The sequence below is a fragment of the Peromyscus maniculatus genome, chromosome 19 (genome assembly GCF_049852395.1).
Source record: "Peromyscus maniculatus bairdii isolate BWxNUB_F1_BW_parent chromosome 19, HU_Pman_BW_mat_3.1, whole genome shotgun sequence".
NCBI lineage: Eukaryota > Metazoa > Chordata > Mammalia > Rodentia > Cricetidae > Peromyscus > Peromyscus maniculatus.
In genome coordinates this window covers 1,903,742-1,975,386 of record NC_134870.1, presented here as the reverse complement: position 1 = coordinate 1,975,386, position 71,645 = coordinate 1,903,742, and the positions used below count along the sequence as shown (strand labels likewise).

The 71,645-nt window shown below is 45.6% G+C and overlaps 1 protein-coding gene and 1 long non-coding RNA gene across 7 annotated transcripts; one reads left to right on the top strand and one right to left on the bottom strand.

Moving 5' to 3' along the window:
• Window positions 1-13,303: 13,303 nt before the first annotated feature.
• On the bottom strand, window positions 13,304-47,551 carry Gata6 (GATA binding protein 6). 4 transcript variants are annotated; one of them, XM_006989471.4, is made up of 7 exons: window positions 47,396-47,551; window positions 44,938-46,085; window positions 40,782-40,948; window positions 37,078-37,203; window positions 35,765-35,852; window positions 35,580-35,683; window positions 13,304-14,618 (listed from the first exon to the last, which is right to left on the bottom strand). In XM_006989471.4, exons 2-7 carry the CDS (start codon window positions 46,046-46,048, stop codon window positions 14,451-14,453), a joined length of 1,764 nt encoding a protein of 587 aa, XP_006989533.4. In that variant the 5' UTR covers window positions 46,049-46,085; window positions 47,396-47,551; the 3' UTR covers window positions 13,304-14,450. The 4 variants fall into 4 exon arrangements, with proteins under 4 accessions (XP_006989533.4, XP_076410837.1, XP_076410839.1 ...); XM_076554722.1 differs by lacking the exon at window positions 47,396-47,551 and adding an exon at window positions 46,705-46,848; XM_076554724.1 differs by lacking the exon at window positions 47,396-47,551 and adding an exon at window positions 46,602-46,755.
• Window positions 47,552-47,792: 241 nt separating this feature from the next.
• LOC107402752 (uncharacterized) lies at window positions 47,793-52,267 on the top strand. Of its 3 annotated transcripts, none has more exons than XR_001579963.3 (3): window positions 47,793-48,853; window positions 49,273-49,455; window positions 51,663-52,267. It is a non-coding gene; the product is annotated as an uncharacterized LOC107402752 (long non-coding RNA). The 3 variants fall into 3 exon arrangements; XR_013045967.1 differs by having other exon boundaries at window positions 48,954-49,455; XR_013045966.1 differs by having other exon boundaries at window positions 47,793-49,455.
• Window positions 52,268-71,645: the final 19,378 nt, after the last annotated feature.

The window sequence follows — 71,645 nt, the reverse complement described above, 5'->3', positions numbered from 1 at the left end:
CACAGAATCAACTAAGCAGGGCTAATAAGGGCTCCCAGAGACTGAAGTGGCGATCACAGAGCCTGTGTGGGTCTATGGTAGGTCCTCTGCATACATACGGCGGTTGTTTAGCTTGGAGTGTTTGTGGACCAGTGGGAGTGGGGATGTCTTGGACTCTTTTGCCTGCTCTTGGGACTCTTCCTCCTTTTGAGTTGACTTGTCCAGGCTTGATATGAAGATTTGTGCCTAGTCTTGTTGTAATTTGTTATGCCATGCTTGGTTGATATCCCTGGGAGGCCTGCTCTCTTCTGAAGGGAAATGGAGGAGCCGTGGATCTGGGGAAGACTCTGGAGGGGGAAGCAGGCCTGCGAGAAGTGAAGGGAGGGAGGCTGCAGTCGGGATGTATTGTGTGAGAGAAGAATACATTTCAACAATGAAAAGAAAAGAAAATACAAGAAAGACAGGCTAGGAAAAAGACACAAGACTTCAGAATGTTTCTGGGAGAAAGTCCAACACAATCAAGTGTATCGATGAATTAGAAGGTATGGCAGGTAGCTGGGAACATGGATACAGCCTATAATCCTAGGCTGAACCAGAAGTGAGTTCAAGGGCTGGGCAACATAGCAAGACTCTGCTTCAAAAAAGGTAAGGGGGTGGGGGGCTGGAGAGATGGCTTAGCAGTTAGGAGCACTGGCTTCCACAGGACCAAGGTTCAGTCCCCAGCACCTACAAGGTGGCTCACAACCATGTCTAATTCCAGTTCCAGGGGATCAAACACCCTCTCTGGCCTCTGCAGATACAATCATGATGCACAGATATGCAGACCAAATATGCATACACATAAAATAAATGAATTTTTTAAAAGGCAAAGACAAGGAAGAAATTAACATGAAATTGAGAAATATTATACAAGAAAGAACTTAGCCAGAAACATACACAGGATTTGTATCAGAAAAAAAATGATATATACCCTTAATTTCAGTATTAGTAGGAAGGAAATACTGCTGGGACAATTAGGTTGCCATTTGGGAAAGCATGTGGTTGAACTAATACATCTAAATGGTATGACAAAAATTCCACATAGGAAAAAAAAACGCAAATCACAAACATACAGTCATCAGGAGCCTAGGAAATGGGTCCCCTGGTAAGAGTTCCTGTCCCACAAGCTTCATTACTCAATCCCTATCAACATACCAAAGTTTGGTGTGCATCTGTAATCTCAGCACTGCTACTGAGAAATGGAAACAGAGACAGGAGAACTGCCTGGAAACTCTCTGGCCAGCTAGTCTGGAGCACAGAACACAGCAGAAAAAGGAAGTCCTCAGAACAAGGCAGGAGAGAAACAGCCTCTCTCTCTCTCTCTCTCTCTCTCTCTCTCTCTCTCTCTCTCTCTCTCTCTCTCTCTCACACACACACACACACACACACACACACACACACACACACAAATTAATTAACTTTTAAAAATAAATAAAAATAATACCAAAAAACAACACATTTTTTAAAACAAATCTCTAACAATCTTTATTACATGTATTTATTTTTGTGTGTACCATCATGTGCACGTATGGATAACTTCGGTTGTTAGACTTGGCAACAGGGGCCTTTACCCAATAAGCTATCTCACTACCCTTAAAAAGACTCTTAGTAGTAAGGGAGCTCTTTATAATCACTGTACAAAACTCTGACACAGCAGTTCTCAACCTTCCTCAGCTGCAACCCTTTAAAACAGTTCCTGGATCCCGTGCCCCTCCCCCACCAACCACAGTCCCAATGATGGAGCAGCAGCAGCAGGCAACCATCCCGAGGCCTCAGTGACCCAAGGAGCCACAGGCCCCGCCTTCAACAACTAGAGGAAAAGACAGGTAGAGGACAGTGTAAGGATGCATTCAACAACATAAAGAGCAATATGGCATCACCAGAAACTAGTGGTTCTACAACAGCAAGACCTGAACATCCCAACACAAATGAAGGAGAAGAAAACAACCTTAAAAACAGCATTATGGAGACAATAGAGGCCCTTAAAGAGGAAATGAGAAATTCCCTCAAAGAAATGGAGGAAAAGACCAAAAAAAAAAAAATTGGAAGAAATCAATAAATCCCTTAAGAAGCCAAAAAACAAAAAACAAAAAAACAAAAAAGGTGAAGGAAACAGTTCAAGACTTGAAAATTGAAATAGAGGCAATAAAGAAAACACAAACCAAGAGAATTCTGGAAATGAAAAATCTGGGGAAATGAACAGGAACTACAGATGCAAGCATAACCAACAGAATACAAGAGATAGAAGAAAGAATCTCAGGCATTGAAGATACAACAGAAGAAATAGATTAATCGGTCAAAGAAAATGTTAAATCCAACAAATTCTTAACACAAAACATCCAGGAAATCTGGGATACCATGAATAGAACAAACCTAAGAATAATAGGGATAGAAGAAGGAGAAGAATATCAGCTCAAAGGCACAGAAAATATATTCAACAAAATCATAGAAGAAAATGTAAATATAAATATAAAGGCAGACCTATCAGAATTACACCCGACTTCTCAATGGAGACCAGAAGGTCCTGGACAGGTATTCTGCAGATACTAAGAGGCCACAAATGCCAGCCCAGATTACTATATCCAGCAAAGCTCTCAATCACCATAGACAGAAAAAGCAAGATACTCCATGACAAAACCAGATTTAAACAAGACATATCCACAAATCCAGCCCTACAGAAAGTACTGGAAGGAAAACTCCAACCCAAGGAAGTTAGCTGCACCCATGAAAACACAGGTAATAGATAACCTCACACCAGTGAACCCCAAAGAAGGGAAACACACACACACATACACACTACCAACAACAACAAAACCAAAAGTAGCAGGAACTAACAATCACTGGTCATTAATATCTTTTAATATCAGTGGACTCAATTCACCTATAAAAAGACACAGGCTAACATAATAGGTACAAAAACAGGATCCATCCTTCTACTGCATACAAGAAACACACCTCAACCTCAAAGACAGACATTACCTCAAAGTAAAGGGTTGGAAAAAGATTTTCCAATCAAATGGACATAAGAAACAAGTTGGTGTAGCTATCCTAATATCTAACAAAATAGACACCAAACTAAAATTAACCAAAAGAGATGGAGAAGAACATTTCATATTCACCACAGGAAAAATCCATCAAGATGAAGTCTCAGTTCTGAACATTTATGTCCCAAATACAAGGGCACCCACATTTGTAAAAGAAACATTACTAAAGCTTAAATCACACATCAAAACCCACACACTAATAGTAGGAGACTTCAGGGCTGGAGAGATGACTCAGAGGTTAAGAGCACTGGCTGTTCTTCCAGAGGTCCTGAGTTCAATTCCCAGCAACTACATGGTGGCTCACAAATATCTATAAGATCTGGTGCACCCTTCTGGCATACAGGCATACATGCAGGCAGACTACTGGATCCATAATAAATAAATAAATCTTTAAAAATAGTGGGAGACTTCAACACCCCACTCTCACCACTGGACAGAAGCTTAACAGAGAAATAAGGGTACTAACAGATGTTATGACTCAAATGAACTTAACAGACTTCTATAGAACATTTCATCCAAACACAAAAGAATATACCTTCTCAGCACCTCAAGGAACCGTCTCTAAAATTGACCACATACTCGGTAACAAAGCAAACCTCAACAGATACCAAAAAAATTGGAATAACCCTCTGTGTCTTATCGGATCACCAAGGATTAAAGTTAGAATTCAACAACAACACAAGTTACAGAAAGCCTACAAATTCATGAAAACTGAACAACACTCAATTGAATCACCACCACTGGGGTCAAGGGAGAAATAAAGAAAGAAATGAAAGACTCCCTCAAATGCAATGAAAATGGGTGCACAACACACCCACACTTGTGGGACACTGGGAAGCAGTGCTGAGAAGAGAGCTCACAGCACTAACTGCCTGCATGAAGAATGTGGAGAAATCTCACAGGAGCGACTTCACAGCACACCTGACAGCTCTAGAACAAGAAGAAGCAAACTCACCCAGGAGGAGTAGATGCCAGGAAATAATCAAATGGAGGGCTGAAATCAATAAAACAGAAACAAAGAGAACAATATAAAGAATCAATGAAACAAAGAATTGGTTCTACGAAAAAAATCAACAAGACAGACAAATCTTTATCCAGAATAACCAAAAGGCAGAGAGAGAGAGAGCATCCAAATTAACAAAATCAGAAATGAAAAGGGAGACATAACAACAGACAACAAGGAAATCCAGAGAATCATTAGGTCATACTTTGAAAACCAGCACTCCACAAAATCGGAAAATGTAAAAGAAATGGACAATTTTCTGGATAGGTACCACATACCAAAATTAAATCAAAACCAGATAAACTATTTAAATAGATCAATAACCCCTAAGGAAGTAGAAACAGTCATCAAAAGTCTCCCAACCAAAAAAAGGCCAGGGTTTCAGTGCAGAACTCTACCAGAATTCCAAAGAAGAACTAATACCAATACTCCTCAAATTGTTCTACACAATAGAAACAGAAGGAACACTACCAAACTCTTTTTATGAGGCTACAATTACCCTGATATCCAAACCACACAAAGATGCAACTAAGAAAGAGAATTACAGACAAATCTCCCTCATGAACATACTCAATACTCAATAAAATACTGGCAAACTGAACCCAAGAACACATCAAAAAAAATCATCCATCATGATCAAGTAGGCTTCATCCCAGAGATGCAGGGATGGTTCAACATATGAAAATCTGTCAATGTAATACACCATATAAACAAACTTAAAAAAAAAAACACGTGATCATCTCATTAGATGCTGAAAAAGCCTTTGACAAAATTCAACATCCCTTCATAATAAAGATCTTGGAGAGATTAGGAGTATAAGGAATATACCTAAACATAATAAAGGTAATATACAGCAAGCCGACAGACAACATCTAACTAAATGAAGAGAAACTCAAAGTGATATCATTAAAATCAGGAACAAGACAAGGCTGTACACTCTCTCCATATCTATTTGACATAGTACTTGAAGTTCTAGCTAGAGCAATAAGACAACAAAAGCAGATCAAGGGGATACAAATTGGAAAGGGAGAAATCAAACTTTCACTATTTGCAGATAATATGATAGTCTACAAAAGTGACCCCAAAAATTCTACCAGGGAACTCCTACAGCTGATAAACACCTTCAGTAATGTGGCAAGATACAAGATTAACTCAAAAAAAAATCAGTAGCTCTCCCATATACAAATCATAAATGGGCTAAGAAAGGAATCAAAGAAACAACACCCATGGCTGGGTGGTGGTGGCACATGCCTTCAATCCCAGCACTTGGGAGGCAGAGCCAGGCAGATCTCTGTGAGTTCGAGGCCAGCCTGGGCTACCAAGTGAGTCCCAGGAAAGGCGCAAAACTACACAGAGAAACCCTGTCTCGGGAAAAAAAAAAGAGAAAGAAAGAAAGAAAGAAAGGAAGAAAGAAAGAAAGAAAGGAAGAAAGGAAGAAAGGAAGAAAGGAAGGAAGGAAGGAAGGAAGGAAGGAAGGAAGGAAGGAAGGAAGGAAGGAAGGAAGAAAGAAAGAAAGAAAGAAAGAAAGAAAGAAAGAAAGAAAGAAAGAAAGAAAGAAAGAAAGAAAGAAAGAACACCCTTTACAATAGCCACAAATAACATAAAATACCTTGGGAAAACTCTAACCAAACATGTGAAAGGTCTGTATGACAAGAACTTTAAGTCCTTGAAGAAAGAAATCAAAGAAGATATCAGAAAATAGAAAAATCTCCCATGCTTTTGGATAGGTAGGATCAACATAGTAAAAATGGCAATCTTACCAAAAAGCAATCTACGGATTCAATGTAATCCCCATCGAAATCCCAACACAATTCTTCACAGACCTCCAAAGAACAATATTCAACTTTATATGGAAAAACAAAAAAAAACCTATGATAGCCAAGACAATCCTGTACAATAAAGCAACTTCTGGAGACATCACCACCCCTGACCTCAAGCTCTACAATAGAGCTATAGTAATAAAAAAAAAAAAAGCTTGGTTTTTGGCATAAAAACAGATATGTGAATTAATGGAATCAAAATGAAGACTCTGACATTAATCCATGTCAACCTATGAATACAAAGAAGCCAAATCTGTACAATGGAAAAAAGAAAGCATCTTCAACAAATAGTGCTGGTATAACTGGATGTTCACATGTAGAAGAATGCAAATAGATCCATATCTATTGCCATGCACAAATGGTTTGAAGACCTCAACATAAATCCAGTTACACTGAATCTGATAGAAGAGTAAGTGGGAAGCAGCCTTGAAAGCGTTGGCAAAGGAGGCCACTTCCTGAATATAGCACTAATAGCAAAGACACAGAGCAACAATTAATAAGTGGTCCTCCTGAAACTGAGAAGCTTCTGCAAGGCAAAGGACACAGTCAATAAGAGAAAATGGCAGCCTACAGAATGGGAAAAGATCTTCACCAACCCCACATCTGACAGAGAGATGATCTCTAAAATATATAAAGAACTCAAGAAACTAGACATCAAAATACCAAACAATCCAATTAAAAAGTGGGCTACAGATCTGAACAGAATTCTCAACAGAAGCAGCATCTGAAAGACATTTAAGGAATTGCTCAACATCCCTAGCCATCAGGGAAATGCCAATCAAAATTATTCTGAGATACCATCTTACACCTGTCAGAATGTTTAAGATCAACAACACTGATGACAGCTTATGCTGGAGAGGATGTGGAGCAAGGGGAACTCTCCTCCCCTGCTGGTGGGAGTGCAGACTTGTACATCCCCTCTGGAAACCAATATGGTGGCTTCTCAGAAAATTGGGAAGCACCCTACCTTAAAACCCAGCAATGCCCTCAATCATACCACAAGGGACACCTGCTCAACTATATTCGTAGCAGCATTATTAATTGCCAGAACCTGGAAACAACCTAGATGCCCCTCAACCAAAGAACAGATAAAGAAAATGTGGTACATATACACAATGGAGTATTACTCAGAGGTTAAAAAAAAAAAAAAAAACCAACAATGATACCATGAAATTTTTAGGCAAGTGGAAGGAATGAGAAAAAAATCATCCTGAGTGAGGTAATTCAGACCCAGAAAGACAAGCACGGCCTGTAATCACTCATAAGTGGATATCAGACTCAAGGCAAAGATTAACCAGGCTGCAATCCACTGTCCCAGAGAAGCTAGATTTAAAAAAAAAAAAAAAAAAAAAAAGAGGGCCCTAAGAGGGACACACATGGATTACCCCAGGAAGGGGAAATAGTTAAGATCTCCTGGGTAAACTTGTGGGGAAGGGGAAGGAATGGAGGATGGGAACATGAGGGATTGAGATGGCCGGGTTGGGGGAGAGACAGAGTGGGAGAGCAATGAAAGAGATGTCTTGATAGAGGGAGCCATCATGGGGTTAGAGAGAAACCTAGTGCTAGGGAAATCCCCAGGAATCCACAAGGATGACCCCAGCTAAGACTCCTAGAAACAGTGGAGAAGGCGCCTGAACTGGCCTTTCCCGGTAATCAGATTGGTGACTACCCTAATTGTCATCATAGAACCTTCATCCAGTGACTGGCGGAAGCAGATGAAGAGTTCCACAGCCAAGCACTGAGCCGAGCTCCTGGAGTTCAGTTGAAGAGAAGGAGGAGGGGTTATATGAGCAAGGGGGGTCAAGATCCTGACGGGGAAAACCAGAGACAGCTCAGCTGAGCTACTGGGAACTCACGGATTCCAGATTGACAGCTGGGGAATCTGTAGAGGACCGAACTAGGCCCTCTGAAGGTAAGTGACAGTTGTGTGGCTTGATCTGTTGAGGGGCCCCTGGCAGTGGTGCTAAGACTTATCCTGGGTGCAGGAGCTGGCGCTTTGGAGCCCATTCCCTGTGGTTGGATACCTGCTCAGCCTTGATACAGTGGGGAGGGGCTTGGTTCTGCCTCGACTTGATGTGCCAGGCTTTGTTGGCTCCCCAAGAGAGGCTTTATCCTCTCTGAAGAGGGGATAGGTGGTGAAAGGGGGGGGGGAGCAGGAGAAGGAAGGGAGGGGGAACTGTGGTTGGTATGTAAAATGAAAAAAAATTTAAGTTAAAAAAAATTGAAATAAAATAAAACAGTTCTATATGTTGTAGTGACCCCAACCATAAAATTATTTTTGCTGCTACTTCATAACTATAATTTTGCTATTGTTATGAACGGTAATATAAAAATCTTTGTTTTTGTGGTGTTAGGCAATCCACTCAATCTCCAAGCGGGTCGAAACCCACAGGTTGAGAACTGCTACTCTAAATCCATAAGCACCAATAAATTAAACTATCTTTTAAAAAGAAAAAAAAAACAAATCTATTCATAGTACTATGACTTGTAATCCCAGAACCCAAAAAAGGTAAGGCAGGGAGGTGGTGAATTTGTGTTACATAGTAAGTGACAGGCTAGCCTGGGCTATATCTCAAAAAAAGAAGAGAAGAGCTGGACATGGTAGTTCACACCTTTAATCCCAGCACTGAGTTTGAGGCCAGTCTGGTCTACAGAGTGAGTTCCAGAACGGGGACACAAAACTGAAAGGAAAAAAAGAAAAGAAAAGAAAAGAAAAGAAAAGAAAAGAAAAGAAAAGAAAAGAAAAGAAAAGAAAAGAAAAGAAAAGAAAAGAAAAGAAAAGAAAAGAAAAGAAAAGAAAAGAAAGGGGGGAGGGAAGAGGAGGGGAGGGGAGGAAGGAGGAGGGGAGAGGAGGCCCAGGCTCTGGGTGTGGTTTCATAGTAAGGCACCTGCCTAGCATTCATGAGGCTATAGACTTTATCCCCAGCACTGTAGAAAGAGAACGGAAAGACTACCTGGAATGTGTGTACACATCTGCAATCCCTGCATTCAGGAGGTAGAAGCAGAAAGATCCCCAGACATTTTAGGCCCACATATGGCCTACATAGGAAGTTCAAGTTCCAGGCTAGACAGAGCTACAAATCGAGTTTCTGTCTCAAAAACAGTAAGAGCGCCGTGAAAGGCTCTTTAATCACCCTCAATCACAGGAAAAGGCATTCAACCTCACACAAGATAAATGCAAAACAAAACTCAAAGATACTAGAGACTAGATCAGAATGTTTGATAACAAGCTCATTTAACTAAGAGGAAATAGACATTCTTGTACACTGCCAGTGGGAGTATAAACTGGGATAATCTCCGTAAGAGCAACTTGGCAGAGCTAGGAAAGGAAAAGTCTGGCTGGGATGTGGCTCTGTTGGCACAGTGCCATCCTAAGCAGTGCATTAGCAGAGTATAGCCATCCACGCTGGAGTCGCAGCTCTCAAAACCCTTCAGTCAGCAATCATACTTTTGTTTTGTTTTGGTTTTGGAGACAGGGTTTCTCTGTGTAACCACTCTGGCTGTCCTGGAACTTACTCTGTAGCCCAGGCTGGCCTCGAACTCGCAGAGATCCACCTGCCTCTGCCTCCCGAGTGCTGGGATTAAAGGTGTGCGCCGCCACCGCCCAACAGCAACCCCGCTGCTAGCAGTGTGTCTGACAGCTCACATGCAGACTGCGAAACGACGAAAGCGCGGTATCAATTGCAGCATTACCTGAAAGTGAAACAGCAGGGAACTGGTCAAATAAGGAGCACACTTTTTACACTGAGTGAAAAAAGCAAAGTCAAAGCAGCGTTGAGCCGCTGCCACACACGAAGCTGTGAAATGGGTGCTGGTCTGCGCATCCCCAGCCCATGCGCTTCATCTGTGGGACAAGGAAGACAGGCAGGGTGGCTCAGGCCTGATCCCAGCGCTTAGGAGCCTGAGGCAAACCCTTCAGCACACACAGGTTGGGGGATCAGAAGGAAGGGGAAAGGAGAAGAGGAAAGGTAGGGAAGGAGGAGGAAAGAGGAAAAGAAGTGGACAGGAAAAAGGAAATGAATGGAAGGAACCACAAGGAACAGAAAACAGGAGTCACAGCTGAGGGAGGCCCGGGATGGCCAAAGCACAGATGTGCCGTCAGCCATCTCCCACTGCTTCAAACTCCAGAGTTTTGTCCTAGTCAAGAAACATTAGGGGCCAGGCATGGTCGTGCACACCTTTGGTCCCAGCAGAGGAAGGCAGATCTCTGTGAGTTCGAGGCCAGCCTGGTCTCTACATAGTGAGTTCCAGGACAGCCAGGACTAAATAAATAGACCATCTTAAAAAGCAAAACAACAACAACAACAACAAAAAGTTAAAAAACATGAAGGCCAAAACATGTAGCTTCCTTAGCCTGCCACAAAACCTGTAAATCCAGATGCTGAGGGAGGCGGTCGGGGACCCAAGGGTCAGTGTAATTTTTACAAGTGCTGTGTGCAGTTCTGCATGCAGCATCATTGGTAATACACAATTATCAAAGTAAAAATGGCAACAGTGATGGGAAATGCAGCAGACACTCTAAGAAGATAGAGCCCAAAACACCACTGCCAAGATCTTGTTCCAAGAAAAAAAAATGACACAACAAAGCTCAGAGAGATTTTGCACCAGTGAGGTGTTCTTTTTGTTCTCTGGTATTTAGTTTTCGGGGTTGGTTGTTTGGGGCTTGGGGGTTTGTTTCCATTTAGTGTGGTTTGGGCTTTCTGAGACAGAATTCCACATAGCCCATATTAGCCTCTAACTTGAGAAGATTGACCTTGAGTTCTTCTTGATCCTCCTGCCTCCACCTCCCAAGTGCCTGGATTACAGGCCTGCCCCAGCATGGCCAGCAAGCCACCTTCAAGCAGAGATGGAAAGACACAGGGTTCAAATAAATGGAGGTTCACTGGAGCCAGACAGTAGACTTTGTGTGAATTGTTTCTCTTGCCTGTTCCTCGGGTACATTTGTAAAGCAGGGATCATGGGCCTAGTTTACTTAGTCTGAGACAAATTGGTTTATGTGCATCACTTGGTATAGAAACCAGTACACAGGCTGGGACATTTCAGTTGGTAAGATGCTGGCTATGTAAGCATGAAGATCTGAGTTTGGATCCCATAAAAGCTCAGGTGGTTGTGTTTCCCATCATTAGGCGGAGGCAGAAAGATCCCAGAGGCTTGCTGGCTGCTAAATTGGAGATTCAATGAGAGATGCTGCCTCAAAGCTAAAGTTGTTTCATAAGGTCATTCCCTAATAAAAGAAATTGTCTAACGTTGCTGTCCAGTCTCCACATAAATACACAGCAGCCATTGTACCCCTTCACACATGCATGCAACACACACACACACACACACACACACACACACACACACACACACACACACAGCATCACTTCAGAAGTGCCACACAAATTTACTATTTCCATAGGCTGGTCTTGGAATGTTAGGAAAAGAATTCACAAAAACATAGCTAAATATCTGGGGGTATAAGTCAGCAGGTAGAGCACACAAAGCCTGGGTTTGATCTGCAGCACAGCAAGCTGGGTTTGGTGGCACAAACCTGTTAATCCTAGCATTCAGGAGGTAGAGGCAGAAGCATCAGTTCAAGGCCAGCCTCTGCTACATAGGCAATTTCCCCGGCCACGAGACTGTCTCAAAAAGAACTATATTTCTATAGCTAAATATAAAGTGCACGAAGGTGTAGTACTTTGTGTAGAAACTGGAACACAGCAAGCGTTATCTGAGTGGAACTGTATTTCCTCAGTCTATTAAAGGAACAGCAATTACAAAAATATGGACCAAGCCCGCAGCCAGAGGCGGGGAGACAGAGAGGAAACTGTAATAGCTAAGAAGACACAGAAGGCAAACAATGAAAAATTAGCTGTTTCTAAGAAATAAAAAACTCACTAAAAGACACTGAAGCCACGAGCCAAGCGAAGCAAAGCTGTTTTTTCCTAGTTCTGCAGACCCAGCGGCTGCCAGACTTTTCCATTTTCCCGTCTGGGACCATATGGATGTGTAAATTTTCTGTGAAAGGCCCCAGACCAAATAGGTTCATGGTGAGGGGCAGCGGCAAGTCTCAGCCCCCGACGCTCTTGAACCTGATGGGATACATTCTCCCTGGACTCCAAAGACCAGCGCCTGGGATGGGAGGAGACCCGAAGGGGACAGAATTCAGTAATCCCACCAGCTTCCCTGGTTTGGAGGGCCCTTCAGACTTGGGGACCCCAGACTGGGCTACACGGCCCACTGTTGCCTCGGATACAATCTGCCAGCGGGACACAAAAGCAGACAAGGAACTGTTGAGACTCACTCCATCTTCACGGAGGAAGCAACTCATTCTAAAGCTGCAAGATGTCTGGGTCTGAAGAGAGACGGCCATTAATAACAGAAACGGAAGCATTTCTGCTAAGCAAACAGTTTATCTTTAATTGCTATAGCTTAGCCATTTTTGCAATATTCCTAAAAAAGAAAAACCAAGCCAAATAAAAATCTCTTTAACTAAATTAATGATGTCGGCCCTGGGGCCACCATGGAAAACAGTGCAGGGCCGCTCTGTCCTGCAGGTGTGGAAGCACTCGCTGCAGGACCTCAGGGAGCTTGGCTGCTCCTTGGAGAAGATTCAGCTCACCTGTGACCCTGTCCTTTAGGGGCCATCAAACAGGATCCATTATCCTGCATCCCTATGAACTGCCTTGTGCCGTTTGCCTTCCAAAATATCATGATGTTGAACCAGCCAGCCACTGCATTCTCTCTGCTCTGTCTGACCCAGTGTCTAACACCTTCTTGTACCAGATTCTTACCACCCGGGGCCACGAAGTTGCCTGCTCCGAGGTCAGCCATTGAACACTACACACACACACACACACACACACACACACACACACACACACACACACACACACCCACCCCCACCCCACCCCCCGCACAATCCATCCAGAAACCTCAAGTAGATGGAGTTGTAGGTGCCAAATTTTGACCACCAGACTTCTTTTGAAAGACTTGGGTTGTAACTAGTGGCACAGGCCTGTAACCCCAGCTGCTCTGTAGATGGAGACAGGAGAGTTGCAAGTTCAAAGCCCCCTGGGCAACTTAGTGAGATTCTGCGACACTCTGCATCAGGGAGCAACAGGAGTGTCCTGGTCTTGAGCTCCAGAGTATGTTCATTCACAATGAACTCCTGGGCTGGCTCGGATGTTGTGTTTAAGCCGTGGTCCTAAGCAGAATGCTCCTAATCTCAGACACTGCCATTGTTGCGTCGGGAAGTGCTGACCCACTGCGTGTGCCAATTTCAAATAAACCAAGGTGCACAAGGCTCCCAAAGGACAATTCTTTGAAATAACGACCTCAAGGCAGGCTGCAAACACGACACGCACTTTGTTTTATGTGACAATTTATAGACACACACAGCAGCAAAATTATGATGAAAAGGAAGGAACTCACTGTACAGAACACAAAACAATACCCTTTTTATTTTTTTAAAACTCTGGTGAAATAGGTTTCCATACAACATCCCATTAAAAAAAAAATAATGTAAACCAACCTGTGGGTTAGTCACACGGTACAGACTTCAAGAGTGCTTACAGATGCTTAGAGTATTTACAAATGCTAATCTTTAGGTAGTAAAGGTTTGTTGCAATTTCCAGCACTTTTTCCTCAGTAAAAGAAAGGGGGCTGTGTTGGTATTCTTGTATAAAAATTCATAAATGGAGAAAAGGCAATTTTCCTGAGAGAAGATTTGTTCTTGAAATCTTTTTTTGTTGTTGCTTTTTTTTTTTTTTAAACAATTGGGAATACAGAAATGGGCTATGGGTGTAAGAAGCATGTCTAAGTTAACATTTTTTAAATTATTTTAAGTACCATTAAGTTAAAATGTTTACATTCATTATAAAAATGCTGTTAAATCTTATGCAGATGATTTAACACTGATTGCTGCAACGCAAATTGCACTTTAAAAAATTATTGTGTACATGGAAGAAAAATATCTTGTTTGCTACCCTGTTTACAAATTCCGAGTGACCTCAGATGAACGCTGAGAAAAGTCAGTCAGCATCTGCCCGGTATAATTCCATCTTGCAGACTAATAGACCCCAGGAGTTGCACTCAGCCCCCCAGGATGTACCAAATGGCTTCAGTGCTCCTCTCCATGAATGCTTGTGAAATGCTAATGTCGATCAGGGATGAAGAAATTCTGGGATAACCGAGGTTGATCACAAGAAGCACATGATTTGGGGCAATAGGCATAAAACATTTTTTTTAAATCTCTCAGTCTTCCTTAGCAGACAAGGCTCCAGTCATTGTCACAGTTTCTGCCACTGGTGTGGGGCAGACCCAGAGGCAGGCTGGCTGGAGGTGGCCCAGGCTGGTAGGAGCAGGCCACGTGCCTGCTGTACTGGCCCTTCCTGCAAGGAGCCATCTCTTCTTACTTCAGCAAGCTTCTTGGGAAATATATCTCTTTCAAAACAAAGGCACAGAAATCATGCATCGAAGGAATGTTACGTCTGCATTTTTGCTGCCCTCTGGACTGCTGGACAAATTCAGACACAGTGGCATGAGGCCTCAGATCCCTCCTAGCCCCTTGTCAGCACCAGCTCAGGCCAGGGCCAGAGCACACCAAGAATCCTGCCGTACAGAGGACGTGACTTCAGCAGGAGAGGACAGACTGACGCCTATGTAGAGGCCATCTTGACCTGAATACTTGAGGTCACTGTTCTCGGAGTTGGCGCCTTCTCCCACTGCAGACATCACCGAGGCACCCGGCTTGTAAAAGAAAGAGGAGAACAGAGAAAGAGAAATAGTTAAACATCGCTTTGCTAACTGGCCCAATCCTCCTGCCTCAGCATCTAGGAACAAATGACATGGTTAGCACAGCCAGGCCCAGAGTTGTCCCAGAGAACCACTCAGGAGGAGGAAAGTCAGCGTTGCCCTTCCTTGCCCAGAGCAAGGGGCACCCACTGTGCTGAGCTCTGCCAGCCAGTGCCGTTCACCATCCCGGCAACACGGAATGAATGGTGCTCAGCGCCCCCTGGAAAGATGCAGGAGACAGAGGAGGGGGCTGAAGGACCAACCATCCAAGTGACCAGTGGAAACAAGCCAGGTAAAACATCCTGTGGACCTGGACCAAATGCTGCCAGAGCATCTACACACACATTACCAAATGTCGTAGGATCAAACCCAGATAACTGGAGTCTGCTTAGACTGTGCAGTTGAAGGCACCAGTCACGTTGACCGCAACCATGTATGTATTCTCTAGTCACACCTTTTTTTTCTTCCCAAATCTCAGGCACCCTAAGTTCTTCCAAGCTTTAGGACTCTATTCCATACTGAAAACAGGTTATGATTCCTTAAATTTTTTCAAATAATATTTTTGGAAACACCACCCCTTAAATTTTTCAAACAGCCACACTGATGCTCTGGCTATTTCTCAGAACCCAGAGGTGCCAGGTGCAGCTACGTTGAATGGGAGTGTGCTGGGCTCTGTGTGGCCTGGACACAGTGCAGTTCAATGGACTCCTTTTCTCAAGCAGGATCTGCCTGTTCTCCAGCCCTTACAGACCTGCATGGAACTAGAAGGCTGTGCTCTAGGAGAGAACCCAACTGGTCCAGTCATGTGACCTGCCCCCACCTTACCCAAACTTCCAACAGGACAAACCAAACCCAACTGTCCACAGGTCCCCATCTTTCTCTTTCCCAGCAAAACTTCAGGTGGACAAAAAGCCAGCAACAAGTTGGCCTGGTTGCCCAGGTCTGTTTTCCCAGGTCCTCAGGAAGCTGAGGCAGGAGAACTGAGAGTTCAAGGTCTGGAGGCAGGCATGGCAGTGAATGCCTGTAACCCCAGCACCCAAGAGATGGAGAGAGGGAGATACTGTGAGTCCAAGGCAAGCCAGGGGAGCATAGTATGTCCTAGGCCAGGCCAGACTATAAAATAAGACCCTGGAGAAAAAGGAAAGAGAGGGAGACACAAAGATGTCGTTAGTTCAAGGCCAGTCTTGTCAACTTAGCAACATCCAAACTCAAAATTAAATGTGAAAAAGAAAAGGATGAAAAATGGAGGGGGGGGAAGGAGGGAGGGAGGGAAGGAAGGAGGGAGGGAGGGAAGGAAGGAGGAAACCCCTATACTCAGACTTTAGTCTAAATATTGTAAGTATAAAGACATTCTGCAGTGTACGTAGGTGCTTTGGAAGCGTTGGATCAAGATAGATCCACGTGTCAGGAAGATACAGGGTGGGGAGAGAAGCAAACTTCAAAGTTGTTGAGATATCAAATTTTTGTTTTATTTTGTATTATTTGTTTTGTTTTGTTGTTATTGTTCTTGTTTGAAGCAGGGTTTCTCTGTGTAGCTCTGGCTGTCCTGGAACTCACTTCACATTTAGGTGCCTGAGTGACACAGACTGGGAGCCAATTATCAAAGAATCCGTTGTGTTAGAGAGGCATTCCACAACAGGAGCGGATGACAGAGAGATCCAACTTCTCATCAATCCTACATCCAGGAGCCAGCTGCCTGTTCTACCTGACAGCTGAAGACAAGTGGGAGGGTAAGCGTCAGGAAAGGAGTCACAGGGGCCAAAGGCTTCTGGGTTAGGACCTACATCAGCCTGCTCGCTGGGGACAGGTTGAATTCCAAAGTTCTGGGTGGGTCACCTAGAGGGTGCAGCCAACTCCCTCAGTCTTCTCTGTACACTGATGACCTCGCTCAGGCATGGCTCAGGAGGTCATGTCTGTAATCACATCAGCATGATGCCTTGCTGTGTGAGCATTCCGTGGGAGAAGATCTTTACACGTAACATTTACATGTATGCAAATGAATGTGCTCACTATCGCATGCATGCATGCAGAGGTCAAAGAACAGTTTACAGGAGTTGGTCCTCTCCTACCACCCTGGGCCTTTCCTCACTTAGTCTTCCTACCGGCCCACCACTGTTAGTGAAACAAGGATCTTCCAAAAAAGGGGTCTGTGCCAAATTAGAAGCCTACAGAGGACCCATTTAATTCCCAGCACCCACATGACAGTTCACAACTATCTATGACTCCAGTTCCAGGGCTTCTGACACCCTCACACAAACATACATGCAGGCAAAACACCAACACACATAAAATACAAATAAGAAATAGATGGTGCGGTTCGTGTCCAGCCTGGTCTACAGGGTACGTGTCGAGCCAGCCACGGATACACTGCATTTGTTCCCAGACAATGATTGATGTGTAGTCACCCAGGATCAGGGATAGAATTGGGGGAAGCATTTTAACAACAGTAACTTAATAACAGTACTTTCTATGTGTGTAGTCTTTACTGTGATTGGGTACCTACTATAGAAACTTTATATACAGACATGTTAACTAATAACATTGTCTGAACAGGTGCATTTAGATATCTATTTTATTTTATTTCATTTTGGTTTTTCCAGGCAGGGTTTCTCTGTGTAGCCCTGGCTGTCCTGGAACTTTCTCTGTAGACCAGGCTGGCCTTGAAAAAAAGCAGTGAAAGTAAAAGCCAAGGGTCAGGCAATGTCTGTCTGTCTGTCTGTCTGTCTGTCTGTCTGTATATCTGAGAAAGGGTCTTATTATGCAGCCCTGGTTGGCCTGTAATTCACTATTTGGATCAGGCTGGGTTCAAGCTTATCGAGCTCTACCTGCCTCCACATCTGCCTCCCAAAGGCTATACATTTTAATTTTAGTGACAGCTCTTCACAAAGAGAAATGCAAGACAGCCGCTCGAAAGGGCCTTGGCTCCTGGCATTTTAAAAAATAGGTCATGCCTTAAAAGACAATCTTTTGAGCTGGGCACAGCTCTTGGGAGACTGAGGCTGGAGGAGTGCTGTGTGTTGGAGACCAGCTAAGGCTGACTAGTGGGGTCCAAGCCAGCTTGAGTTACAGAATGATATCCTTTCACAAAGAAAGAAAGAGGAAGGGATGGAGGGAGGGTGGGACTGGGAGAGGAAGGGGAAGATATGGAGGAAGGGAGGGAAGGAGGAAGGGATGGAGGGATGGAGGGAGGGTGGGAGGAGGAGGGATGGAGGGAGGGAGGGAGAGATTAATTGAAGCACACCAGAGTTCGGTCCCCAGAACCCAAGCGGGTTGCCTGTGATCCCGGATCTAGGAAAGTGGAAACAGCAGAGGAAGGTCAGGCTTTCCCATGCACTAAAATCAACACATATGCAAACACACATGCACACATACCACACATTGAGCTACATCCCCACCTCCAAAAGAAACGGCATTTAGTGTTCTCATTCTCATAGCTGAAGAATGATTCCAAGTTTCTAAGTAGTAACTCTTCTACATGAATATTAAGCTATATAGGTAAGATCACGGTCCTAAAAGGGGCCAACAAACCCCAAAATGCAGGCAATGTGTGCACCTGAAAAATATCAGCCTTTTGGGTCTCTCAGGAAACACAAGAGAACTTTGTGCCCAAGGCTTCATAACCTTTTAATATGAGTATTTGTGTGTGTGTGTGTGTGTGTGTGTGTGTGTGTGTGTGTGTGTGTGACAGAGAGAGAGAGAGAGAGAGAGAGAGAGAGAGATTGAGAGTGTACATTTGCCACACTGTGTATGTGGGCAGACAACAATTTCATGGAATCCGTTTTTTATCTCTCTCGTTCCAACTGTCTATGCTTTCTAGGAACAGAACTCAGGCCACCAGGCTTGTACTACAAGTATCTTTACCACTGAGCCATCTTGCCAGCTCTAAGAGCATAATATTTAAACATGAGATACAGCACAAGAAGTCCAGGGCTGCAGATGTACCCCAGTGGTGTATGTAATACTGAGACCCCTTCCCTGTCACCACAGAAAATGACGTCCTCGAAAGTCTACCAAAGACTGGCGTCGGGTACACGCCAGTCCCTTTGTCTGTGGCCCATGGGGTTACATTTTGGTTTTGACAAAAGGCAATTAACAGTAGTATCCTAAGCCACTGAGAAGTTTATGCCCTGATGAACTTTGTAATTTCACTTCTGGGAATGTATTATAAGGAAATAATCCAAAAGAGAGGAAAGGTGCTACAAAGGAAGTCATCCATTACTGGAGTACTTAAAATAATTGAAATCCTGGGAACAATCTAATACAGAATGGTCTGGAAAATCTGGGTCATCCGCTCCATGAACTATTACGCAATTATTAAAAATAATAAGATCGTGTAGCAAGATGGAAAAAATCCCATCACACAATGGTGAGTGAAAAACATCAGGACATGAATTCTATGTCCCCTGCACAATAAGAATCACAAGGAAACCTGGACAGGAGAGGGACCTCTGAGAGGACCGGGCCTATTTGCCGGCTTCTCCTCTCTGAGTCTTTTCCTCTAACTACTGCAACAGAACAGGAAAGAACAAAAGCCACTGCTTCGGAAATCAGAGGCCTAAGTTAAAGGGATTAGGAGAGTGAGGAGGCTGCTGGAGGGAGGGTCCAAGTGCATCCCGAAGCCCTCTCCATCCCCTCAGCATAAACCCACGGCCTGACCGCCCAAGCCTGGAGAAACACCTGTGTCCTGCTTGGACTGACTCTCACGGCTGAGGTTTCACTGCAGAAAAAGTCACTAACTCTCCTGAAGAAACCTAGCTCCTCACTGGCTTTCATCTTAAGTCCTTTCCCCTCATAGGTCTTATTCATGGACCACATCGGAGGAGAAAAACATCAGAAAGCCATTAATGACAACCTTGGAGCCAGTATGTCCACACATATTCAAAGTATGGACAAGCCAGTTGTCTCCACATTCTGGAAATGGAGGCAGAAGGATGGAGACTGTGAGGCCAGCATAGACTGTATAGTAAGACCCAGTCTGTCTGTCTGTCTGTCTCTGTCTCTCTGTCTCTGTCTGTCTGTCTCTCTCTGTCTCTCTCTGTCTCTCTCTGTCTGTCTCTCTCTCTCCCTCTCTCTGCCTCTCTCTCTCCCTCTCTCTGCCTCTCTCCCTCTCTCCCTCTCTCCCTGTCTCTCTGTGTCTGTCTGTCTCTCTGTCTGTCTGTCTCTCTGTCTCTGTCTCTCTGTCTGTCTGTCTCTCTGTCTCTGTCTCTCTGTCTGTCTCTGTCTGTCTCTGTCTGTCTCTGTCTGTCTCTCTCTGTCTCTGTCTCTCTCTCTCTCTCTCTCTCTCTCTCTCTCTGTCTCTCTCTGTCTCTCTCTCTCTCTCTCTCTCTCTCTCTCTCTCTCTCTCATAGGCACAGTATCTCACACACCTATAATTCCAGTATTCAAGAAGTTGGGGCAGGGACAAGCTTGGGCTTTTGTCTCAAAAGATGAAGAAAAGAAAAGGAGGAGGAGGAGCTGGCACAGTGGTGAACCTCTGTAACCCAGGACTCCGGAGGTGGAGGCAGGAGGACAGGGGTTCAAGTCCATCCTCCTCAACTGCATACTGGATTGGAGGCTAATCTACGTTGAGACTCTTTCTCACACACACACAAAAAAAAAAAATCCAGAAAAAAAAGCAACAACAACAACAACAATTATCTGGTAAGAATTTTGGTGGCGACACACTCCTTTAGTCCCAGCACAAGAGACAGAGGCAGGCGGACCTGAATAGGAGAGAGAGGCCAGCCTAGCCTATTCCTGTTATAGGCCAGCCAGGGCTACATGAGGAGACCCTACATCACAACAAACAAATCAAAGAATTTCCATGAGTTAACGCTCTCCCACATCTGATTAAGCCCTTCAAAGGACTTTATCAAATGGTGGGCCTCTCGGCGTAGCAGAAGGCTCTTCTGGAACGGAAACAAAGGCTCCTGGGAGCGCAGAAGAGCACTTAGGGATACCGGAGCCTAACCATCCTTCTCCCTTCCCGGGCAGAAGTCCCCCCTCGCTCCCAGATCAAAGTGCAATGAGGGTGGAGTAGAAATCTGGTCTGTGTTTCCATTCACAGCTTATCTGCCCTCCACCCTCCCACAGACCACTGAAAATGGAGGCACTTCCTGTTGAAAAGAACGTGTTATCAGCACCAGACTCAGCCGGAGCTTAGCATAGCTTGCAGGCCAGGGTAGGTGGGAGACAGAAGCACAGCCAGGCTGAAAACCGCTCCTGGAAAGAAGTGGCTCTGGAGAGCACTCGGCTGCAACAGAGGGCAGCATGGGAAACGCCCGTGTGCCAGTGAGGCAGGCTCAGCTCCCCTCACCCGCTTGCTTCCTTTGAGAACAAACCGTCTCTGCCTCTGGACATCACTGGGAAGGTTAGGAAAGACTTCTGACTGGATGCACCCAAGCAGTCAAGTGCCCACCAGGCTGGCTCCCAGCACGGACACTCCTTTCCTGCCCTTTGCATCTTCCCGTGATGGAAAACTACGGAGAGCCTCCATGGGAATAGAAGGCAGGTGGGCAACAAGAGAAAAGAAACTCGATGTGTGAGCAAGCCTGGCTACCTAGGTTCAATTTATAAACTCATGGAAAAGCGGAGAAAACAACTTCTGAAAGCTGTCCTCTACAGGTTGGGTGGAGGCGTGCACTTGTGCATACACACACAAAGACAATTCCGATTTTAAAAAGAGCAAAATGCCGGGCCTGGTGGCACATGCCTTTGGGGAGGCATCCGTGAGTTCCAGGCCATCCTGTTCTACAGAGTGAGACCTTATCTCAAAAAGAAAAACAAAGCAACAGAAAACCAAGTTTTCCAGCTTATGAAATTATGTGTGCACACGTATAAACACACACACTTTTGAGACAGGGTTGTGCTATGAGCCCAGGCTAGCCCTGATCTCATCCACTGTCCTCCTGCTCCCTCTTCACAAGGGCTATATCACAGAGACATGCTACCATATGCAACCTAAATTTAATTTGGTGAGAAAATCCAAGTGAAGATATTGAAGAGATAGCTTGCCAAAGAATGCTTGCCAAGCATGCAAGAAACCCCAGGTCAGCCCTCCACCACACAAACTAAGTGGACACAGTGGTGCTGCCTGTTATCCCAGCACTGGGAAGAGGGAGGGTTCAATGTCATCTCAGCTCCATCCCAAGCCGAGGCCAGCATGAAAGGGCTGCACACGGCACAGAGGAGCTCTGCTGGAGTGTCTCCACTCTCTGCAGAAAGGAACTGCCGTGCCCAGGAAAGGTGTAGGGCAGATAGTCATGCTCGGGGTGGGTCTCTGATGGAGATCACACTCTAAACTTCAAGACCCCGATCTACCTCCCCATGCATCTGAGTGAGTCTGCAGTCAGGACTTCTGTGTGAGGGGAAGCCAGTCTCTCCCCAGCAAAGCTCTGCTTTTACAACCTCTAGGTTAAGCACCTGTGGACTCTAGCTCCCTTCTGCAAAAGAAAAAAAAAACTTACATATGAATCCCAGTGAAGGGAAAATACTTGCTTGGAAACCTCCACTTCCACTTGAAAAGCAAGGATCATTTTGGTTCACATGGAGAGAAAATAGGACAAGACTCAGTGACTCAATAAGTTTCCAAGGTGACATGTGAAAGGTACAGGAACACATATTCCATGAGGACATCTGAGAATTGTTCCTCACAGCACAGCCCTCAAATTCTCCATAACAGCATGCATTAGAAAGCAAGCCAGTCTGAACACCTCTCCTCCCAGAAAGCAGCCAGTTACCTTAACTGCTAACCTAACTCAGTGTTTCAGATTCCTTCCTGGAATTTCACTGTTTGCCCTGGGACCCAGGGTATATCCATGCTGTGGCCCTTTTCTAGAGAGGAAATGATTCTGTAGCCACACTCCATGCCGGGCAAAGGAGCATGTTGTTTTGTACCTGTGTTCACACTCTAAAGGGGGCATGAAGTGGGGAAGGCAGCCAGTTCAAGACTATGCTGATAGGTAAATATAGACTACCAGGGTCTGTCCCTTAACTTCAAGTCAATCCGGAAACATTCTAAATCACAGGCGTGTGAAATCAGAATGGATTATTCTATTTTAGTCATCAAACGACCCTGTACAGAACCCTGAGGCTAACATTTTAAACCCTATGAGTCATCATCTTCACGGGCTTTTCAGGAGCTGGGTGAGGATCCTAAACTCAGTGCTCAGGGTGAGAAAACACAGCCAAGGTCAGAAGACCAGACCCAGACGCACAGCCACCAAGGCAGGAACTAAGGAAACATGCACTGTAAAAATGCTATCAAAGAAATAAAAATCTTGAAAATATGGCTACTTCAGATAACCAGGAACCCTACATCTTTACATTTCCCTTTAAGAAAGTAAAGATTTATTTCGGGTATCTTGGGGGTGGGGCTCCATGAGAACACTCTGCTGTTAACATTCAGGCTTCTATTAAGTGCTGCTATTCTTCTTGGGCTTCAAAGCAATCTGCAGCATTTATGCGACACAAAACTCCTAAGAGCCAGATGGGAGGAATTACTCTTCCCTCATAGGAGGATAAGCCTTGCCAGTTTCCTATGGTCACAGGGGGCCACAGCTAGCACTTGGCTGCCTGAATCTGTTTCCTCCCAGAAGCTAATCCATGAACCCCAAAATAAATTTCAGATCATATTCAGGCAAACCAAGCACTTAAATTCAATGACAACATTAAACAAAGTTTGGTGCTTTATATAATAAAATACGGCTTATAACCATGGTGACAGCTGGCCATGCAGGTTGTGGAGACGAAACACCAGATACAGTCTTGGAATTCTGTTTATCACATCACATGGGTGTGGTGGCAGATTCTTGTCACCTCTCTTAGGAGGTGGAAGCAGGAAGATCAGGAGTTCCTGGCCAGCCTCAGCTACACAGCAAGTCTAAGGCCAGCCTGGGCTATGTAAAACTGTCACAAGCAGACTCCTAAAGCCGGATATGACAGCAGCTGAATTACAAGCCTCTAAGCCTGATAACACCTGTCTATAAGGTGCCTGAAAAGAGTTGGTAGTTCAGAGAAAACCAACAGGGAACTCTAAACATACTCAGGGTACCAGACTGAATCTAATTCAGCCCCATTACAGGTAAACCTAAATATGAGCAGGGCCATCAGACTGTGTCTAATTTAGACCATTAAGTCTTCAGTTTGCTAGTAACCCTTTTGGCAGACACCCATGAAATACATAATAAATTACTTCAATTCCAGTAAAGGAATTCATTTTCTTCAAAGATTCATTTAGCAATAACATCTCAGACCACCCTAAGCCAGACTTCTTGTGTTTAGCCTTGTTTTCCCGTAACATTATTTCATGTTTTGTGACAATTCTGTATATTTTTATAGAGACAGGGATTTAAAAAAAAAAAAAGGTAAAGAATCTTTAATTTGGATTAAAATCTTTAATTAATAGAATCTTTAATCTTTAATTTGAAAAAGCAAATGACATCCACCTGCACTTGCTCTCTACCTAATTCTGGCTTTTAGAGCTCTGAGTGGCAAGGGTCACTTATGAAATGAGCCTCAGTTGTGTGGTAACTTGGGTGGGCACACACATTACAGACAACATTAGAGCTGCTTTCTAATATACGCTCAAAGCTGTGGATATTCACACACACACACACACACACACACACACACACACACACTCATGCAGTTTAGAAAATGAAAGTACAAAAATCTGATTATTGAACAATCTCTGCTAGGGTGACTTTCTGTGAAGGCCAGTGTGTTCAGATAGGATTAAAAGTTACTAGAAAGGCTTAGACAAAGAGAAGGTGCCTGGTACACAGGGAATGTGAAGATAAAGGGCCAACAAAATATTTATACTCGTGGTTTGCAGCATGTGGCAAGTGGGATATTAATAACTGATTTGACTGGCCAACTCCCCAGGAGGAGTAACAGTCCTGCCTCAGGAGACGCTGGTTCCAGTCCCCGCTTCCACACCAGCCTGGTCTGTGACCTCATGGAGTCAGCATCCTGGTTTATAAATGAGGCAGGAACAGCGCCCAAGCCCAGTGCTCACGATCACTGGAGAGATTAATGATTTTTTAACTCTTTTTTCATTCCTTAGACAGGAGTGTTGGGGAGTATAAACACTGAAACTGAACATGGGCACTAGCCTACTGGAAGATGTCTGTTTAATGATTTCATAAGATGGAGGGCTGGCTCAGCACTCAGTGGGCAAAGGCACTTGCCACCAAGCCTGACAGTCTGGGTTAAATCCGTGGCGTCTGCATGGTGGAAGGAACTCCCACAAGTTGTCCTCTGACCTCCATATACACGCCATGGTCATGTGCACACGCTCACGCGCACTTTGTAATAAAAATCTGAACTGCTCATTAGTAAAGAGCAATTTGCTGTTTAATACCACAATCAATTTTACTTCTACAGATAAGAAAATAAAAATTATTTCTACCTTATGTCTCCCTGCTATACTCTCAGTACTATCATTCCTTTTATTCTCTATGTACAATGTGGGCTTAAATTTAGATTAAGAGGGTGTGCTGAGCCCTTGCTCAGAGTTCACACGGTCCTGGGTTCAACCCCTCGTACTGCACAAAAACAGCAATGAAGGTTATCGGCGCATGCCTGGGGTCCTAGCGCTGAGGAAGAGGCAGGAGGATGCAGAATTCAAGGCCATGGGCTGGAGAGATGGCTCAGTTAAGAGTGCTGGTTGCTAGGTCATGAGGACCAGAGTTACAATCCCAGAAAACACATTAGACAGCTCCCTAACTCCATGATTCCAGGCCCAGGGCCTCCACAGACACCTGTGTTGGCAAATACATACCTACGTACACAGAAGCAGACACATCTGTCCATGCAATAAAATGTTTAAATGGGGCTGCAGAGACGGCTCAGTGATTACAGGCACATACTGACTGCTCTTGCAGGAGAACCAGGTTTGGTTCCCAGGACCTAAAGTGGCCCTCACAGATGCTTGACTACAGCTCCAGGGAAAACAATGTTTTCTTCAGGCTTCCATGGACTCACCTGCACTCACATGCACACACCCACACACGTGCCTGGAGTGGACATGCACACATACACGTACTCTTGATTCCAGGGGAGGCAGAAGCAGATAGAGCTTATTAGTCTACATAGCAAGTTCCCAGTCATCCAGAGCTACCTAGTCCAGGCTTAGCTGTGCACAGAGACATACGTGGTCACTATTTTCCCATGTGTTTTTGTGGGAAGATATTTGATTCTTAAATTACTCATTAAGACCAATCAAATGTAAGAAAACATTATTTCTTTTATCTAAAGATTTTGAAGAAATCAATGTTGAACGCTGTAGTAGTTAAACTGATTGTCCCAAATCGAATTCATGACCATTAAACTTGCCACAGGATCTTGGGCCTCTTCCCAACCTCTATGTCCCACTCAGAGGGATGATTAAAAGTAGCCAGCACATAAAAGATACGTGATGGACATAGAAGATAGTGATGGAAACTAGACTCTCACCCCTCTGTACCCACTAACTTGTAAGTGAGAAAGTGGGTGCATAAGGCTGCGAGATGGCTTATCAATTAAGAGCACTTGCTGCTTTCACAGAGGATCCAGTTTTTATTCCCAACACACATATGATGGTACACAAACATCCATAACTCCAGTTCTAGGGAATTGGATGCTCTTTTCTGAGCTCTATGAATAAACAGACATACATACATGCAGGCAAACCACCCATATACATAATTTTTTTTAAAAAAGCTTCACTTCCCAGCAGAAACAGCAGAGATCCAAGCTGGGGAGGTAGTTCAAGTCTGTAATCCTAACACTCGGGGGGGGGGGGGGGGGGAGGCGCTGACTTTTGGAACAGCACATATATACAACCATGTAGGCAGAGCACTGAGACACACAAAATAAAACAATTCTTTAACAAAAAAGTACGAGGCTGATGTAAGGATTTGGTTTTTTGTTACTCTCTGAGGCTCTTGTGGAAGACAAAGCTAGTGATGGTCTGTGTGACATCCAGCTACCCAGGGGGCTGAGACAGGAGTTCAAGGTCAGCTTAACCAACATAGGGAAACCCCACTCTATCTGGATGGATGGATAAATAGATAGATAGATAGATAGATAGATAGATAGATAGATAGATAGATAGATAGATAGATAGGTAGGTAGGTAGGTAGGTAGGTAGGTAGGTAGGTAGATAGATAGATAGATAGATAGATAGATAGATAGATAGATAGATAGATAGATAGATAGATAGATAGATAGGTAGGTAGATAGATAGGTAGATAGATAGGTAGGTAGATAGGTAGGTAGATAGATAGATAGATAGATAGATAGATAGATAGATAGATAGATAGATAGATAGATAGATAGATAGATAGGAGTCATGCTAGAGAAATGACTCAGTAGTTATATTTACTACTTTTCTGCCATCTAGTTCTGTTCCCAGCTCCCAGCTCCCAGCACCCACATCAGTTGGCTCAGAATTCCCTGCAGCTCCAGAGGCTCTGACACCCTCTACTGGCCTTTATCAGCACACACACATGTAATACACTTACAACAATACATACACATAAACACAACAATTAAAAATATAGTCATGCCGGGCGGTGGTGGCGCACGCCTTTAATCCCAGCACTTGGGAGGCAGAGACAGGTGGATCTCTGTGAGTTCAAGACCATCCTGATCTACAAAGTGAGTTCCAGGACAGGCTCAAAAGCTACAGAGAAACCCTGTCTTGAATGTGCATTTCCCCACCCCCAACGCTGACTCAAAAAAAAAAAATGAAAAGAAAAGAAAATAGCAGGTCTGGTGTTGTAGTTCAGGTTTTAAGTACTTGCCCAGCATCCTCCAGGCCCTGAGTATGGTCCCCAACACCAGGCGAGTGGGGGATTGGGAAGAGAAGTGGGTAAAGTGATACCTTTCTGCCCAGAGCCAGGAGAAGCAAGTCACACTATTTGGACGCGCAAGTACTTCATGGATGTGCCTTCCAGGTCCTGTGAGTGGACTATTAATTAGTCTGTGTCCCACAATAACATCTCAAACCTAAAGTAATTCCAACACATGTGCCTTCCAGGTCCTGTGAGTGAACTATTTATTCATCTGTGTCCCACAATAACATCTCAAACCTAAAGTAATTCCAACACAATAGAGAAAAATCTAATTAAAAAAAAAACTTCACTATGGTAATCCCAGCACTCAGGAGGCAGAGGCAGCTGGATCTCTGAGTTTGAGGACATCCTGATCTACAGAGTAATTCCAGGAATACACAGAGAAACCCTATTAAAAAAAAATCAGAAGAAGAAGAAAAATTCTCAGCTGAGAAGTGAATCATAACTAAGGAAGGGAAGCAATGTTTTCTAATTTCACCGTAGGTTGCAAATATCCATACAGAACCTCAGTACCTGGGAGGCAGAAAGAGACAGAAGCATCGGAAGTTCAAGGCCAGTCTCAGACACACAGGAGAGTTTGAGGCCGGCCTGAACTACACGAGACTGTGTCACAGGAAGGCAAAAACGTCAGGGGTTGGAGAGATGGTCCAGCAGTTAAGAGCACATGTTACTCTTGCGGGAGATTTGGGGTTCAATGGCCAGCACCCACATGGTGGTGGCTCACAACCATCCATGACTCCAGTTCAAAGGGATCCAAAGCCCTCTTCAGCTTCTTCAGGCACCAGGCACGCACATACACACAGGCAAAATATTCATACACACAAAATAAATAAATCTTTTTAAAAATGTCTATGAAAAGAACTGAAATATTAACCTGGTCCAGTATCTGTACTTCCTCCTGAAGGCTTCACAAAGCTTATTCTGGTCCATCCTAAAAAGTGCCTGTCCTGAAGTCACTGCCACTGATGGAAAACACTTAGGAGTATGTGTTAACTCTTTCAAATCACCCCACAGCTCGGGGAGGCCTACATCAAGGAAAGAGGGTCAGTGAGGTACAGAGCACCCCGGGAGTACCAGAGAGAGGAACATTGGACACCTATTAATATTCTAAAACTGACCCAAGAGGGGAGGCCACCAAGCCCCAGACGGTGCCCACTATGAGATTCAGGCTCTTCCACCTCTTTATGTAGCATCAAGAAGCACAGAGAAGGAAACCTGTCCCCCAACACACCCAACATGCCAGAACTGTTTGTTAGGGGTACAGCACTCCCAGCCGGCCCCCCCCCCAAGCCTGAGGCTGAGAAACTACAATGTAAGGGAGTTAGTTCAGGGCACACGATGCATTTCCAGGAGAGAAGGAACCAGGCCAGCGACACAGACAAGCAGCAGCATGCTGGCATTGTTTACTTCAATTATTAAAATACTCCGGATCCAAATATGGTAACTGTTGGATTCTAACACAGAGACAGAAAACACAGCTGTCATGGGAGCCGGGGTTAGCTAGTTCATAATTTACAGATGTACATAGTTTGGGCCTTCCTTACTGCTGATTTGACAGGGATTTGAAATTTTCTTTTTTTTTTTTTTTTTAAGAAACCTGATTCGTGGCCCTGGCTTCTAAACATCCAATCCCTGCACTCTAACCCCACCAAATTCAAACAGTCAACCTTTGGTATCATGATAGCTGCTCCTCTTCCTGGACAATTCTATCTATACTTTTCGGTTTTTTTAATTCTTAATTATTTTATTTATTGAGAGGATGCTTGCGTGCGAATGTCACTTCATAGTGTGGAAATCAGGACAATTCTGAGGAGTTTTTGTTTTACTTCCACCACCTGCATCCCTAGGGCTGAATTCAAGCTCACCAGCTAGACTATAAGCACCTTTACCAGATAACCAATCTCACTGGCTGGCGTCTATCCCTCTGTTTCCTACAAAAATCCTACCCAACTGGGAGTAGGGGGTACTGAACAAAATACCTTCTATAGTGTCAAAGAACTAATTTTTTTTTAAATGAGAAAAAGAATCCTACCCAACTAGTGAGGCATGGTGGCACATGCCTGTAATCCCGGCACTTGGGATCAGGAGTTCAAGATCATCACTAGCTACACAGGCTGAGCTACATGAGATCCTGTCCTAACTACCTAGTGACTGGAGAGATGGTTCAGCACCCAAGAACGCTGACTGTTCCCAAGGACCCAGGATTCCCAGCACCCCATGGCGGATAACAACTGACTGCAAATCCACTCTAGGAGATCCCACCTTCTTCTGCCCACCTCAGGACTCCTGGGCACCAGGCACACACACACAAGCAAAACACACCGATACACAAAATAAAGTCTGTAAAAAACTAACTAAATAAACATTACTCAGTTACTTCAGGGTTCTTCCACACCAGAAGGCCTTTCCCAGCTCTTGGTCCCTTTACTACTTTGCCTATCGTGGCGCTTTCGAATCTGGCCGGCAGAGAAATCCTGTGTATGTGTAGCCTGCCACTCCACCTCCTCACATTATGACCAGTTCCAGGTGGGAGACCTTTTCCGAAATACTTCTCAACAACATCCAGCAAAGGAGAGGCCAACTGGGTATTTACCAACGAGAGTGCAGTGTTCCGAGTTTAATGAGACTCTAATATTATAGTTTCAATATAATATCAAGTTAAGAAATTACTGATACTGTTTTTAGGCAGCCAAAATGTTCACTGATTCTTTATGCTCACACATTAATTCTCTCTACATAACCCAAGCTGGCCTCAATCTGGAGATTCTCCTGCCTCAGATTACAGGTATGGCAGATGAGTGTCACAAGTGTACACGCACATACAGTATTTTCCAGTGTTAGCATTTTAAGTGGAGGGGAGAAAAGACTACTTACAGGATGTAGGAAGTAAGTCTCTAACAAGCATTGAGATTGAATTGTTAACATTTTGCCCCAGATAACAGTAATGAAAGACTCTACATCATTCAGCCAACAGCTGAACTTTGTTTGTTTGCTTGCTTTTGATTTTGGGGTTTTTTGTTTTGTTTTGTTATGTTTTTTGAGTCAGGGTTTCTCTGTGTATTCCTGGCTCTCCTGGAACTCACTCTGTAGACCAGGCTGTCCTTGAACTCAGGGATCCTCCAGCCTTTGCCTCTAGAGTACTGGGATTAAAAAAGATATGTGCCCCTACACCAGCCAAAACAAAATGTTTTTAAAGACACTGTCTCACTAAGTAGCCAACAGACCTGGAACTCTCTATGTAGATTAGAGTGACTTTGAACTCACTGAATGCTGAGATTAAAGGCAAATACCACCATGTCCAGCAGATTTTAGTATTCGGATATTCCATGGAGAATAAATGCCAAATTCTGGTGTCAATTTAGGTCAATTAAATGTTTTTCAATAAACCTACAAATAAAAAAAACTTAGCCATAGTACGACAGACTACTGTCATGAAAATTAATCATAGCATATTTGGTCGTAACCGCAAGTAAGAAAGTGCACTCTTTTATCTACAGCAAGCTGCGGAGTCTCCCCAGAACCAGGTAGGAAAACACGGCTCCCTTCTTCCTTCAGCCCATGCACCCCACACCAGCACAGCTTCCCACAAGGAGAAACTGAGTCAGAGTGACCAGGCTATGACTAGATGACTCAACCAGAAGTCTTTCTTATTCTCCCAGACAAAAGGCCATTAACGCACAAATCAAAAAGTGACCAATGAAGATTTGGAGCACAGCAGAGGTGACTTTCCCAGCGCTGTGCTTGCCCAGAAGACAGATTCAGTCTAGCCAGGAAGGCGGTAACTTAGGAAGAAGATGCCTCAATTTAAACACATTTTAAAGGCCAGACATGGTGGCCCACACCTGTAACCCCAGCACTTGGGAGGTAGAGGCAGGTGGATCTCTGTGAATTCAAGGCCATCCTGGTCCACACAGGGAGTTCCAGGGCAGCTAGGGCTATACAATGAGGCCCTGCCTCAATAAAAAATAAACAAATGAATATTTTTGCTTAAGAAAAAGGGTTGAGGCAGCGGCGGCAGCGGCGGCGGCATGTGCCTCTAATCTCAGCACTCAGGAGGCAGAGCCAAGTGGATCTCTGTGAGTTCAAGGCCAGCCTAGTCTACAGAGTGAGAAATAGGACAGGCACCAAAGCTACACAGAGAAACCCTGTCTCAAAAAACCAATAAAGGAAGGAAGGAAGGGAGGGAGGGAGGGAGGGAGGGAGGGAGGGAGAGAGAGAGAGAGAGAGAGAGAGAGAGAGAGAGAGAGAGAGAGAGAGAGAGAGAGAAAGAAAGAAAGAAAGAAAGAAAGAAAGAAAGAAAGAAAGAAAGAAAGAAAGAAAGAAAGAAAGAAAGAAAGAAAGAAAGAAAGAAAAAGGGTTGAGGACATCACATATTTGCCTAGCATCCACAAGGGCCTGGATTCAAAACCTAGTACTCCCAAATAATAAGAAAAAATGTAAAGGATGGGCAGTATGATGGCCAGCTGGAAAACCGCTGATCACGCAAGCCTGCCTACCTAGTGTGACCCTGAACTCCTTCCATACTCCACTGCTGCTGGGAAAGACCTGGGGTATGGCTCGTGTTAGCAGCAGTAGACAAGGCAGCCTTGCTGTCCCTTGGTTCCCTTGGTCCCGGGGTCCCTTGGCCAAGAGATCCCAGGAACCTGGTGCCCATATAAATGGTCCACAGGTAAGAAGCCAGCTAGAAACGCCACCAGTTCGGCCACCACCGGTTTCCTGAAGGGAGACTAAGAAGATGAGGTGGGGGCGCTGCAGCCGAGTGACCTCCTTGACCTCCTTGACCTCCTTGTCTCATAACCAGAGAAAGGCAGACATGTCCTTCCCGTCTCTCAGCAGAGGGGCCGCAGCTCCAGCCCCACCAGCTACAGAGACTAAGCCTGATTGTCCCTTCATTTCACAGTCCAGTTGTCTCGTTACAAACCCCACCAGCACACACAGTGAGTTCTTACTGTATCAGTCATCACAGACAGCAGTGAAACTCAATCAAGGGGGCCCCATTCTTTTGAGATTTGTGCCCTAAGCCGGTGAAGACATTGTATGTAACACCAGACAGCCTTGCGTGGGAATCTCGTGTTTTCTTCAACTACAGTCAGTATTTCCTAGAATCTGTGGAGGGTCAGTCAGAGGTAGCTGCTAAACAACAGACACTGTGGCCCAGATGGGAAAAAGACACATTCCTGTCAACACAGGCGCCCTTTAAAAATGCTTCTGCCAGCAAGGCAGTGGTGGCGCATGCCTTTAATCCCAGCACTCGGGAGACAGAGGCAGGTGGATCTCTGTGAGTCTGAGGCCAGCCTGGGCTACTGAGTGAGTTCCAGGAAAGGCACCAAAGCTACACAAAGAAACCCTGTCTCGAAAAACAAAACAAAACAAAAGTTTCTGCCAGTTACTCACGGGTGACTCCCAGCATCCTGTGTACAGCTGCTCAGCTGCCACACTGACCACTCACTCCACACACACAAAAGCTGAGTGCAGCCAGAGAAGGCATTGGGAAGTGCTAAGGGGCCAAGGGGCACCAATGAACCCCTTGCTCTCCACAGCAGGCTGGCCAGGAGTAGAGTGAAGGATCAACCCCACCCCGGGCAGATGGGAGATGCTGTTAATGAGCTCCAACCTCATCAGCCCTGGGCTACAGCTCACCCTAGCTGCTACGGGCTCTCCAGGTCCCACGGCAGTTCCAGAGCTTGGAGCCTGGAGGCAGGCCTGCAGCCTTGTAAAGGGCCTCTCAGGAGTCCCCAATAAAACCCTCACTGCTCCGCCTCCCAGTCTCTAGTAAGGTGCTGGTCTCTCCTGCTGTTAACCCAAGACACTAACAGAAGCTTAGAACCAGACCACAGTTCCTAAGACCCTCATCCAGTTAGGTTCCTTTTTCGGCTTTTCATTCTCTTTCCAGCAGATTAGATTTATCAAGAGGAATTTTGAATTTTCCATCACAAAAGCACAAGAGCAAAAGACTCCATTCACAATAACACTACTCCCCAAGCAAGCACAGAAGCCTCCACATTAACATTCAAACTAAGCTTTTGCCACACAAACTGGACACCACTTTCACCAAGGTAACTTGGGGCTGGCGGCTCCTTAATACCCCAGAAAAACCAAAACATCATTTTGCTTCATTTAACTACATAATCTGAAGACTGGGGGTAGGAGAGGAGGATTAAATAATCTTAACCTTTCATTTCCTCTTAACCTTTCATTTCCCAACAAGTAACAAAATCTATTTACCACTTCGGATGATTGGAGTTGCATGCAACAATCCGATTTAATTTATACAGGCGCAGACATGTCTCAGCAGGTAAAGGTGCCCGCTGAGTGCCTGGCTATCTGAATTCTACCCTCTAACCCACAAGGAGGTAGAGAGAACAGACTCCACAAAGATATCTTCTAATCTCTACATGTGTACCATGGCATACATACATGGTGAACACATGAATATCCCACACATATATCATGCACACTTGCAATACTACAGATACATGCACGAGTGTGACATGTACATGCTCACACACACACAGAGGCATGCATTCACACGTGTGTGCACACACTACTGATCACATTTATAAAAGCTCAAAACCGTCTTTAACCTAACATTTGCAGCAAACAGAACCAGCTGGAAGGCTGAGCAGCATGGCTCACACCTTTAGTCCCAACAGAGGCTGAGGCAGGTGGAGCTCCTTGAGGAAGCTTGGTTACAGAGTTCTGCCACAGGCCTGAGACCCTGTCTCAGACAAATATAAAATGCAGTGTAAAAGCTTTTCTCGTCTTAGCGTTAGTCTCTCCCCCGCGTCCATTCGACCAATGTTTATAGGGATGCATTGTATGCCAGTTACGGTTTTCCTAATTCTGACAATTCCGTGCATGTGCAGAACGGTTGATTGCTTAAACCTGTTTTCATCAAAGGAATTTGGTCCACAAAGAAGTGATATGGAGTAGTGTTTTAAATATGTTACTTTGGGTTTGTGACTGTGGTAAGACCCAGACAGAAAGCCCATCTGCAGTCCCCAAGGCCCGCCAGGGCAGCGGCAGTTTTACCTGTGGCTGTTGTGTGGAAACACAAATTTCTAGGCCCCACACCCAGAAATTTTGACTAAAATAATCCAGGGTGGGGCTTGGAAATTTGCAGTATTTTGAAGTGCCCTAAACAACCCAGGGCCAAACTAAATGTAGCCAACAGCTACTAGGTAAACAAGGGTTTTGTTCCTAGTCTGGTCTTAGCTGAAAGGGGAGAATCTTGGCTGTACACATCTGTAGAGTCCCACCTGAGGGCTGGGGGTGGATCTCAGATCAATTCAATCACCTAGTGTGTCCTGCCTGTAAAAAGTCTTTGGTGGAACTTGGACACTGAGAGTTGAGGGAGGCCAGGGGAGTTAGAGACAAGTGAGAAAATGCTCTGAGTGAAACCAAGTTCCCATCACAGTGAGAGAAGCTGGCAGGCATGATTTGCTGAAATAACGCGTCAGAATTCATGGGAAGGCAGCAGGGTCTCCCAGCAAGAGGGCAAGGGTTCCAGGAAGAACAGTGAGAACGACAGCCCAGGACCTGCGCCGATCTGAGAAAATAAAACTGGGCTCCATAGATGCCTCCATGTACTTTCCTAATCTACGTTAGGAATGCATAGTGACTGACAGAGAGAGGGAGGGAGGAAAGGAAGTGGATGGAAGGAAGGAAATGTAGTTGGGGGTGGCAGTGTACACCTTTAATCCCAGCACTCAGGAGGCAGAGGCAGGCAGGTCTCTGAGTTGAGGCCAGCCTGGTCTACAAAGAGTTCCAGAACAGCCAGGGCCAGAAAACTCCTGTCTCAAACAACAAAACAATGCGGGGGGGGGGGGGGGGGGGGGGGGACCGTAAATACAATCAATCTGAATCTTTTCCACGCTTCTTTCTTGGACTAATCTAACCACTAAAAATGCTGGATCTTAATTAGGAGGTTTGTAAAGTACTTAAGTGTCTGCCATTTCGTTTGACATTCAAATACAATTTCCTCTAAAAACTATTCTTAGGTAGCAGTTCACTAGACTGTTGGTTCAGATTATTATACTGCTGATAAGATAAAATTTAAGACAGTCTTCTCAGGAGCCCTCAGCTGTTTTACACTTACCCCTGAGGCGGTCGGTTGTGTTGAAGGAGATGTGGTTTTGGTGCAGTCATCTGAGTTAGAAGAGGAGGAAGTTGGAGTCATAGGAACAGAGTTACTGCCGTTACCTGCAAGAGATGAGCCTTGAGTACCTCTGCTGTCAAACTGGAAAACCTTTTCCAGGGAAAACAGCACTCTGTTATACCTACCGGAGCAAGCTTTTGACTTATTTATGTTTTTAGGTTTTCGTTTCCTGGTTTGAATTCCTTCTTTCTTCATAGCAAGTGGTCGAGGCACCTTAAAAATGTCCACAAAAAGACCGAAGTATATTATACTGAAGGAAACACAGACAAAAGATGTGATCTCTGTACTGAAAGCCCTCATTTGAAAGAACCTGGGAATACAGCTCAGTGGCAGACGATGGCTGGGCTACATGAGGCCGGGTTCCATCTCCAGCACCAGAGTGAGTCATCATTTCTTCAGCGCTAAGGACTCAGGCATGCTAGGAAAGCACACTGAGCTCCAGCTCCAGCTTTAAACTTATTAGTTAAAGACTGTGGTATAAATTTCATCCTAATTTTATATATATGCTAATATTAATTAATATATAAATATTATATATATTCTAAATGCGTAAAGATTCCCCCACCCAAAAAATAGAGATTCTTTCAGGGGGAAAAAATGTAGTTTACTACGGACAATTTGATATTTTCAACTTTGTTTATATCTGAAATAACATTAATTATAGAGAAAATATTTATTGTGTGAATCTTTACATTTAATATCCTTATTTAAAAGAGATCAAATACCATCTCCGTACAACATAGGTTATTTCCTTTGTAAGACTGAGCCATTAATTATTAGCCAGGCTGGTGGCTAGAACACCAGCACTCAGAAGGCTAAGGCGGGAGGATTCTTGAAGCACCCTGGGCTGGTGAGTTTAAGGTCAGCCTAGCCTATAGAATGAGACCTTGTCTCAAAAAACCGAACCAAAGACTGAGATTTATAATAACCTCTACAGTCCTTTAATGAAGTATAGGCTCTAACTGAAGATATCAAATATAACTTCAGAAAAAAAAAACTTTTTCAAATTTCTTAAAGTTTAAGATCTATAGTAATCATTATTTTGTTATCAATTCTAAAGTGTACCCTTTACATTTCTTTCTTTTTCTTTTTTTCTTCTTGATATACGGCTTCTCTGTGTAACCCTGGCTGTCTTGGATTAAAGGCATGCATCACCACACCCGGCTCATTTTTACATTTCTAAAATTGGAATGTTTTACCAAAAATGTCAGTGTCAGAAGTTGGTTGTGCATTTTATTTCTTGGTTCCCCGGTGGCTGAAAGAGCTAGCGCACATTAACAGCAGCTTGGATTCAATGCAGCGTATACACAATACACACTCAGTTTTTCACTTTCTTATCCTTTTACACCTTTTTTTCACTTGTTGATTCTGCCGTATAAATGAAAATACACAGTCTAGGTGCTAGATGTCTGTATTCATAAATGAAATAAGTGCATACCCCATGGAGTTTCATATAGAGTCCGCAAGCATTGCACACGGGTTCACCCTCGGCATTCCTGCGCCATAAGGTGGTGGTTGTCGTGTGACAGTTGGCACAGGACAATCCAAGCCGCCGTGATGAGGGCTGGAAAACAGCACATAAGACACAAAGTAGAGAAATGTGACTTTATATATTCTAATGCTTCTATATGTACATCATGTTCCTATTTAAAACAAGCAAACAAACAGGATTCCAGTTATACATGAGGTCTGTGTAGTGTGCTTGATCCCACAGATGAGATTCTCTCGGCCCTCGCCTGTTACTGAGGGTTATAAAATAACCTGGAAGCAATTGTACACTGACCATGCAAAGCTATCACAGAGTCACGCATGTTCTCATGGTGGCTGTTCCTCCAAGAATTCAAGGTTTCCATGTATTCTTGTTGGGGAGTCAGATTTCCTGAAAGTTGCCCCAAACAGAGCTAAATTCTAGAACATACCAAAAATACAACCACCTGAAGCCTAATATTGCCACAATATTAGATGTGAGTCACGAAACACAATCAAAGCCACCAGTGTTGATAAACAACTTAGGACGACTAAGAATTAGGGATAACTACATCTATTTTTCAGGCATATGTAGAAAAAAATCAACCAGAAACCATAAAAGTGAGTGAGAGCCAGGCCAGGGTGGCACACACCTTTGGTCCCAGCACTGGGGAAGCAGAGGTAGGTAGTTTCTGAGTTCTAGGCCAGCCGAGGCTACACAAAGAAACCCTGCCTTGAAAAAAAAAAAATAATAATAAAGGGAAAAATAGAAAGATGAGTGAGAAAGAAAAGCTGGGGATCTGAATAAAGAAACACACCTGTAACTGTCATCCTGATGCCTGAGTTCTGTGGTACCTGCTTTACAAAAGATCAGAGCACATTTGATGGTGGTCTTTCAGTGTTAACACTGCCTTGTAGATGGTGGCGCTGACGCACTTTTATTTGTCCCGATTTTTCTTCATGTAAATAATTAACTGGTACCACCAGGGCAAGCCCTGTCTAACGCTACCGTTTCCAGCTCTAACATTCCTGAAGGAATATATTTCCTCCAAATCACTACATAGGGGTAGTCAGGGAAGTGAGAAAAATATAATCCTCTCCAAGAAAGACAAAACATGATTTATTTTTAGATTACCAAATATAAATTGTTTAAAATTACTAAAAACAAGTTGTGCCAAGACCACATCTTATATATAATTAATATATTAGTATATATGCATATATATTAGTTGAAAACGTGGAAATCAAAGCAAATTTTAAGTGACGAACTCCAACGGTTACCAGTTTCAATTCATTTTAGAAAAATGACAATTCATTTTATAAAGAATAGAAAGATATGTTGGGTATATATTGGATATTCATGGGTCAGAGAATCAGGTTTCCAAGTTCTTTGAAGACAAATATGAATGATCCAATAGGATTTTGCATTTATAGCTCATATCTGTTCTATTAAGTTAGCATCCTTTATAATCAAGTTGTGAAGTCACAGGCACTTTCATGAACTCTTTAGCCCTGCAACATTTCTAAGAACTCAGAGCTAATAATTCTCAGAATTTGGTGAAAATTAACATACTTGGATGATAGAACTACTTGAGAAATTGCTTTGCTATAACAACAGCAAAAACATTAGCAAAACCTTACACACCAACAGCTGCTTTTCTCTCCCGCTTCTCTGGGGTTGAGAGAAAAATTTCTAGGTGAGCACTCCTTTCTCTCCATAAATATGAAATTAGTAAGGGGGGAAGATGACCGTTTTATGAACGAGCCATTTATGACAGTTTCCAGTGGAATTTGGAGCCAATGTGGAGCAAAACTGTTATCAGAATTTGCCATTATAACAAAGAGCTTTATGATTGTCAACTGCAGATCATAAGTGAAGGCAGTCTCCATAAACATGTGAAATGAAGGTGAGCAGGTTATAAAAGTTCCTTGTAACAAGCAACCTCAGTTCTATTCCTCAGTGACAAGGAATTCAAGCTACACCATAAATCTCTTATTTTGCAATGTCTTACAAGTTCAGATTCACGGTGATTGGTTCTGTCCTGCTGGCTTAACAAACTGGGATTCAATATTCTGTTTCTGAGAACTAAGCCAGACCCACCAAAACTATAAGCCCACAAGGAGAACTAATTGATAGTGGCACACCCTACGATTGCTATCATTTATAACTCATTCACAAAGCGTATTGGCTGACCTTGGTTACTGCCAAGACACCTGCCACAGAAAGAAAACTAATTGATTCACAAACATTTAAATTGTTTTTCTTGTAGATAACAATTTTTTTCTGGTAAATGTATGAAATAAATGGTGCTATCTAATTACAGTTGCTAGTTGATCAAACTTGTAATTTAACAAGAACTGAAAAAGCTACTACAAGTACACCAAGTTTTTGCTCAGTTTTGAAAAAAAAAGATGTTACCTTTCAGAGCTCAACTAGGACTCCACATGAATAAAGCTTTCCCTCCAGAAAGTAGTTTCATTGTTCATGAAACTTTGTCTGGTAAATGAAAGCAAGAACTTCCTTGGAATATTTTCTAACTACTTTCTTTTTAATAAAATACAGAAGGATTACGAATGTCGGTGAGATGGTCACATCCTGAACTTAAGGATACCTTTTAAAGAAAACCCTAAACTGGAGGAACTGGAAGGAGGCAAAGCACATTCCACTTAAATTAACCATACCTACTTTATTTTAAATGCATTAAAAACAAAACAATCATAAAACTAATTACCTCTCCTTAAGGTGTCAGACTTACATTGTGATGCAATTTCGCCCTAATCTAGTTAACACAAACAACATGTATAGAGTTTGTTCTGCTAATTAGAGTGTAACAATTAAATAAATTACCTGGGTCCTTAAGATGTCTGGCATCTAATTGCAAAGCATCTACTTTAAATGGCATTTAGAACACTATCCGTTGGAGCTAGACAAACCTTGGCCTTAAGGTGCAGTTCATGAATGCTTTTTTTCTTTTTCATTTCAGCTTTAAATGTCCTAACAAATGATTACACGAGCTTAATCCCAGAAAAATTAAGAACTCCCCATACTTATTTTAAAAGACGGTAAATATGTTTGAATTGGTGAAAGTTCACAATTTGAGAAGCTCAAGTTCTGTGCCGTTCTCAGCAACAGCCAGATTTCAAAATAACTAATGTTTGAGCAAATACATTTTCACCATACTCCGGGCAATTTAAAAGGAATCAGGAGCTAAAAAGGCTCTCCAAGGAAGGGAGATCTGCAGAACTAGGCTGTGCTGACCGCGGAAGAGCGGGGCTTTCAGTCCTTCCTTTAACTGTTCAGGTACTGAAATCAGCTGTGAGGACACAAAGCCCATCTTCCCTGGCCTACGTTCGCTCTGCGAATGTTACCTGCAGCCCCAATTTCTTGAGTATCCATTCTGTACACGGGCCAAGAATATCTCAAGAAAGGTAAATATATATCTGTAATTTAAAAAATAAAATAAAAAGAGGCAGCGCAGGGGCCGAGGATGCAATTCATCAGCAGACACTAGTCTGCCTAGTGTTTTCAATCGCTGCGTCAGGGAGTGGAAGAGAGACTGCTACCAGCCACACTTTGCTTTTCGGCCTTTCCAAGGGCCTTCCTTTCTCTTCCCGGAGTTGGGGGGCGGGGAGTGGAGGTAGGTGCTGCGGGTCCCACCCCGCTGTGGCACTCACCACACGCTTCTGCGGCTTGATGAGGGGCCGACTGAGGCCGTTCATCTTGCTGTAGAGGCCGCACGCATTGCACAGGTAGTGGCCCGTGCCGTCCCGTCGCCACAGCGGCGTCTGGATGGAGCCACAGTTCACGCACTCGCGGCCCTCGGACAGATCCTCCAGCAGGTCTGTAGGGAGAGTGAGAACCAGAGGCCGGTGAGATCACCCGCCCTGTGTCCACCACACTCCAATGTCCCCAGATTCGTGGTCAGAAGCTGGAGGAGCCTCAGGGTCCCCTATGCGCCAAGTCCTGGCCTTGATGGCCTTGGATCAGCTGACCACTGTCCCACACTCCAGTCACCCCAGGGGGCCAGTAGAAACCCCAGTGAAGTCAGAGGCCCTGAGAATGACATGATCTGGAGAAGATCACTCGGGTCGCCTTACTGCTCTTCCCGGACTGTCTAAGATAAAAACTAAGGTCGTCCTAATTATAAAATGCAACTGACCAAACCCAAGCGAGGTGCGCAGTATTCACGGGTTGCTGGCCTCCCCTAAAACCACAAATACCCAAGAGTCATCGCCTGTTTGTTATCTCAAATAATTTTTAAAAGCATTTTCTGTGCCCATCACATTTCATCTTATATGTCTTTTCTTCCATTAAAAATATTTAAAATACTGTTATTAGCACTCATATCAATTAATTATAATTATAAATAAGAAAATGAAGGTTTTTCTCCAGGAGGGAAAAGGCTTGTTATTCAGCATGGAGACTACATTTTATTTTCATGTCATGAGGATCTAACACTGAAATATTCTGATTTCTATCTAAAATCTATTTTAAATATGGTTCTACGGTTTTTTTCTTAACAGATTGCATATTTTAAATATATATTTTAAATATAGGTTTCCATCTTTCAGATCATGTGATTAGCTTTTGGAATTTGAAATTAACCTAAAGATAATTAAAAACAAATCAAAAAATCTTAATTAACAGAAATTATAACATCTGCTATTTCCCTGCAAGGAGGTTAAGTATGAAAGAACTTCAACTCTCTAAAATTAAATGCTATTACACATAGACTTTGTAAAAACAGATGATGTCTACTGTGTGGAGCCATCTCTGTTACAGAGGGTTTGAATGCTCTAATTTGACATTCTTCGAGAAGCAGTTGAGTCACTTACAAAAGTGAATAAACATCGCACTTTAGCCTTTTATTTGAAGAGTATCCTGCCAGCAGACCTCTATACCCCTGGCTTCCCTGATGTTCAGAGTTTGTGTCTACAGTCAGTAATGTGGTAAAGATATTTAAATATGGTTTTAGCATTAAAATGCTTTCACCATTAATTTTTACCTTACCAAAAAAAAAAAAGTGTCCTTCATTTCTAGAGTTATGTCTTAGATTTAAAGGAAACTAACATCCCACACAAGTGAGTTCAAAGTTATCCTGGGGACACTGGAACTTAAAACACATCACAAAGATTTATTCTTCTCCGCCCTAAAAGCCACTATTGACCACGGCAATCAGTAAAATACTCAGGACTTCAAGGACACTGAAGTTAAACAAGGCATTTGTCTTTGCTGTTGACTTTAAAATGTTACCTATCAGAGAGCCCCTCTTCTAGAGTGGGGCATTCCCTGGAAAACCCAGCGAGGTCTGGCCTCCTTCACTGGGCTAGGGACAATAAAAAGGGCTCCCTAGAGACTGCCCTAGGTAGAACACAGTCCTCTGGAACCCCAGAGATAAAATTTCAAGTTCTAGAAAGGTTGTTTTTTTAACTAAATAAAAATTCTCTCACTCCTTTTCTGCCTCTCCGCAAGGGCCAGACAGCAATAATTCTAAAATGACAAAAGAAAATGCACTGTAATTATAAAATCTGGTTATGCTGGAAGTTGGCACCTCTGTCCTAAGTGGTTCCTTGGGGAGCTCCTGGGAAGTGACAGACTCCTAGCAGGTGTGGTTCCTGGAACCAAGGACTGGAACTCTGCTCAGTAGGAGCTTAGGGAGGCCAGGGTATGGGACTGTGAGAACCACAGCTCATCTCAGTGTGAACTACTTCAGATCTCTCCACCAGGCAGGGAAGGAAGGGGTAGGAAGTAGGCTTGCAAGAGCTTATTACTGTGCAGATTGATAAAGCACAGCACTCAAGATTTAGCCTTGGTGTTTGCTCAAACTTAAGAGTCTGCCTCCAAATGTGGTTTAACATAATAATAATAGTAATTGCAGAGACAGGAAGATGGCCGCAAATTCAAGGCCAGCCAAGGGCTACACAGGGAAATCCTGGCAGAGATGGAGGAGTAAGGTGAAGGAACAGCAATGCCCCAGCAATGCCCCGTGTGATCAAACTTGGGGCCACCCTCCTACCCAATTCTGCCTTAGTTGCTTCTTTTCTTAGCAGACTGCAAACCCTGTAAGTATGTCCCCAAATCCCTTCACCCCAACCCCCCCCCAAAAAAAAACCTGCTTGCATATACAGATTTTTCCAACTCTGCAATACCCAGAGACTGGGGGTGGGGGGTAATCTAGGAAAATATAGACTAAGTTCAAAGCCGAAAGAAACTTCTGTGGTGCCTGTCACTGCATTTCTCAAAGGAACCATTGCTGTCAACATCTAAAGATGGGATTCTGTCTCTGCCCAAGCTATCTTAGTCAAGGGACAAGGCTCAAGCCTAGAGAAAAGGAATTTGGAGAGAATGTTAAGGTGTGTCAAGCAGCAGGCAGAGCAGTGGGGTGCACTCAGACAGCAAGCACCCTGCCCCCACAAACTCTTTGGGACTTCCTACCCACCTCCTGACAAAATCGCCACACCCAAGCCACAACTCCCTTCTCCTCCTTTGAAGATTTTTAGTCTCCAGGTCTCTACCCTTGGGAGCCAAACGTGGTCTTTATGTTGTGGGAAGGGTGACGGCCTCCTCCTCTATCAAGCCTTGCCAAGCCACCAGGGCACATCGACAGGGTCCTCTTGGGCCTCTCTTCTTTACCCGGCAGTAAAGGTGCAGGAGTAAGGGGTGTGTGTGTGTGTGTGTGTGTGTGTGTGTGTGTGTGTGTGTGACTGAAATACTCTGTGAAAACTTCTTTTCCAAGTCTCTTGGCCTCTCCCAGTGTGACTAGTGAGGCTCCGTTTAGATCAGCGGCTCCACTTTCAAACCACGAGATTTTCTGAGCACAAGCTGAGTCTAACAGGTCAGCGGCCCTGAAAGGACTATCCCTAAACAGAAGTGGAGAGGGGCTCCCAGAATGATGCACAAAGATTCCCAGGAAGGACAGTTTGGACCATGGACCAATGTCCCTCTGTTCGTTCCTAAGACTGACTAACTGCCCTCAAAAAAAAAAAAATCAACTATTTTCCTTATAGAAAAAGTTGTGAAATGGGTGCAACTCCAAGCGAGGAGGACCTAGGGACGAACTCGGAACTTAAAACAGGATGGCTGAGGCAAAAAGCAAGTCTGGCTCATGCCGGCCGGCTAGCAGCAGGACCACTTTCCAAAATCAGGTCTTTCTAAGGTAGTTGACGATTGTTTTCTCACTGGACGCTTAAATCGCCCCGGCACTGAAGAGTGTGGTGTTACTTGGTGGGGTAAACACTGAAAGCCCTGCCTGGCTAAGTGAGAGCTGCACACACACACCCCAGTCCCACCCAGCAAATGCCAAGCCTGAAGGCCTGCCCTGTCCACCAGCTAACCTTAGAATTACTGAAGTCACAGCTGGCTGATCTAGGTCTCTTGCTTGAGGGGATCGGGATGCCAAGCAGATGCCTAGACCTTAGGGCTTTGGTTGCCCTATCGTCCAAAGAAGCTCCTCACCTAGGCACTGAATTATGAGGCTGAATATGTCCACGTGTCTATCTGATGCACACAGTCCTGGAATCTCACCCAAATCAGGACACATGCAGAGCTCTGACCCCACATATCTAAAGTGCATGTTTTCTCTATTGCCCGGTCGTAACTACTCGTGAAGAGCCCCTGTGTGCCCTCCCAGGGCCCTGAAGCAATAGATGTGAATTCATTCCCCCACTTTCCTGGACAAGAGCATCCCCACATCATCGCTGCTAGCCTGAGTATGCTGCCACTGACTTACAAAGAAATCTGTGCTGGGGCCAGGTGGACATCTAGTAAACAGCCTTTCCTTGCGCGCCAGCGTCCCTGGCCAGCACCCCCACACTACTGGGCGATCCTCACCTGCGCTGGGGCCTCGCGGCACCGAGAGCGGGGCTCCCGCACGGCTCTGTAAGCTGTGCAGCACCGGCGTTTCGAAGGGTCCGGCTGGCCAGGCGGGCGTCAGCGGCGCACCCATGTAGGGAGAGTAAGTCGGGTGATGGTGATGATGGTGATGGTACGTCCCGTTCAGCGGCCGCGCCGCGGACAGCGAGCTGTACTGGTGCTCCCGGCCGCCCATGGCCGCCAGGCTGCCGCCACTCACGCTGCCCGCGCCCGCGCTGCCCGCAGCCACATAGCCCCCGGGGTCCCGCGCGGCGCCGTTGGCCATGGGCGGGCTGGGCGAGTAGGGGAAGCGCGCCGAGGCGTGCGCCGTGGCGGAGCCGGCACCTCCTGGCCCCGCGGCCCCGCCGCCGGCCGCGCCGCCCCCGCCATACGGGGGGCTGTCGGCGGAGGCCTGGGGCCAGCCCGGGTGAGCGCCCGCGCCGCCTGCGTGGTTGCTGGGCCCGCTGCCCGCCCCCTGCAGGTACGGCAGGCCGGGCAGCATGGAACCCACGCGCGTGGTGGGGACGTAGACCGGAGAGCTGGCCGCAGCCGCGGCCGCGGCCGCCGCAGCCGCAGAGTGCACGAATCCGCCCGGCGCGCCGTCGTAAGCGGCCGGCCCCTGGCTGGACAGGGCGGCGAGGGTCTGGTACATTTCCTCGGGCTGCTCGGTCGCGAAGGGGCTCAGCTTGGCGCCTCGGCTGGACCACAGCAGCTTGCTGGCGGTCGCGGCCTGGTCGAGGTCAGTGAAGAGCAACAAGTCCTCCCAACTCGACAGGGCGCTCCCGGGGCCAGGGACCCCGGGCGCCGAAGGTCCGTGGGCAGCCGCGAAGGGATGCGAGGCGTAGGGACTGAGCAACAGCGAGCGGCCCGGAGGTCCCGCCACCGCCTGGGTGTCGAGCTGCGGCGTCCTGCAGTTACTGGCGCCGCAGGGACCGCGATCCCCGCCCCGGGAGCAGGAGGAGGACGAGGAAGAGATCGGGGAAGGCGGGGAGGAGGGCTCCCTTGCCGGAAAGGCCCCAGAGTCGCCGGCGTCCGCAGCAGCGGCCCCGAAACGCTTCGGCAGGCACCAGCCGCCGTCAGTCAAGGCCATCCACTGTCCGGCGCTGCTCCAACTTGACTTTTGGTTCCTGAGGTGGGATTGAGGAACAAGACAGGAAGACAGATAAAGTGGGCTTACCAAAAGCGTGGACAGTCTAAAACATGCTTCACTCGATCTCTCTCCTAGCTTAGAGCATCCCTTAAAGATCCCGCGTCTGCACAATGTTCGAGGGGATTAGAAAACAGGGAATGAAATCTGCGTAGCAACCCCAGGGTTCTCGGCGACCAGGGTGTCCTCCCCCGTCACCCAGGACTCCTGTCCTTGCTCTTAGCCCACCCCTCGACAGCATCCTTCCTCAGCAAGGCGCGCCAGATCCAGGGAGTGACCAAAGCTGGCCGAGGTTTTCCTTCTGTCCCAGCTTGGCTAACTCTAGACCAATGACACGAAAAAAATTTCACGTGTGTCAATGTCCCATCCTGCCTCCCGGTAGGTGCCCCTCTCCTGGGATGCCTCTGTGAGAAAGAGTTCAGCGCGTGAAAAGAGCTAGCAAAAGCAACCTGTCCCCGAAAACGAAACCGCCGCTTTTTCTCAAAGCTTCCCGGACCTCGCTGGCCCGATCCAACGCGAGCTCCCGAAAGAGCCACCAGCCCAGAGAACGTGGGACGCCAGGCAGGCGCAGGGGCTGGGAAGTAGTGCGGGAAACCCACCGGGCAAAGCCTCACGCCCAGCCGCGTCTAGGCCGACTGACCGCACACCTTAGACACAGACCGCGCGTCACAGTCATCAGCGCGCGCGCTCACGCCAGCCAGGCCACCCCCCGGCCCACCCCACAGTCAACCCCAGCGGGGGAAAGGCCAGATCGTTCCGGAATTGGACATAGTAGGGTGGAGCAGAGCGCAGAGAAAAGGAGGGGAAACGCAGGAGGGGAGGGGGTGAGACTGCCCCGGAGCCGAGGCCACCCCAAAGGGGCGAGCAGGAAGAATGACAGGGAGACTCGGAGGGGGTGGGGAGCCAGGCAGGCCTCTACCGGGCTGCTTTTCCAAATCGCTTCTGCTCATTCGAGATAACCACACTAAAATTAATGCCCACACACAGACGCGGGCAAGATAGCAAGAAAGAAGTTTCTCTGCCCTCTAGACTACGGGCTCCCGCCCCTTGGCGCTGAGATAACTCGGAGATAAGGCTGCGGGCAGATAAGCACGGGGGTGATGGGGGGGGGCGCTGGTCCGCGGTATCCCGGGAACCCTGGGAGTCCCGGCAATCCTCCTGGAGAGAAGGAGGGGAACACCCTCGGAGCCGATCACGGCCAGAGAAAGGCCGCAGAGCTAGAGGCCCAAGGGCCTGCGACGGGTAGGGTTGGAAGGAAGAGGGGGCCAACAAAAGAGGAAGCAGCCGAACCTCGGGCGAGCGACGTGCGTGAAGAACGGCCGCGGCGGAGGGTGCTCCCGGGCGCGGAGTGAGGCTGAGGGCGCCGGCGGGAGAGCGCGAGTCCGGGGTCTGCCAGTGGCTGCTGGTGAATAAAAAGGAGAGAGGAGGCGCCTCTTACTGCTCTGCCGGAAAACTGCAGCCTGCGTTCCTGATTGGACTCACCGAGCCCTAAACAAACAGCGCTCGCCGAAGGGTGCCAGGCTGTGGGTCGGAACTGCTCTCTACAAGCTGCTGGGTGCGGAGGTGAAGGGAGGGAGGAGGGATCGAGGGGAGGAGAAAAAAGCGGGTGGGGAGGGGACGGGAGGGGGAGGGGAGCGCGCAGCCCGGGCAGACAATAAGCGCTAGGCAGCCTGCGGGCGTGGGTTGAGCGGCTAGCCCCGTCCCCAGAGTGGGGGCGAGTCCACCCAGGGGGCGCCCAGCTCGGGGACACTAAGGGGGAGACCTGGCGCGCGACCCATAGTCATCCAGCAGTGAAAGAAACTCACCCTCGGGTCCCCAGCTACACACACACACACACACACACACACACACACACACACACACACACACACACAGTCGCACCCGGGACAGAAGGAGGAGGGAAACTTGGCACGGGGGGAGCTGGATCTTTGTAGCCCCGCACTGACCGCCGCCGCTAACGGACCGGCGCGCCACCCCCTAGGTCAGGGCGCCCCTAAAGTCAGTAGGGAAAGTGCCCAACTGGCCCTCCCATCTCCCCCTCCAAATTAAACCCCTCCTCCCCGCGCGCAGTGGCCTGTCACCGACCTTAAACTTTCTCAACGACCCTATTTCGGGATGCTTAGGTTGTGGGGGCCGTTTGGGATCCAGGGTGTCATCTGGGAAAGGTGCCCTTGAGCACACTCCTACCTCGCCCCTGCTCTTAAAACATATACTAAATTCCTGGGAGGTTTTGTAGAGTTCAGGACAACATTCCCCAGCTAACCTTTGGGTCGCGGTGTACGGAAAGGTTAAATCTATGGGGTGCTGGGGACCGTGGCGGGATGAAAACACTGTCCTGTCCCGGGACACCCCTGTCGCTTTCGCTCTGAGTTTTCCCTGGACTGGAGGTAACTCCAAGATAACGCGTCGGGAAGGAGCAGGGTACCGACTAGGGACCCAGAGAGATCGCTGTTTCTCCACCCCCAAGTCTCACACACACCCCTTAGTCGCTCCCTCCAAATGGTTATCACAACTGTGTACAAACTGATAGGGCCCTTAGCGGGCCAAGGACTGGAAACGAACATTGGCGGGGTTATCAGCGCCGATCTGTCAGCAGCGAGTCGTGCACTGCTCGTCCCAGGCAGCGGTGATATACGTCTTGTTCCTGCGGGCTCACAGAAAGGATTCCTTCCGACAAGCTGGACACTGAAAGATAGTTGAACAGGAGGAACTCTCTTGTGGGAATGGATTTTTACACACTCACTCCAGGTAAATCAAAGTAAATGCTTTCTACAGAACTTCCTGAAAGCATTTGAGCTGTTTTTGTTGTTTTAGTTTCGTTTGATATTTATTTTTGTTATTCTTCCAGTTGGAGAAAGGATTGGGGTCCAGAGGTGAACGTGGGTGCGCTGTAAAATACGGTCTCGGGAGGTGTGAGACGTGGTTAGGAAGGAGTTCTTTCCTTGAACTGTACCTGTGCGCTGGGGGAGAAGGGACCGAGCTTGCTGGAGGGGGAGGGGGACTCCGAATCCAGGAAGTTACCGAGAATTCTCCGTTTTCATTCTTCACTGTAAAATGCGGCCAAACACTTCTGAATTTTAAACCTGCTACCGAGGTCTCTAAACCTTGTCCAACGGCGTCACTTTTACCACGTTCATTTTTGCCTCCCCCGGTCACTGTGTCTTCAGCGCGGCTGCCTTTCTGAAAGGCTGAAGATAGAAAACTCTGGAACGGAGAGACTAGAGGCTGGAGTGGGATTCGGAGGCTTTAAATTTTAACCAGTGTTCGATCGAAAGTTACAACCACGAGAGACTGGCACGGGCCGGCCCAAGTCCCACCGCAGGTTCCAACGGCTTGCTTGGGGTGGTTCGGTAAGTTCTGACCAAATTTTTAAGCGGACTGGGTTCTGCGAAGTTCATTTGTAAGCAATTCATTAAAGCTCTAGACATCATTTTTCCTTTGAGTCCAATTGTTCCGAAATAATGTCTCAAGTTTGATCTTAAAAGCAATTTCGACAGTTCATATTTGCTTAAAAAAATAATAAATGATTCGGCTAACTAAATGTGGCGTCCTGGCTGTGAATGGCCTTCAGGGCTAAGGGAGATCGAGCTCCAGCGCGAGCCTGATTCTTGTCCCGGGTTTTATTTTATTTTTATTTTTATTGGAACGTTCGGGGTTATCCTGCGTAAATTTCCTGGGACGATAGCAACCCCCACCCCCACTAATCTGCTTTCCGGAACAGAGCTCGGCAGCCGAGCCTGGGGAGCACACTGGCCCTGGCGCCGCTGGGACAGAGGTGAGGAGCCGACCCATATTGACAGATTCGACAACGTTCGGGCTCTAGGGGCTCGGGAACGGACCCACAATTTTATCCTCCACATCCCCAATCATTTTAGTAGTGTCCCCAAACAAAGGAGGAAGATAGATCACTGTTTTTCCTCCCAGGGCCACAAAATTCACCTTAAAACAAACAAACAAAACAAAACAAAAAAACCCCAAAAACTGGCATTCCGAACGAGAAATAGGTTAGAAAAATAATTTATCATGTCAGTTAACGTAAAAATAAAACTGTTTAGCCCATCTGATTGACTAAGACAAAAACCTGAGCTGCCTGGAGACTCCAGTTGTCTTTTTTCGGACTCACCAACTCTGGTGACGACACCCCTGCGGCTAAGTCACATTTCAAAGCCGTCCCCACTGGCCTCAGGCTAGACGCTGCTGGGGAATGGAAGGCCTGCAGAACCCCAGGGGAGAGGAGCACCCCAAACTAGGGAACCCCAAGAGCTGGAGGTGGCCCCCATCATGTCCCAGATAGCTTCTGAAGGCTTCTTTTTAGTGTTTTTCTGTTTTCTCTTTCTTTTCAATTCCTTTTCTCCGGCCCTTCCTGTCTTCCCTCCCCGGCTTTGCTAATCTTGAACGAAATCGCACCGAACTATTTGGGCCCGAGGAGCAGGCCCTCCGGACCGAACCATATTCCTACCCTTGAAAGAGGGCCGGCTCTGGGCGCCGCCTGTCCCCTTGGGCTCATTTATTTGGGCCGGGCCACGCCACCATTCGCCTTTCAGATCCAGCAGGAACGCCGCAGCCAGCTGGGCAGGGGGCGGGGGCTCCATATCAGAAACGGAAGGGGTGTTTGGGGCTTCGGGGGCCCGGCAGACCCCGGCCTGGACCCGTGTCGCTGTACACCTTTAGCCTTGCAAACTCAAGCTCATTACCTCGTCATTTCACGAAGCTTCTGAAGGGGAGGGGGAGAACACACACTCAATTTCTGTCTTAAATATGGTTTGAACATCAGATTAAAAAATATTAACCTGAGGCTATAACTCACTGGCAAGTTATTTATTTATTGATCAGGGATGTGGGTTCGATTCCCACGCACTCCAAAAGGAGAAGCAGATACGCATGTATAAAGCCTTGTCCACTATACCTCTGTCTTGGGGACTCTTTCACCCAAGGACACGGGTCATCTTGGCTCTCCCCACTGTCCCCAGCGTCCCAGTCCAGTGGAGGGGCACGGGCTGTGTGCCCACTCGGAAGGCCAGCCATCTACCAGTGTGCTCTGGACTTGTGTTCGCCTTTCCTCCCCTGCCTCCCTTCCTTCCCCGTGCTTCCTCTTTTTCCTTTCTTTTAACCCCGCTTCTTCCCTTCCCTTCCTCCCGTTTATTCTTAATTTCCTAAAAACAAGCGAAACTGCTCCAGACGTGATCAGGTGGCGGTGGCAGACGAAGGTCTCCCCAATTCCGGGAGTCGGTCCCCTTCCCACTTGGCCTCCGGCGGTGGGACTCAAGCCACACCCTCGAGGGACCCTGCCCCGCGCGCTCCCAGACCCGGGTGACCCCGGCCGGCGGCCTCTAGCCCAACGCCGCGGTGGGCTCGCGGCCGCCCGAAAGGTCACCGCGGTGGCGTCCCTCTCCGCGCGCTGTTTACGTGACTTAATGTACTTCTTACGCGGCGGTAAGTCGCGGTGGCGATAAGCGGGGAGCCAGGGAGGGTCGCCGTAAAAGCCCCACGCTGGGCGCCCGCGGCCCACCCTCAGCCATTAACCTTTTTACTTTCTTCTTCCCTCTCTCTCTTAAAGCTTGTTATCTGGGCCACCCAATGACCGACGAAAGATCTTCCCTCCCCACGTCTCCCATCGCCGCTTTAAACCAAATAAATTTAGCTATTAAGGGCCAAGATGTCTGACAAAAGATCGAAAGGTGTCTCTCTGGGATCGCTTGAAGAAGCAGAGCTGGCGGCTCTCGAATCCCGATAAAGAAATTCCACGCCGGCGCCGGGCTCCCTCCCCAGCCTGCTTGCGTCCGACACCCTGAGATCAGGACCTCAAAGGTCCATTGGGACCTGTGGCTACAATTGAGGCGGTGTCTAGGTGTCTAGGGTCCCGGGCCTGGAGATGCTAGGCCTTGGGAGGGGGTCACTGAGGTCCCTGGAGCAGTGGGACCTAAAACATTCCTGAGAAGCTTGCGGAAGAACCAAGGCCATGGAAACCCAAAGTAGCTTTAAATTTGCCCCTCCCCCACCCCTTTTCCTTTGAGACAAATTCTCTCATGATGTATGGCAGGCTGGCCTCGAACTCATGATCCTCAAACCTCAGGCCTGTGGAGTATTGGAATTACAAGGGTAGTCTTGTCCTGTCGTTTTTATTATTTTCTAATACTAAGTAATAAATGCAAAGCCTAATCATGCCTGCCTACCTTCCCCATGGTTCATTTTAGGAGCAGAGAGGCACTCCTCATTTCCTGGGGTCGGGAGCAGAGCTGACCCCCTGGTGGTGGTGGATTTGCACCCTGGGATTGAACCCAGGTGGGAAGGTTATAGACTCCCCAAGGTTGGTTTGGTGGAATGCAGAATTTAGAGTCACGATTAATTACAGCCTGCAAGGCTACTTGAAGCCCAGGGCTGTGGGCCAGCCAAAGTCACCACCTCCCTCTCAAAGGGTGAAACAGGAGAGCATGCTCTGGACTCATGGTTCTGAAAGCACTGAGAGATGTAGCTGGGGTGGTCAGACAATGTTTTGATATTTTCTGGTGCTTTGAAATAGAAGGGCTGAAAGGTTGTGGGGCTGGAGGCACAGCGGAGTCCTTTGGAGTCCTGTGGACAGGGCTTGTCTGTTCCCCGGGCTACCCGTTCTGTGTGTCACACTGGGGGGTGAGATTATGGACACCCCTTTTTCCTGTCCCTTCCAAATAGCTTCCTTCCCAAACACCCTCTTCACATAGCCTTACCCTCTAGCCAGCCTGTGAAGGGGGAGACACGGAAGCCTCGGAAAGAAAAGGGAACCAGCTCCCAGGAAAGCAATGCACATTCCCAGCCCATGGGATGAGCTAGACCTGCGGCTCCTGAGAGTGAGTGCATGCTCCATGAATTCTGGGCTCCAGATCCCACTGCCCAGGCAGCTTCGAGCCCTTCCTCCCTGCTGAGTAGCATTTGCCATTTTATTTTCTTTTTTTAAGGGCAGGAAGCGATTGAAAGGGAAGTAGAAAAAAATGAGGTTTTGAGAGATTTGCTAAATTATAAATGCCATCCCTGAGTCAATGAGGGGGGAGTGACCACGAAAAGTTACTACTCAGAAATATGACCTCTCCGTTCAGCTATGTAGCAAATATGCGGAGAATTAGGACCAAAGGGTTTGTCTGCCGCTGCACAGCCCTCCAGCTTCCTGCCACTCACCCACAGAACACGTCCTGAGTACTCACTGCAGGGAGAAGAAATGGAGACTAGCTAGCTCCAAGCTCAGAGTGTTCACAGTCTAGAAGGTCGGCACCTCTCTAGAGCTGGTTAGGCAAAGCCCCACAAGCACCCCTGTGTCTTTCTCTAAAAGGGTGCTTAGATTACAGTCATCCTCCAGTCTGCAAGTTCCTCTAGCTCATAAATTAGGGAATTTCTAAGAGCCGCTGGGCCAGCCCCGGACTTGGGGCTACCATGCCAGATCTTAATACTTGCCACCATCTATTTTCTGTGTGAGGTGGGCAAATCACCCAACTTCTCCGTTCCAGTTCCCTCTTCAGTAAAAAAGGCTTAAGAACAAGCGGGGTGTGCTGACTTTGTCTGTATCCACTGTGCCCAGAGGAGCCAAGGCTGCACTGTCAGACCCGTCTCCAGAATAACAAACAAACAAACAAAAGACCACCGTGGGGTTGGGGCGCCAAGGGCAAAGGCATTTGCTGACCAGATAAACCAATGACCTGAGACACACTACGGAAAGACACTCAACTCACACAACTTTCCCCTTAACCTCCGCTAATGTACGAGGACACATGCACACACAGATGTAATAAAAAAATTAAAGAAAGAAAGGATAGAAGGAAGGAAAAAGAAGAGAGGAAGAGGGAGGGAGAGACGGAGGGAGGAACTCCCTTTGGGGATCATTGCAAAGACTAAAAACTTTGGCAGTGATGCTGGTACATGGTAAGTTGTATGAATTATTACTAACACCTTCACATATACGGCACCAAATTTCATATGTGACCTAACTGCCCTGTACTGAATGAATTCCCAGGAAAGCACTACTGTTTGACTTTGGGAGCTGCTTTGAGACCTCTGTGTACCAGCACCAGGACTTTTATTTATTGCATTATGGTAGGGAAGAGGGTGAGGGGTGAGGGGTGAGGCAAACATGGACCCTTTGCTGGCTTTTGGTGCCTTTGAAGAGGAGACATTCCTCCTTCTTCCCCCCTTGCAAATGCCAGCAGCAGACTCCAACATCTTCTGCAGGACCAAGATAGCAATCTGGAGGCTTCTCAAAAAAGAATCCCAGTCCTCCACCACAGCCCTCCCTGCCAGCTCCTCTCTGGAGACAGAAGGGAGTTAGACCCAGCCATCAGAAAGGCAGAGGAGATTGGGGGAGACATTGGGGACCAGAGGAACTTCAAGCTTTGTATCTTCCAGTTTAGTATTGCAGGAGATTTATCCCACTTTAATTTTTCATTATTGTTTTGTGAGTTTCTTTTTCCTCTCCTACCTCCTCCAGCCCCAACCCCTTTTTTTCTTTATTTAATGCTGAAGATGGAACCCAGGGCCTCACGCATGCTAGGCATGTGCTAAGGCTGAGTTACACCAGTCTCAAGAGCACATTATCCATCATAGGCCACTCTAGACATCTTCAGCCTTGTTTTCTTTCTGGTCCTTCTCTTCTTCCTCCTTCCATTGTGTGTTCTAAAACAATTTCCAACCCTTGACAAAGCATACTGTTCTCTAGATAAGACATAGTGAAAGAGATGTATCCTTCTCAAGGCAGATCCAGGGTAACTGTGAAAGTCTCTCTCTTCTCGGCCAGCTCTCGGCCCCTTTTGAGCCCAGAGACTGTTTTCCTCTGGTCCTCCAGTCCTGGTCTTCTCTCTTTGATTTACTGAGTGCTGTCATTTCTCTGCTCTTTACTTTCACAATCACACATTCAAACCTGATAAAGTTCAAGACCCTGAGTGCTTGCAGCTTCCCAGGATTGACAGACAGTCCTCCTGCCCTCCACCCCAGCCAGCCAGCCAGCCGAGGCTGATTGAATCCTCATGGACAGAAGCCTCCAGGGATCAGAAGAGGCAGCTAGTCCAAGAGGGCCAGGGAATGCCAGTGTACCCATGCCTCCTCTGCTACTCCAGCAAACCTCAGTCCCTTCTTACCCCAAGACCCGTGGGTAAGAAGTGAAGGACCTGAGCTTGCCATGTGCAGAACTGGCTAAGATGAAAAGGGGATTCAGAGTCCTAGACAGCTGGAGGCAGGGCTGGATTTCCTAAATCTACTAAACAGCAATGGAATCAAGGTCAAGACACTTAACCTCAAGGTGCCTCAGTTGCTCCATCCATAAAATGGTAAAAATATTGCTTTGCACAAACATTCATCACAGACTAATGACCAGGGTCCTACTTCCACATGCCTTCTTTTAGGCTCCATGGAGACAGCATGCGTATGTCTGGCCTGGCTCTTCAGCTCTTGTCAGGTCCACTACAGATTTAGACGTTAATCTAAATACTACACTAGTGGGCTAAACAAAGGAATGATTCATTCCCAAAGGCTGCCCCGTTAACTTAGACTCAGGTTCCAGATTACTGAAATGTCTTCCGATGGAAGATGCTTTCTAGATACTTTATTTTCTTCCCATAAACATAAGTGAGCAAAACCAGAGAACACAGACTAAATGTGATCACCAAAGATGGAAGCCCTTTGTTCTTAGTGAGGATACTGTGAGAGTTGTAGTTACTAAGCATTTATTTATTTCATTTTCATTTCAAATTAACATTTTCATTTATCTTACATTATCAGAATTTTCTAGGGTGGGGGAGAGTACCCCAGTGGTAGAGACCACATGCTTAGCATGCTCCAGGCCCTTGGTTTGATACCTAGCACCACAAACCAACCAACCCACAATCCAACAAATAAATAAATCTAACTGAGGTAAAGTAATGAAGGAAGGCAGCCGTGACTCAAGGAGCCTGCTCTCACCCTGGTCATCATGAAAAGGAGAGGAGCCATTTCCGAACTGACAGATAGTGCTGTGCCCTGGTGGCTGGGGCCCCAAAGAGCTCCTAGTATTCGAAAACTTTTCAGTCTTTCTGAAGATCGTGTCTGCCAGCACGTGTGAGAAAGCCCTTAAACAAAGAAGGTAGGAAACCCAGGACCCAAGTCCCCAGGATTCAGCGACACTCCAGCTGTCCTGAAACACAAATGCTCTGAAGAAACAATATAAAAAGAAACGAGGAAGAGGTTGGAGAACATGACAAACTTTTGGCCAAGAGAATGAAAAAAGAAAAAAAAACAATGCCAGAAGAGATGACCAAGAGATGTCGCTGTCCTTGCTGGGAGCTCCCACTACCAATTCTGGGTCCAGGCAAAAATAAGTCTTCGAGGAAGAAATAATAAAACCTTGGGCAGAAAAGGAAAACAGCCAGGCTGTGGTGGTGCACACCTTTAATCCAGCACCCAGGAGGCAGAGGCAGGTGGATCTCTGTGAGTTCGAGGTCGGACGGATTGGTTAACACCGTTCTAGGACAGGCAGGACTACAGCGAGACTCTGTCAGCAAAACAAAGCAACAAATCCAGGGCCAAAAGGTGGCTCTGCAGTTAAGAGCACTGACTGTTCTTGCAGAGAGGACTCAGTTTCAGGTCCCAGCACCCATATGAAGGATGGCTCACAACCATCTGTAACTCTAGTCCTAGGGGATACAATGTCCTCTTCTGGCCTCTGTGGGCATTTTACGTATGTGGTGTGTAGTACATAGACCAATGCACAGAAAATAAGAATAAACAAAGGGAAAGAAAACCAAAACAGAACCAGAAGGCACTTTTCACCACTCTAGTCAGGTGACACCATCAGTATACTACAAAGTGGCTTCATTCTGGGCTTAATGCTGGCCTCTGCGGAGTTCTGAAGACAGTCTGCTATCAAATGACTCTCCTGGCACATCCTGAGTCAGATTACTACTGTTTACAGTGCCACAAATTAAAGGCATGTAATTATCCAACAAAAACAGTATAAACGTTACATCATTCATGAAGACTACCCCACAGCAGCACCCAGCTAAAGTCTAGCCAAAACCACAAGGTAGATCATAAATAAAGCTGTCAGTCTTCAAATTTCTTTCTTTTTTTCTCTCTTCCTTCCTTCCTTTCTTTCTCTCCTTCTTTCCTTCCTTCTTTTTGTTTTGTTTTGTTTTGTTTTTTTTCAGACAGGGTTTCTCTGACTGTCCTTGAACTCACTCTACAGACCAGACCAGCCTCGAACTCAAAGATCGCCCTGCCTCTGCCTCTGCTGGGATTAAAGGTGTGCACCACCTTTGGGCTCTGCCTTCAAACTTCAAAGGCACCTCTCTGTCAAGAATTGGATGTATACCAAGCAGCTGTGGAAACAGCTGGTGAATAGAAAAGAGCCTAGGTGAACCAGCATCTGAAAGTGATAAAGCTCACAGTAACCAACATGAAGGCTGAAAGCCTAGAGTCATGAGTTCAAATCCCAGAGACAGTTTGCTGCCTTTCTCTGGCTGTGAGCCCTTATGAAAATCCCTTACTATCCCTGATTCTCATTTTCTTCATCTGTACAAAAGTGATGAGTGTCTTCTATACCCAGTGGGCTGTTTAAACTGCAAGAAAAATGATGAACTTCTATTTCAGGCTGCTTCTCGGGGATGGAAGTGAGGGAAAGGGATGTCAAGGGCTCAGCGACTTCAGAGGGAAGCTGATCAGAGGCATAAAGAGAAGACCTGAGACAAGGCCTTTGAAACGATGAGATGTAACCTACTGGGATCACTGATGGAGTCTGAGGAGAAGGAGTGTTTGAGGTCAACCTGGACTACATAACAAAACCAAAACTCCTTGCTCTGTGGGCAATCATGAGGGCTCAACCAATAAAGGTGATTGCTATGGAGTTGGATGTATCAGTCACTGTGGTCTAGGAAAACAGAATTAATAGGATGAAGAGACAGAAACATAGATGCATATATATTATACGATGTATTAGATTGATTCACTTACAGGATGTGGTCCGAGTAACAGTGATGAATCATACTGGAGAGACTGAGAACCTAGTAAGAATCCACAACGCTGGATGTCTCCACAGTCCCAATTTGACATGCAGACATGGAGGATTCCTGGAGAACTGCTGGTCCTAAGTGTACGTTGGAAGCCCAAAAAAGGTAGCTCTAACATCACAGAAGAATGCAGTAGGAACAGGAGACAGACTTGCCTGCCTATGCAGAGCCCAGCCTCTTTCTTCACTTCCTTTCATCAGGGCTGAGATTGTCCACTTCTGTTTTGTTGGTTTCAGGACAGGGTTTCTCTGTGTAGCCCTGGCTGTCCTAGAACTCTCTATATACACTAGTCTGGCCTTGAACTCAGATCTACCAGCTGAGTGCTGAGATTAAAGGCGTGTGCCACCACGCCTGTCCACACTGTCCACTTTTAGGATAAGTCTTCCTACTTCAAATTATCAGATCAAGAAATTCTTTCCCAGGTTCAAACATCAATGAGGCTAAAGTCTAGAAATATATAGATGTATAGATTATATATACATTATATATACTTATATATAATGCACATATTTATATGTATATATTTGCTTCTGTTTTCCAAATCCATATTCATGTTGGATTAGAATGGTAAATGAAAAAATAAAAAAAGAAAGAAATTCTTTCCCAAGAGTGCCCAGAGGCTTATATTTTAGTAAAGTCCAGACCTAGTCATGTTGACAAATAAAACCTGAGTTCTACCCTAAGACCATCACAGCAGAAGGAGAGAATGGACTCCCACAAGCTACCTTCTGACCTCCACAAGAAAGAACATCATGGTATGTGTCTGAGAGTGTAAAGTTGCTCATACTCGTCTGTGCACACACATGCACACACAAATAAATGTGTTTAAAAGAATTTTAAAATCCTTGTTCCAACCCTGGGCAGTGGTGGTGCACACCTTTAATCCCAGCACTTGGGAGGCAGAGGCAGGCAGATCTCTGTGAATTTGAGGCCAGCCTGGTCTACTGAGCAAGATCCAGGAAAAGGCGCAAAGCTACACAGAGAAACCCTGTCTTGGAAACAAACAAACAAACAAAAAATTATTATACTATCCAGGCATGGTGGCACACAACTTTTTGTTGTTGTTGTTGTTTTGTTTTGTTTTTTCAAGACAGGGTTTCTCTGCATGGCTTTGTGCCTTTCTTGGAACTCACTCTGTAGTCCAGGCTGGCCTCGAACTCACAGAGATCCACCTGGCTCTGCCTCCTGAGTGCTGGGATTAAAGGCGTGTGCCACCACTGCCTGGTGGCACACAACATTAATCCCATCACTCTGGTGCAGAAGCAGGCAGATCTATATGAATATAGTCTACATAGTGAATTCCAGGGTAGCCAGAGCAAAATAATGAGACTATGTCTCAAAAAAGAAAAAACAAAAAAAATATTATACTAAACTGTGTTCTTTAAGGCAAACAGTAACTATCAACTAAGAAGAAATTCTCAAATCTCTAAATCTAATCTGTTGCCTAGAAAATTTACTTTAAGGTTAAAGTTAAAACCTTGAACAAAGACAAATGTACCACTGAGGGCCAAGCCACAGCTGAGTCTCCTAAAGCCAGTATAATGAGATTTGGGACATTAAAGTGAAGCCCAAAACAGTTACATTAGGATGTAATACTAGAATTCAGGCTCAATGATGCCAAGGTGGTTGTTTCTTCTGCTCAAGGATTTCCCCAGAGTCCGGCACATAGTAGATACTCACTTATGAATAAATGTCACATTAAGACATATGGAGTCCCCACCCTGGGAGTTTGCCATTTACCCCCCCCCCCCCCCCCCCCCCCGCCACACACCCTAGAGATGCCATCATAGACATACCTCTGGGAATCTAATTCTCAAACTCTTGTGCTTGGTGGTGCTTTGTGAGGCCTTTGAGAATAATTCAGGACAGCTAGTTCACAAGAGCCGGGCTCCATGAAAGCATTATTAAAGAGAAGGAGCCCCAAACCAGCAAGCCAGCCCCCTACACAGGTTATAATGCAGCAAGTGCCCCCCACCAGATGCCAGCACTACACCCCTGGGTTTTCTAGTTTTCACATAAACATGTATTCTTCATAAATTCTCTAGTCTCAGGCATCTAGTCTTAGCAATATATTAAGAGGGATGGTAAAACACACAAGTAAGTAAATAAATGTAATAAAATGTTTTTTTAAAACAATGAAAACAGACTAAATATCACACCACCACCACCTTGGTTTTTTAAGCTAGTGTGGCCAGGAATTTGATTAACAGCCTAGGATGGCTTGGAACATATCCTTCTGACTCAGTCTTCTGAGTAGTGGGATTATATCTACATAGCCTATTGCCAAATTCTAAGGCTTATGGGAGCGGGCGCAGAGGGGGGCGTGGAGACAAGGCGTGGCAGCTAACCTTGGTTGTCAACTCGGCACATTTGCAAAGAGGGACCTGAGTGCAAGAGCTGTCTCCATCAGACTGGCCTGTGGGCCTTGTCGAGGCTGATGTGGGAGGGCCTAGCCCACCGTGGGCATCACTCCTGGCCAGGTGGTCCACAGCTTTATAAGAAAGCTGGCTGAGGAAGAGATCCAAGCAAGGCAGCCTTCCTTCCAGATCTCTGCTCCAGTCCCTGCCTTGGCTTCCCTTGGTAACGACTATAACTTGGAAACCAAGTCCCCACCCAACCTGGGGTTTTGCTGTTGTGATTTTGTTTGTTTGTTTGTTTGTTTGTTTGTTTGTTTGTTTTGTCTTGTCAGGTGTTTATCACAGCAACAGAAACAAAACTGGAATAAAGGTCTGGGGGTGCAGTCCTCGCCGGCCTGGAACTTTCCATGTGGACCAGACTGGCCTAAATTGGAAATAATCCTCCTGCCTCTGATGGCCAAGTGCTAACTAAGATTACAGAGGGGTGCCACCACACCTTGCTCTGTTTGTTTGTTTATTGGTGTATATGAGGGGGAGGAGGAAGAGAAAGCACTAGCTAGACAGAATTTCTGGATGGTTCTTTTGTCTCCACCTCCCACCCCCTCACCGCAGAGGTGCCGCTCACGAACTTGGATCATCCAGCTGTGTAACTAGAGCAGTTACCTGTGGATTAATCTCCCTGGCCCCCGTTGTTTCTTTTCATTTTCTGTTTTGTTTTATTTGGTTGGTTGTTGAGACACAATCTCAAATAACTCAGACTGGCCTGGAACTTACTTGTAACCAAAGCTGGCCTTGAACTCCTGATCATCCTGGCCCTGGATCTAAGTGCTGAGATGTGTACCACCAGTCCGGTTAATTTGGTACTAAAGATGGAACCCTGGGCATTTTTGTTTGTTTGTTTGTTTGTTTATCTTATTTAATTAATTATTTCTTTTCTTTTTTAATTTAATTAATTAATTAATTAATTAATTAATTTTGGTTTTTCATGACAGAGTTTCTCTGTGTAGCTTTAGCTGTCCTTGGTTCTCCTGGAGCTCACTCTGTAGACAAGGCTGGCCTTGAACTCACAGAGATCTGCCTGCCTCTGCTTCCTGGGTGCTGGGGTCAAGGTGTGCGCCACCACCGCCTGGCTGAGAGCCCTGGGTCTGATGCATGCTGGGCAAGCACTCCACCAGCTGGGCCCCTCCCCAGCCCATCTGCTTCCGGCTCTGCACCCAGCTCCTCACCAGGCCCTGGCCATCTCTCACCCAGAAAGTGTGAGTGGCAGGTGCCTGCACTGGAGTCCTAGGAGACTCTGCAGCTGCCCTTCACACTCGGATTACCAATCTCGAGACTTCTCATCTTCCTTCCTCAGCCCCAGCTCCCTCCTTTCCGGCTTCCCCAGGTCCTGGAATTCTCCCCCTTCTAAAATCTCACCTGGGAGATTAGGACAGACACAGTAATCATTGTCTGGGCCCCTGAAAAGTCTTCCTTTCTACAGCACCGATACTCAGTCATACTCTAGTGCAGACTTAATCCCAGCATAGAAGAGCTCTCCTTGTTTCCGTGATGAAGTTCAAATAGTTTTTGGTTGGTTTAGACTATAGTTGCTAATTCTCCAATTCAAACTAATGATTAATTGGCTGTAAATTTCAACATTTATGACTTAAGTTGCTCCATTCCCTACTGATTTTCCTTCAAGGCCATAATGCTTAAAAAAATTAATATGATTTTGTTTTTTTCAGACAGGTGCTCACATTGGCCTCAAGCTCCATGTGTAGCTAAAGATAAGCTTAAACTTCTGATCCATCTGCCTCCACCTTCTGAGTACCGGGGCTTCACTAAACCTGGCTTCTGGGACATCAGGGATCAAGTCCAGGGCTCCGTGCATGCTAGGCAAGCGGTCTACCAACTGAGCTGCATCTCCAGCATGCCCTCATTTTTTAAATTAAATTACACTTTATTTATTGAGTGTCTATGTATGTGGGTGTGCATTACCATGGTGTGTGGAGGTCAGAGAGCAGTCTTTAAGAGTGGAGTCTCTCCTTCTGCCATCAGGTCCCAGGTATTGAACCTGGCAGCAGGTGCCTCTACCTACTGAGCCATCCCACCAGCTCCAGCCAGCTAGGATTGCATAGCAAGGCCGTGTGTGTGTGTGTGTGTGTGTGTGTGTGTGTGTGTGTGTGTGTCTCTGTGTGTGTGTCTCTCTCTCTCTCTCTCTCTCTCTCTCTCTCTCTCTGTGTGTGTCTGTGTGTGTGTCTCTCTCTCTCTCTCTCTGTGTCTCTGTGTGTGTGTGTGTGTGTGTGTGTGTGTGTGTGTGTGTGTGTAAACCTATGCCGTGGTGCACTAGTGGAAATCAGAGGACAACTTAGGAGGGTCCTTTCTTCTCTTCCAGCACGTGAGGCCTGGGCTCAGCATCAGGTACCTTTCCATGTCCAGCCTTCTCCTCGGCCCTGTGTCGGTCAACATTCCCCTTTCCATGTCCAGCCTTCTCCTCGGCCCTGTATCGGTCAACATTCCCCTGCAGCAGACATTTTAGTTACATGCTTTGTAGCCTAACTTAAAAAATAGATTTCCTTGAAATTAAAAGGGAGCAAAGAGACTAGGCTATAGACAGTGAGTGTGTACAACCTTTTGGTTATGCCTTAAAGAGAAAAGAACCATTCCCCCCTCCCGCCTTCCCCAAACACACCTGTGATTATCTCACTGGGGAGGATTAGGAACTCAAGGTCAGCCTTGGCTACATAAGGAATTTGAGGTCAGTCTGGGATATTTGAGAATTTGTCTCAAAAATATACACATAATTGTGGAACTACACTGTTAAGTCAACAATAAGCAAGCTACAGTCATAGAATCACAGAAGGTAGGTATGTAGCAAAGGATTAGAGTAGTGGTTCTCAACCTGTGGGTCACGGTACACTGAATATCAGATATCTACATAATGATTCCCAACAGTAGCAAAATTACAGATATGAAGCAGCAACGAAAATAAATGTATGGTTGGGGTCACCACAGCATAAGGAACCGTATCAAAAGGTCGCAGCATTAGGAAGGTTGAGAACACTGGACTAAAGAGTACAGATAAATATAATTAGAAAGGGGAAATAAAATAGATAATTAAGAATTGGGAGGACTGAAATGGGAGGATCAAGTTGGGAGGGGCACGAGGGTTGAGGGAAGGAATATGGGGAAAGACGGCTTAAATTAAGGGACGTTTGAGGGGTAGTACGGGAACTTAATACAGCAGAAACTTCCTAAAATATACACATACGAAGGCGATCTAAAGGAAATTGCCAGACAGTGGGGGAGACAGAGTCCTAACCTGCTATCTGTTGTCATCAAATGAAGTTTCCAGCAATGGGACTGGGTTATATCTAATTGAGTTGTTGGCCAACGAGGTCCCATGGGAATCCCCAGCAGCCCAGGTTGTTGCCTAGACAATAAGTTGCTCTCCACAACCTGACAGCAAGGACCCACTGCTGAAGACAACATCTACACAACAATTTGAACACAGAGAAGTTGAGCTAGTGTCCACACAGAGCCTTCACCCTCAGGCTCTAACATCTTTGGCACAGGAAGATTCTCAGCACATTACCAAAAGAGAAATATAAACACAAAGACAGCTACAAACTTTGATTTTCAATGGTGTCCTGCCTGCAAGATACGCTGGGACAATGGCAACACAAAAGCTTATGGAAGTACCAACCAAATCTGATTTGACTTGAGGGCCTCTCCACAAGATGAAATCCATACTTGACACTGCTTGGGTGAGGAACCAGAGACTAGATAGCCCAGGAACCTAGAGTGAAACCAAATGGTACTAGAAAACAAGCAAACAAAATAATTCCCTCCACCCACCACTCTCCCACCCCCTCAAAAAACACAGTGCTAAAGTGACTCCTAATGACATTCTGTTATACTCAGATCAGGACCATGGAATTGTTCAGCCATCATCAGAGAAGCTTCCTCTCGCAGCAGATGGGAACAGATACAGAGACCCACAGCTGGACATTACACAGAGGGTGAGAGACCTTGGAACACTCAGCCCTAAATGGGATGTCTCCATCAAATCCCTTCTCAAAGTTCAAGGAATCCTCTTAGAGAAGAGGAGTAAAGAGTGCAAGAGCCAGAGTGGATGGAAGACACCAAGACAAGGCCTTCTGAATCAACATGAACAGAATGTGAGACAGTCTGCACAGGCCTGCACAGGTCTGCACTTATATTATGGTTTCCAGTTTTGTGTTTTGTTGTTGTTGTTGTTGTTGTTGTTGTTTGAGACAGGGTTTTTCCATGTAGCTCTGGCTGTCCTGGAACTTGATTTGTAAAACCAGGCTGGCCTTGAACTCACAGAAATCTGCTTGCCTCTGCCTCCGGAGTGTCCAGTGCTGGGATTAAAAGTGTGTACCACAGTGCCTGGATGAAAAAAAATAGGAAGCTTAGAGGTGGTGGAACATGCCTTTAATCCCAGCATTGGGGAGGCAAAGGCAGGTGGTTCTCTGTGACTTGGAGGCTAGCCTGGTCTACAGAAGGAGTTCCAGGACAGCCATGGCTGTTACACAGAGAAATCTTGTCTTCAAAAAACCAAAAAACAAACAAAAAACCCTATTTTCAATAAAAGAAAAAAATAAAAGAAAGAAAAAGAAAGTGGCCCACTCAGGAGCCATGGTATACATACTCATAAATAAATAATAAATGCTAAAAACCCTCCAAGATGTGCACATATTTATATTCACAGCACTGCACATTTATACATACAATTATTCCGTGCTGCTTACCCTGGACAAGCAACTCGACTGGATTTGAAATCACCGTGGAAACACACCTCTGCACACATCTGTGCTTCCAGAAAGGACATGAAGGGGTACTAGTACCCTGCGTGTGGGCTGCCCCATCCTGTGGGCTCAGGTCCTGAACAAAAGGGAGGAACCAGAAAGTGAACCCAGCTGCCTTTCCTGAGTCAGGAAGCAATGTGAGCCGCCTCAGCCACCCTGGATCCCGAGACCACGGACCAAAGTAACCCGCCTTCCCTGTACCGCCTGCTGTCAGGTATTCCATCACAGCAATGAGAGTGGTAACTAACACACATGAGAGCAGGTCACCACTGCTGTCCATTCTGTTAACTTCCTGCACACCTAGCTAGCATCAATACAGTTGCTAGAGGAGCTGCATTAGGTTTGTCTTTATCACCTGAGTTTCTCTGTGTTTTTAATCTTTTATTGGTGTTTGGAGTCTCAGACAGCCCTAACTGCTGGCTGCCCCTGGCCTAGAACTTGCTTGAATTCCTGATCCCCCCCCACTTCTTGCCCCCGTTTCCTGAGAAGGTCAGTCAGACATTGCCGTACCTGGTTCAGTTTAAACTTTCCTCCCTGTCCTCTCCATCCCCCCACTCCTCCTCCTCCTCTTCTTTAGATAGGGTGTTATTTAGCTCAGGCCGACATCAAATTCACCACATAGGGTCAGTTTTACTTTCTGATCCTCCTGCCTCATTTTCCCAAGTGCTGGGGTCATAACCATGTAGACCTAGAAAAAGTAAGTTTCTTTATAAGTCTCAAATTACAATATTTTTGTCAGTCCTGTTACACTTACTTCAGGGTAAAGACACTTTATTTCCTAAAAGTGTTATAAGACCCACTGTGGTCTTCTCGCACTAAGGAATACTAGACAGAAAAATCATGAAGACAAAAGCACAGAAGTATTGCTGGGGATGTCGTTCTGAGCACTGTGAATGTGTGTTGCTCTGATTGGTTGATAAATAAAATGCTGATTGGCCAGTAGCCAGGCAGGAAGTATAGTATAGGCAGGATAAGCAGAGAGGAGAATGGTGGGAAGAGGAAGGCTGAGTCAGGAGTCGTCAGTCAGACACAGAGGAAGCAAGATGTGAAGGCAGAACTGAGAAAAGGTACCAAGCCACATGGCTAAACATAAATAAGAATTATGGGTTAATTAAAGTGTAAGAGCTAGTCAGTAATAAGCCTGAGCTAATGGCCTAGCAGTTTTAATTAATATAAGCCTTTCTGTGTTTACTTGGGTCCAAGTGGCCATAGGGCTGCAGAGCCGGGCAGGACCAGGAAAACTTCAGCTACAAATGGCACCCAACAGCTTGAGTTTCCACCTGAAACCTGGGAATACTTAATAAGCAATTCTAAACACAGCCAAAAACAGGTTCCTGCTTCATGTCTTATGCAGGCAGCGAGATGCTGCAACATGTGGGCTTGAACTACTCTATGGCGGGTTTGCGGCATGCGGACTGAAGCTACACCATGGCACATTCCCGCCAAGTTACACAGAGGTTTCTGCAAGCTGCACAACATGGTGCATGATGGATATAGCTTTTGCTACTAGAGAGAGGGGGGTGGGGGTTTCTGGGCTACACGCTGCTTTGACAGAAGCATAGAGCCACTGCTTCTGAGAGTTGATGGTACAAATAGCTCCCAGATCCAGAGCTGGTGGTAAATGTACCACTGCCATGTTGGGAAGCTGAGGTGGGTGGAGAATGCTGCAGTTTAAAGAATAGATTCACAATAAGACAGATTCAGATGGGATAAACCTCTAAACAGTTTACAATATGTGTAAAAATTTACATAGGCTTGGAAGAGAGAAAAAACGTAATATATGCAGTTATATAAAGAAGTAGATAGTTTTAAAAAATAAAGTTTTTAAAGAAAAAGTAAAAGTAATATAAAAATAAACTACGTAAAGATGGAAATCACACAGAGAGTCTAGATTATATTGTCTTTGGGATTTTTAACTGCAGAAAGACATTTGATTGTAAAGGCTGCTCAGTTAAACCAACATGTATCTTTTAAAGGTATCTTGACTTCAAAATTTGAATCTAAGGATATGTTGCTTTGGAAAGGAGGCTCTGCTTTTGTTTCCACAGAAAGCCAGAGGCTATGGATTTGTTACAGATTAAGATACATCAGGTTTTTGTTTGTTTGTTTGTTTGTTTGTTTGTTTTTTGGTTTTTCGAGACAGGGTTTCTCTGTGTAGCTTTGCGCCTTTCCTGGAACTCACTCTGTAGACCGGGCTGGCCTTGAACTCACAGAGATCCACCTGGCTCTGCCTCCCGAGTGCTGGGATTAAAGGCACGCGCCACCACCGCCCAGCAAGATACATCAGTTTTGACAAGCAAAGACCTCCTAAAAGTTCTCCAATGACACTGTGGCCCCGATGATCCAACATCCAGAACAGTTTCAAGGCAACTGGCTCAGATGATACAGCCTCACGGACTATTCCATAATTCTAAAATTTCCTTTGTGTCCTTGTAAGAATACAGTGCTCTCATCCAGCAGGAAGTAGTATGAGAAGCTGCGCCCAAATTCCCAAATATACCAAGCTGGCTTTGGAGATGGAATCAGCTCACTCCTTCTCTAAACCCAAGCATATTGCTAAAAGAAAAGGTTGAGAGATTCTTGTGTCCCATATCAGAAGAGCCCTCTGGTGTGGAACAGAGGAAATTTGATATTTTTATTTAAAGCAGGATGATTATTAATGCAATCTCTTTCTAAAGAAGAAAAGGGGATAGTATAGATATGATAGGATGAAAGGGTTGATTAATGAACCTACTTTTAAAGAGCAACAACTTCTTTAGAAATGCTTTACATTGCTATGGATTTTAGTTTATTGATACAAGTTTAAACTTAATTTTGTTATACTATATATATATATATATATATATATATATATATATTTCTACTCTTGTTTGAGGTATTATTTTTATGTAACTCATTTAGATTGTAATGGATAACTAAAAAATACAGATTAATAATTAGTCTTCTTTTTTTTTTTTGTCTTTTTTTTTTGTGATATATATTTTTTATTTTACAATACCATTCAGTTCTACATATCAGCCATGGGTTCCCCTATTCTCCCCCCTCCCACGCCCTCCCCTTACCCCCAGCCTACCCCCCATTCCCATCTCCTCCAGGACAAGTCCTCCCCCGAGGACTGTGATCCACTTGGTAGACTCAGTCCAGGGAGGTCCAGTCCCTTCCTCCCAGACTGAGCCAAGTGTCCCTGCATAAGTTCCTGGTTTCAAACAGCCAACTCATGGAATGAGCACAGGACTTGGTCCCACTGCCTAAATGCCTCCCGTAATAATTAGTCTTCTATGATAGTCAAACTTATAGTCATATTAAGTTTTCTAGGTATATATAGATATAATTCAATTAGGTAGGTAATCTTCAAACACTTCAAGGACCTACAGAATATGGCATTTAAAATGTTTTCAAAGTTTAGACTTTCTGGACAGTGAGACATGTCTGCTCCTGGCAGCACCGATTTACTTCAGAGAGGACAATGGGCATTGAAGACACTCTATATGGAATTTATCTTCTTCTTGGCAAAAATAGTCATTTGGGTAAGAAACTGTTCTTGCATGGACTGCTTGACAAAATTATGTATCAACTGGACATGCAGGACCCATAGGAAGGTGACCACTGAACTTTGTTGGAAAAATGGTCCTTCAGGTTCCTGCTTCACAGAGGAAACTGCCAGAAATTCTACAGGACACAGAGAAAAGTGACTGAGAGACTCTAGGCCTGTAGGCTGAAGACAGATGCCCCAACTTTACCAAGGAACTTTGGATGACTGTCCAGGCAGCCAGCTGTCTCTGTCATTCTAGATTTTTGAAAGTTGCTTATAATGAACTTCCTGTTTACTTAGGTAATATTATATCCTTCAGAGGTCTTTGATGTAGGTGAAGACTAGAAAGTTATAATTTCCTTAGTTATGATAAAACATAAGTTAGATGTGAAACCTTAGAATCACAAATATAGGATAGATAGATTATCTTCTTTAATTTTGCCAAATACAAGTAGACTAGATATTATAACTATAATTCTTGCTTGATAATTGTTTTGTTATATGTAATTCTACTATTTAAAGTTAAAACCTTCCTTTTTGAAAAAAAAAGAAAAGGGGAAGTACTAGTGATGTCTTTCTATATGCTGTGAATGTGTTGCTCTGGTTGGTTAATAAATAAAATGCTGATTGGCCAGTAGCCAGGCAGGAAGTATAGTATAGGTGGGATAAGCAGAGAGGAGAATTCTGGGAAGGAAAACAAAACATTTCTTACTTTTAAATCAGAGGAAGAAGAAAGTTGAGTCAGGAGTTGCCAGTTAGACACAGAGGAAGCAAGATGTGAAGGCAGAACTGAGAAAAGGTACCAAGCCACATGGCTAAACATAAATAAGAATTATGGGTTAATTTAAATCAGAGGGTTTAGTATCACACAGTCTAATGCAGACACAATGCTTCAGCTAATACCTGTTTTTCAAGATGGCAAAGAGATTGCAATGTTTAAGATCCTTCTAATGCATGAAGTCCGCATTTGCAAATTCTCTACATGCCTACATTTATCATACCCAGTGCTCTTCCAGTCATTGTCAGACATTTGCAGAGCGGTAAAATGATTTGAGTTGTTGACATACACATTCACAATAGAGGTTGGCAGCTTTCTGGTTTTCAGCTTCCACACTGAAAATGAGTGTCCCTTTCAGTACCCATAGTGGTGCCATACTTTGTAGCTGAAGTTTTCCGGGTCTTGCTCACAACAATGACAAATGTGCCAATCATTTTAGATATGAAAATGTTTCCCCAGGTACCCAGAGATAGGAGTATCCATGGTGGTGACAGCAGCAAACACTTGCTTGTGTCTTAGTTAGGGTTTCTATTGCTGTGAGGAGACACCGTGGCCATGACAATTCTTATAAGGAAAAACATTTAATTGGGGTAGCTTTCATTTTCAGAGGTTTAGACCATTATCATCATGGTATGACATGGTGGCATGTAGGCAGACACAGTGCTGGAGAAGGAGCCAAATGTTTTCCATCTTGACTTGCAGGCAACAGGAAGTGGTCTGAGACACTGGGCATGGGTTGAGCATATATGAGACCTTGAAGTCCACCTCCACAGCGTGACACACTTCCTCCAACAAGACCACATCTACTCCATCATGGCCACACCTCCTATTAGTGTCATTCCCTGTGAGCTTATAGGGGCCAATTACATTCCAACAACCACACTATAAGCCAAGCTCTTTGAATATTATCTTAATGTTATTCTCCCAATGGCTCTGTGAGTTCTGTGAGTTAGGTTCTGTTATCCAGAGCATCTGAGAAGGAAAACAAGGCCTAAAAACTTCAAAAGCTTGGTCAATGGTCACACTAGTCTTCCAGCCCAGAGGGCAATCCCTTCACCATCCTGCCTCTATTTCATGGATAAAGAGGCAGAAACAGGAGACCAGCAACCTGTTGAGAGTCAAACCACACACAGAGCAAATCTCAAAAGACAACCAACTCATCGTCACTGTGTCCACTGGCTCTCCAAGACTGTGAGATCTGAAGGGCATCCAACATGTCTCATTCATCTTTTCATTCCATTTATTGTTATTCTCTTCATGCTTGTGGGATGAGCTGAAGACTTTGATGATGAGGAAGAGTTTAGATAAGACTCCTAGCTAAAACATGAATCCCAAGGTCATTCATAATACATGATTCACAGTGCATACAATGATCTCCTTATACAGCTTTTAAAATTTATAGTTGTTGGGGGCTGGGCTGGAAAGATAGCTCACTGGTTAAGAACGCTTGTTGCTCTTCCAGAGGTCCCAAGTTCAGTTCCCAGATCCATATCAGGCAGCTCACAACTGCCTGCAACCCCTTCTTCTGGCCTCTGTAGACACACATCTCCCTGTAAACAAAAACAAAGTAAAATAAAGAATGTATTACACATCCACAGCACCTGAAGCCAGGCGTAGGGGAACATGCCTGTCATCCAGCACTTGGAAGGCTGAGCAAGAGGGCCACCAAAAGTACAAAGCCAGTGTGGTCTCCTGAGTGTGTTCCAGGGCCAGCCAGAGCAACATACCATGTACTTGAAGCACAAAATACCTTCCACTTCCTTTGCTGGACACAGGATACAGCCCTCTTTCGTTTTCGGCTTCTTAATGTTAAGGAATCATTTTTAAGAACAACTTCCCAGAACCCTTAATCCATATGAGCAACCATAGAAATGTGCGATTAAAGCTGAAGTCATGTTAGGGTTGTTTTCTCTGTAACATAAATATGTGTCACCAAAATGACAAATTTATGGGGCTGGAGATAATGAAGGGCTCAGCTGTTAAGAAAGCATCCTGGGGAGGGGAGGGCTGGAAGAAGAGGAGGGAGGAAGAGAGAGAGAGAAAGACAGAGAGGGAGCACACTGCAC

What these genes read in the sequence shown, in the direction of transcription:
- Gata6 (XM_006989471.4), bottom strand. Translation starts at nt 46,048, where the DNA reads ATGGCCTTGACTGACGGCGGCTGGTGCCTGCCGAAGCGTTTCGGGGCC. An exon ending in TCAAGCCGCAGAAGCGTGTG is followed by an intron (nt 37,204 to 40,781) that starts GTGAGTGCCACA and finishes GCTGTTTTCCAG; the next exon opens with CCCTCATCACGGCGGCTTGG. An exon ending in TCTATATGAAACTCCATGGG is followed by an intron (nt 35,853 to 37,077) that starts GTATGCACTTAT and finishes GACATTTTTAAG; the next exon opens with GTGCCTCGACCACTTGCTAT.